We start from the raw sequence: 72,089 nt of genomic DNA, 5'->3' as shown, positions 1-72,089 counted from the left end.
TGAAACTTGATAGGAGTCCCAGGATTCCTGTGGCACGTGGAAAGGGACCCTTGGTCTCCCGCCTCAGCTGGAGAGGCGTCCCAATTGCCCTGCCAAGCCTCGAGGAGAATCCCGAGTTGTCCCTCGCAACTAGGCAGGAGTCCTGACGTCGCTGAAGAAACACGTGGGTGGAAGGGCCATCCCCGTCGTAACTCGAGAATATACCCCAGGTTCCCGCCGCAACTCGAGAAAAACCATGAGACTTCCCCCTCGCCGCGAGATGAGGCCCGATTCCCCTGCACTGCGTGCAGAGCAATTCCGTGTTGCACATCACAAATGAAAGGAGCCTTGATTTCCTTGATGGCACTCCAGAGAAACCCCAAGAACACTGTTTCAAGGTTGAGGGATCCTGAGGTCACTGTAGCAACACGAAAGAGCTCCGTGGACCAAAAATCAACTCGAGATGAGAGGTTAGTCCCTGGCTTCGACTCCAGAGGAATTCCACCTTACCACAAGCACCTCAAGAGGAGGCTTCTCTCAGCTCTATGTATGTGAGAGGGACCCTGAGTTTGCGGCCTCAAGTGGAATGGAGACCGCGATGCCCTGACTCGAAATAAGGCCGGATATCCCTGCAGTGACTTGAATGCAGGCTCGTCTTGCATCTCCCAAGACGAAAGGATGTCTGAATCCCCTGTGGAGACCACAGAGAAAGACCTAGTTCCCCATCTCATCGCGACCGGAGGCCTCACATCCTTTGAAAACTCCAGAGGTACGCGGAGATTAGTGCCTCCAAAGGAGACGATGCCTGACTCCTTGTGAAACTTGATAGGAGTCCCAGGATTCCTGTGGCACGTGGAAAGGGACCCTTGGTCTCTCGCCTCAGCTGGAGAGGGGTCCCAATTGCGCTGCGAAGCGTCGAGGAGAATCCCGAGTAGTCCCTCGCAAGAAGGCAGGAGTCCTGACGTCGCTGAACAAACACGTGTGTGGAAGGTCCATCCCCATCGTAACTCGAGAATATACCCCAGGTTCCCGCCGCAACTCGAGAAAAACCATGAGACTTCCCCCTCGCCACGAGATGAGGCCTGATACCCTGCACTGCGTGCAGAGCAATTCCGTGTTGCACATCACACATGAAAGGAGCCTTGATTTCCTTGATGGCACTCCAGAGAAACCCCAAGAACACTCTTTCAAGGCTAGAGGGATCCTGAGGTCACTGTAGCAACACGAAAGAGCTCCATGGACCAAAAATCAACTCGAGATGAGAGCTTTCCCCTGGCTTCGACTCCAGAGGAATACCACCTTACCACAAGCACCTCAAGAGGAGGCTTCTCTCAGCTCTAGCTATGTGAGAGGGACCCTGAGTTTGCGGCCTCAAGTGGAATTGACACTGCGATGCCCTGACGCGAAATAAGGCCGTATATCCCTGCAGTGACTTGAATGCAGGCTCGTCTTGCATCTCCCAAGATGAAAGGATGTCTGAATCCCCTGTGGAGACCGCAGAGAAAGACCTAGTTCCCCACATCATGGCGACCAGAGGCCTCACATCCTTTGAAAACTCCAGAGGTCCGCGGAGATCAGTGCCTCCAAAGGAGACGATGCCTGACTCCTCGTGAAACATGATAGGAGTCCCCGGATTCCTGTGGCACGTGGAAAGGGACACTTGGTCTCCCGCCTCAGCTGGAGAGGCGTCCCAATTGCCCTGCCAAGCCTCGAGGAGAATCCCGAGTTGTCCCTCGCAACTAGGCAGGAGTCTGACGTCGATGAACAAACACGTGGGTGGAAGGGCCATCCCCGTCGTAACTCGAGAATATACCCCAGGTTACCATCGCAACTCGAGAAAAACCATTAGACTTCTCCCTCGCCGCAAAATGAGGTCCGATACCCTGCACTGCGTGCAGAGCAATTCCGTGTTGCACATCACACATGAAAGGAGCCTTGATTTCCTTGATGGCACTCCAGAGAAACCCCAAGAACACTGTTTCAACGTTCATGGATCCTGAGGTCACTGTAGCAACACGAAAGAGCTCCGTGGACCAAAAATCAACTTGAGATGAGAGGTTAGTCCCTGGCTTCGAATCCAGAGGAATACCACCTTACCACAAGCACCTCAAGAGGAGGCTTCTCTCAGCTCTAGGTATGTGAGAGGGACCCTGAGTATGCGGCCTCAAGTGGAATGGAGACCGCGATGCCCTGACTCGAAATAAGGCCGGATATCCCTTCAGTGACTTGAATGCAGGCTCGTCTTGCATCTCCCAAGACGAATGGATATCTGAATCCTCTGTGGAGACCACAGAGAAAGACCTAGTTCCCCACCTCATGGCGACCGGAGGCCTCACATCCTTTGAAAACTCCAGAGGTACGCGGAGATCAGTGCCTCCAAAGGAGACGATGCCTGACTCCTCGTGAAAATTGATAGGAGTCCCAGGATTCCTGTGGCACGTGGAAAGGGACCCTTGGTCTCCCGCCTCAGCTGGAGAGGCGTCCCAATTGCCCTGCCAAGCCTCGAGGAGATTCCCGAGTTGTCCCTCGCAACTAGGCAGGAGTCCTGACGTCGCTGAACAAACACGTGGGTGGAAGGGCCATCCCCGTCGTAACTCGAGAATATACCCCAGGTTCCCGCCGCAACTCGAGAAAAACCATGAGGCTTCCCCCTCGCCGCGAGATGAGGCCCGATTCCCCTGCACTGCGTGCAGAGCAATTCCGTGTTGCACATCACACATGAAAGGAGCCTTGATTTCCTTGATGGCACTCCAGAGAAACCCCAAGAACACTGTTTCAAGGTTGAGGGATCCTGAGGTCACTGTAGCAACACGAAAGAGCTCCGTGGACCAAAAATCAACTCGAGATGAGAGGTTAGTCCCTGGATTCGACTCCAGAGGAATACCACCTTACCACAAGCACCTCAAGAGGAGGCTTCTCTCAGCTCTATGTATGTGAGAGGGACCCTGAGTTTGCGGCCTCAAGTGGAATCGAGACGGCGATGCCCTGACTCGAAATAAGGCCGGATATCCCTGCAGTGACTTGAATGCAGGCTCGTCTTGCATCTCCCAAGACGAAAGGATGTCTGAATCCCCTGTGGAGACCACAGAGAAAGACCTAGTTCCCCACCTCATCGCGACCGGAGGCCTCACATCCTTTGAAAACACCAGAGGTGCGCGGAGATCAGTGCCTCCAAAGGAGACGATGCCTGACTCCTCGTGAAACTTGATAGGAGTCCCAGGATTCCTGTGGCACGTGGAAAGGGACCCTTGGTCTCCCGCCTCAGCTGGAGAGGCGTCCCAATTGCCCTGCCAAGCCTCGAGGAGAATCCCGAGTTCTCCCTCGCAACTAGGCAGGAGTCCTGACGTCGCTGAAGAAACACGTGTGTGGAAGGGCCATCCCCGTCGTAACTCGAGAATATACCCCAGGTTCCCGCCGCAACTCGAGAAAAACCATGAGACTTCCCCCTCGCCGCGAGATGAGGCCCGATTCCCCTGCACTGCGTGCAGAGCAATTCCGTGTTGCACATCACACATGAAAGGAGCCTTGATTTCCTTGATGGCACTCCAGAGAAACCCCAAGAACACTGTTTCAAGGTTGAGGGATCCTGAGGTCACTGTAGCAACACGAAAGAGCTCCGTGGACCAAAAATCAACTCGAGATGAGAGGTTAGTCCCTGGCTTCGACTCCAGAGGAATACCACCTTACCACAAGCACCTCAAGAGGAGGCTTCTCTCAGCTCTAGGTATGTGAGAGGGACCCTGAGTTTGCGGCCTCAAGTGGAATGGACACCGCGATGCCCTGACGCGAAATAAGGCCGGATATCCCTGCAGTGACTTGAATGCAGGCTTGTCTTGCATCTCCCAAGACGAAAGGATGTCTGAATCCCCTGTGGAGACCACAGAGAACGACCTAGTTCCCCACCTCATCGCGACCGGAGGCCTCACATCCTTTGAAAACTCCAGAGGTACGCGGAGATCAGTGCCTCCAAAGGAGACGATGCCTGACTCCTCGTGAAACTTGATAGGAGTCCCAGGATTCCTGTGGCACGTGGAAAGGGACCCTTGGTCTCCCGCCTCAGCTGGAGAGGCGTCCCAATTGCCCTGCCAAGCCTCGAGGAGATTCCCGAGTTGTCCCTCGCAACTAGGCAGGAGTCGTGACGTCGCTGAACAAACACGTGTGTGGAAGTTCCATCCCCGTCGTAACTCGAGAATATACCCCAGGGTTCCGCCGCAACTCGAGAAAAACCATGAGACTTCCCCCTCGCCGCGAGATGAGTCCCGATTCCCCTGCACTGCGTGCAGAGCAATTCCGTGTTGCACATCACACATGAAAGGAGCCTTGATTTTCTTGATGGCACTCCAGAGAAACCCCAAGAACACTGTTTCAAGGCTAGAGGGACCCTGAGGTCACTGTAGCAACACGAAAGAGCTCCGTGGACCAAAAATCAACTCGAGATGAGAGGTTAGTCCCTGGCTTCGACTCCAGAGGAATACCACCTTACCACAAGCACCTCAAGAGGAGGCTTCTCTCAGCTTTAGGTATGTGAGAGGGACCCTGAGTTTGCGGCCTCAAGTGGAATGGACACCGCGATGCCCTGACTCGAAATAAGGCTGGATATCCCTGCAGTGACTTGAATGCAGGCTCGTCTTGCATCTCCCAAGACGAGAGGATGTCTGAATCCCCTGTGGAGACCACAGAGATAGACCTAGTTCCCCACCTCATCGCGACCGGAGTCCTCACATCCTTTGAAAACTCCAGAGGTACGCGGAGATCAGTGCCTCCAAAGGAGACGATGCCTGACTCCTCGTGAAACTTGATAGGAGTCCCAGGATTCCTGTGGCACGTGGAAAGGGACCCTTGGTCTCCCGCCTCAGCTGGAGAGGCGTCCCAATTGCCCTGCCAAGCCTCGAGGAGAATCCCGAGTTGTCCCTCGCAACTAGGCAGGAGTCCTGACGTCGCTGAAGAAACACGTGGGTGGAAGGGCCATCCCCGTCGTAACTCGAGAATATACCCCAGGTTCCCGCCGCAACTCGAGAAAAACCATGAGACTTCCCCCTCGCCGAGAGATGAGGCCCGATTCCCCTGCACTGCGTGCAGAGCAATTCCGTGTTGCACATCACACATGAAAGGAGCCTTGATTTCCTTGATGGCACTCCAGAGAAACCCCAAGAACACTGTTTCAAGGTTGAGGGATCCTGAGGTCACTGTAGCAACACGAAAGAGCTCCGTGGACCAAAAATCAACTCGAGATGAGAGGTTAGTCCCTGGCTTCGACTCCAGAGGAATACCACCTTACCACAAGCACCTCAAGAGGAGGCTTCTCTCAGCTCTATGTATGTGAGAGGGACCCTGAGTTTGCGGCCTCAAGTGGAATCGAGACGGCGATGCCCTGACTCGAAATAAGGCCGGATATCCCTGCAGTGACTTGAATGCAGGCTCGTCTTGCATCTCCCAAGACGAAAGGATGTCTGAATCCCCTGTGGAGACCACAGAGAAAGACCTAGTTCCCCACCTCATCGCGACCGGAGGCCTCACATCCTTTGAAAACACCAGAGGTACGCGGAGATCAGTGCCTCCAAAGGAGAGGATGCCTGACTCCTCGTGAAAATTGATAGTAGTCCCAGGATTCCTGTGGCACGTGGAAAGGGAACCTTGGTCTCCCGCCTCAGCTGGAGAGGCGTCCCAATTGCCCTGCCAAGCCTCGAGGAGAATCCCGAGTTCTCCCTCGCAACTAGGCAGGAGTCCTGACGTCGCTGAAGAAACACGTGTGTGGAAGGGCCATCCCCGTCGTAACTCGAGAATATACCCCAGGTTCCCGCCGCAACTCGAGAAAAACCATGAGACTTCCCCCTCGCCGAGAGATGAGGCCCGATTCCCCTGCACTGCGTGCAGAGCAATTCCGTGTTGCACATCACACATGAAAGGAGCCTTGATTTCCTTGATGGCACTCCAGAGAAACCCCAAGAACACTGTTTCAAGGTTGAGGGATCCTGAGGTCACTGTAGCAATACGAAAGAGCTCCGTGGACCAAAAATCAACTCGAGATGAGAGGTTAGTCCCTGGCTTCGACTCCAGAGGAATACCACCTTACCACAAGCACCTCAAGAGGAGGCTTCTCTCAGTTCTATGTATGTGAGAGGGACCCTGAGTTTGCGGCCTCAAGTGGAATGGAGACCGCGATGCCCTGACTCGAAATAAGGCCGGATATCCCTGCAGTGACTTGAATGCAGGCTCGTCTTGCATCTCCCAAGACGAAAGGATGTCTGAATCCCCTGTGGAGATCACAGAGAAAGACCTAGTTCCCCATCTCATCGCGACCGGAGGCCTCACATCTTTTGAAAACTCCAGAGGTACGCGGAGATCAGTGCCTCCAAAGGAGACGATGCCTGACTCCTTGTGAAACTTGATAGGAGTCCCAGGATTCCTGTGGCACGTGGAAAGGGACCCTTGGTCTCCCGCCTCAGCTGGAGAGGGGTCCCAATTGCGCTGCGAAGCCTCGAGGAGAATCCCGAGTAGTCCCTCGCAAGAAGGCAGGAGTCCTGACGTCGCTGAACAAACACGTGTGTGGAAGGTCCATCCCCGTCGTAACTCGAGAATATACCCCAGGTTCCCGCCGCAACTTGAGAAAAACCATGAGACTTCCCCCTCGCCGCGAGATGAGGCCTGATACCCTGCACTGAGTGCAGAGCAATTCCGTGTTGCACATCACACATGAACGGAGCCTTGATTTCCTTGATGGCACTCCAGAGAAACCCCAAGAACACTGTTTCAAGGCTAGAGGGATCCTTAGGTCACTGTAGCAACACGAAAGAGCTCCGTGGACCAAAAATCAACTCGAGATGAGAGCTTTCCCCTGGCTTCGACTCCAGAGGAATACCACCTTACCACAAGCACCTCAAGAGGAGGCTTCTCTCAGCTCTAGCTATGTGAGAGGGACCCTGAGTTTGCGGCCTCAAGTGGAATTGACACTGCGATGCCCTGACGCGAAATAAGGCCGTATATCCCTGCAGTGACTTGAATGCAGGCTCGTCTTGCATCTCCCAAGATGAAAGGATGTCTGAATCCCCTGTGGAGACCGCAGAGAAAGACCTAGTTCCCCACATCATGGCGACCAGAGGCCTCACATCCTTTGAAAACTCCAGAGGTCCGCGGAGATCAGTGCCTCCAAAGGAGACGATGCCTGACTCCTCGTGAAACATGATAGGAGTCCCCGGATTCCTGTGGCACGTGGAAAGGGACACTTGGTCTCCCGCCTCAGCTGGAGAGGCGTCCCAATTGCCCTGCCAAGCCTCGAGGAGAATCCCGAGTTGTCCCTCGCAACTAGGCAGGAGTCTGACGTCGATGAACAAACACGTGGGTGGAAGGGCCATCCCCGTCGTAACTCGAGAATATACCCCAGGTTACCATCGCAACTCGAGAAAAACCATTAGACTTCTCCCTCGCCGCAAAATGAGGTCCGATACCCTGCACTGCGTGCAGAGCAATTCCGTGTTGCACATCACACATGAAAGGAGCCTTGATTTCCTTGATGGCACTCCAGAGAAACCCCAAGAACACTGTTTCAACGTTCATGGATCCTGAGGTCACTGTAGCAACACGAAAGAGCTCCGTGGACCAAAAATCAACTTGAGATGAGAGGTTAGTCCCTGGCTTCGAATCCAGAGGAATACCACCTTACCACAAGCACCTCAAGAGGAGGCTTCTCTCAGCTCTAGGTATGTGAGAGGGACCCTGAGTATGCGGCCTCAAGTGGAATGGAGACCGCGATGCCCTGACTCGAAATAAGGCCGGATATCCCTTCAGTGACTTGAATGCAGGCTCGTCTTGCATCTCCCAAGACGAATGGATATCTGAATCCTCTGTGGAGACCACAGAGAAAGACCTAGTTCCCCACCTCATGGCGACCGGAGGCCTCACATCCTTTGAAAACTCCAGAGGTACGCGGAGATCAGTGCCTCCAAAGGAGACGATGCCTGACTCCTCGTGAAAATTGATAGGAGTCCCAGGATTCCTGTGGCACGTGGAAAGGGACCCTTGGTCTCCCGCCTCAGCTGGAGAGGCGTCCCAATTGCCCTGCCAAGCCTCGAGGAGATTCCCGAGTTGTCCCTCGCAACTAGGCAGGAGTCCTGACGTCGCTGAACAAACACGTGGGTGGAAGGGCCATCCCCGTCGTAACTCGAGAATATACCCCAGGTTCCCGCCGCAACTCGAGAAAAACCATGAGACTTCCCCCTCGCCGCGAGATGAGGCCCGATTCCCCTGCACTGCGTGCAGAGCAATTCCGTGTTGCACATCACACATGAAAGGAGCCTTGATTTCCTTGATGGCACTCCAGAGAAACCCCAAGAACACTGTTTCAAGGCTAGAGGGACCCTGAGGTCACTGTAGCAGCACGAAAGAGCTCCGTGGACCAAAAATCAACTCGAGATGAGAGGTTAGTCCCTGGCTTCGACTCCAGAGGAATACCACCTTACCACAAGCACCTCAAGAGGAGGCTTCTCTCAGCTTTAGGTATGTGAGAGGGACCCTGAGTTTGCGGCCTCAAGTGGAATGGAGACCGCGATGCCCTGACTCGAAATAAGGCCGGATATCCCTGCAGTGACTTGAATGCAGGCTCGTCTTGCATCTCCCAAGACGAAAGGATGTCTGAATCCCCTGTGGAGACCACAGAGATAGACCTAGTTCCCCACCTCATCGCGACCGGAGGCCTCACATCCTTTGAAAACTCCAGAGGTACGCGGAGATCAGTGCCTCCAAAGGAGACGATGCCTGACTCCTCGTGAAACTTGATAGGAGTCCCAGGATTCCTGTGGCACGTGGAAAGGGACCCTTGGTCTCCCGCCTCAGGTGGAGAGGCGTCCCAATTGCCCTGCCAAGCCTCGAGGAGAATCCCGAGTTGTCCCTCGCAACTAGGCAGGAGTCCTGACGTGGCTGAACAAACACGTGTGTGGAAGGGCCATCCCCGTCGTAACTCGAGAATAAACCCCAGGTTCCCGCCGCAACTCGAGAAAAACCATGAGACTTCCCCCTCGCCGCGAGATGAGGCCTGATACCCTGCACTGCGTGCAGAGCAATTCCGTGTTGCACATCACACATGAAAGGAGCCTTGATTTCCTTGATGGCACTCCAGAGAAACCCCAAGAACACTGTTTCAAGGCTAGAGGGATCCTGAGGTCACTGTAGCAACACGAAAGAGCTCCGTGGACCAAAAATCAACTCGAGATGAGAGCTTTCCCCTGGCTTCGACTCCAGAGGAATACCACCTTACCACAAGCACCTCAAGAGGAGGCTTCTCTCAGCTCTAGCTATGTGAGAGGGACCCTGAGTTTGCGGCCTCAAGTGGAATTGACACTGCGATGCCCTGACGCGAAATAAGGCCGTATATCCCTGCAGTGACTTGAATGCAGGCTCGTCTTGCATCTCCCAAGATGAAAGGATGTCTGAATCCCCTGTGGAGACCGCAGAGAAAGACCTAGTTCCCCACATCATGGCGACCAGAGGCCTCACATCCTTTGAAAACTCCAGAGGTCCGCGGAGATCAGTGCCTCCAAAGGAGACGATGCCTGACTCCTCGTGAAACATGATAGGAGTCCCCGGATTCCTGTGGCACGTGGAAAGGGACACTTGGCCTCCCGCCTCAGCTGGAGAGGCGTCCCAATTGCCCTGCCAAGCCTCGAGGAGAATCCCGAGTTGTCCCTCGCAACTAGGCAGGAGTCTGACGTCGATGAACAAACACGTGGGTGGAAGGGCCATCCCCGTCGTAACTCGAGAATATACCCCAGGTTACCATCGCAACTCGAGAAAAACCATTAGACTTCTCCCTCGCCGCAAAATGAGGTCCGATACCCTGCGCTGCGTGCAGAGCAATTCCTTGTTGCACATCACACATGAAAGGAGCCTTGATTTCCTTGATGGCACTCCAGAGAAACCCCAAGAACACTGTTTCAACGTTCATGGATCCTGAGGTCACTGTAGCAACACGAAAGAGCTCCGTGGACCAAAAATCAACTTGAGATGAGAGGTTAGTCCCTGGCTTCGAATCCAGAGGAATACCACCTTACCACAAGCACCTCAAGAGGAGGCTTCTCTCAGCTCTAGGTATGTGAGAGGGACCCTGAGTATGCGGCCTCAAGTGGAATGGAGACCGCGATGCCCTGACTCGAAATAAGGCCGGATATCCCTTCAGTGATTGAATGCAGGCTCGTCTTGCATCTCCCAAGACGAATGGATATCTGAATCCTCTGTGGAGACCACAGAGAAAGACCTAGTTCCCCACCTCATGGCGACCGGAGGCCTCACATCCTTTGAAAACTCCAGAGGTACGCGGAGATCAGTGCCTCCAAAGGAGACGATGCCTGACTCCTCGTGAAAATTGATAGGAGTCCCAGGATTCCTGTGGCACGTGGAAAGGGACCCTTGGTCTCCCGCCTCAGCTGGAGAGGCGTCCCAATTGCCCTGCCAAGCCTCGAGGAGATTCCCGAGTTGTCCCTCGCAACTAGGCAGGAGTCCTGACGTCGCTGAACAAACACGTGGGTGGAAGGGCCATCCCCGTCGTAACTCGAGAATATACCCCAAGTTCCCGCCGCAACTAGAGAAAAACCATGAGACTTCCCCCTCGCCGCGAGATGAGGCCTGATACCCTGCACTGCGTGCAGAGCAATTCCGTGTTGCACATCACACATGAAAGGAGCCTTGATTTCCTTGATGGCACTCCAGAGAAACCCCAAGAAAACTGTTTCAAGGCTAGAGGGACCCTGAGGTCACTGTAGCAACACGAAAGAGCTCCGTGGACCAAAAATCAACTCGAGATGAGAGGTTAGTCCCTGGCTTCGACTCCAGAGGAATACCACCTTACCACAAGCACCTCAAGAGGAGGCTTCTCTCAGCTCTATGTATTTGAGAGGGACCCTGAGTTTGCGACCTCAAGTGGAATGGACACCGCGATGCCCTGACCCGAAATCAGGCCGGATATCCCTGCAGTGACTTGAAAGCAGGCTCGTCTTGCATCTCCCAAGACGAAAGGATGTCTGAATTCCCTGTGGAGACCACAGAGAAAGACCTAGTTCCCCACCTCATCGCGACCGGAGGCCTCACATCCTTTGAAAACTCCAGAGGTCCGCGGTGATCAGTGCCTCCAAAGGAGACGATGCCTGACTCCTCGTGAAACTTGATAGGAGTCCCAGGATTCCTGTGGCACGTGGAAAGGGACCCTTGGTCTCCCGCCTCAGGTGGAGAGGCGTCCCAATTGCCCTGCCAAGCGTCGAGGAGAATCCCGAGTTGTCCCTCACAACTAGGCAGGAGTCCGGACATGGCTGAACAAACACGTGGGTGGAAGGGCCATCCCCGTCGTAACTCGAGAATATACTCCAGGTTCCCATCGCAACTCGAGAAAAACCATGAGACTTCCCCCTCGACGCAAAATAAGGCCCGATACCCTGCACTGCGTGCAGAGCAATTCCGTGTTGCACATCACACATGAAAGGAGCCTTGATTTCCTTGATGGCACTCCAGAGAATCCCCAAGAACACTGTTTCAAGGCTAGAGGAATCCTGAGGTCACTGTAGCAACACGAAAGAGCTCCGTGGACCAAAAGTCAACTCGAGATGAGAGGTTAGTCCCTGGCTTCGAATCCAGAGGAATACCACCTTACCACAAGCACCTCAAGAGGAGGCTTCTCTCAGCTCTAGGTATGTGAGAGGGACCCTGATTTTGCGGCCTCAAGTGGAATGGACACTGCGATACCCTGACGCAAAATAAGGCCGGATATCCCTGCAGTGCCTTGAATGCAGGCTCGTCTTGCATCTCCCAAGATGAAAGGATGTCTGAATCCCCTGTGGAGACCGCAGAGAAAGACCTAGTTCCCCACCTCATGGCGACCGGAGGCCTCACATCCTTTGCAAACTCCAGAGGTCCGCGGAGATCAGTGCCTCCAAAGGAGACGATGCCTGACTCCTCGTGAAACTTGATAGGAGTCCCCGGATTCCTGTGGCACGTGGAAAGGGACACTTGGTCTCCCGCCTCAGCTGGAGAGGCGTCCCAACTGCCCTGCCAAGCCTCGAGGAGAATCCCGAGTTGTCCCTTGCAACTAGGCAGGAGTCTGACGTCGCTGAACAAACACGTGGGTGGAAGGGCCATCCCCGTCGTAACTCGAGAATATACCCCAGGTTACCATCGCAATTCGAGAAAAACCATTAGACTTCCCCCTCGCCGCAACATGAGGTCCGATACCCTGCACTGCGTGCAGAGCAATTCCGTGTTGTACATCACACATGAAAGGAGCCTTGATTTCCTTGATGGCACTCCAGAGAAACCTCAAGGACACTGTTTCAAGGTTGAGGGATCCTGAGGTCACTGTAGCAACACGAAAGAGCTCCGTGGACCAAAAATCAACTCGAAATGAGAGGTTAGTCCCTGGCTTCGACTCCAGAGGAATACCACCTTAGCACAAGCACCTCAAGAGGAGGCTTCTCTCAGCTCTAGGTATGTGAGAGGGACCCTGAGTATGCGGCCTCAAGTGGAAATGAGACCGCGATGCCCTGACTCGAAATAAGGCCGGATATCCATGCAGTGACTTGAATGCAGGCTCGTCTTGCATCTCCCAAGACGAAAGGATGTCTGAATCCCCTGTGGAGACCACAGAGAAAGACCTAGTTCCCCACATCATGGCGACCGGAGGCCTCACATCCTTTGAAAATTCCAGAGGTACGCGGAGATAAGTGCCTCCAAAGGAGACGATGCCTGACTCCTCGTGAAACTTGATAGGAGTCCCAGGATTCCTGTGGCACGTGGAAAGGGACACTTGGTCTCCCGCCTCAGTTGGAGAGGCGTCCCAATTGCCCTGCCAAGCCTCGAGGAGATTCCCGAGGTGTCCCTCGCAACTAGGCAGAAGTCCTGACGTCGCTGAACAAACACGTGGGTGGAAGGGCCATCCCCGTCGTAACTCGAGAATATACCCCAGGTTCCCGCCGCAACTCGAGAAAAACCATGAGACTTCCCCCTCGCCGCGAGATGAGGCCAGATTCCCCTGCACTGCGTGCAGAGCAATTCCGTGTTGCACATCACACATGAAAGGAGCCTTGATTTTCTTGATGGCACTTCAGAGAAACCCCAAGAACACTGTTTCAAGGCTAGAGGGACCCTGAGGTCACTGTAGCAACACGAAAGAGCTCCATGGACCAAAAATCAACTCGAGATGAGAGGTTAGTCCCTGGCGTCGACTCCAGAGGAATACCACCTTACCACAAGCACCTCAAGAGGAGGCTTCTCTCAGCTTTAGGTATGTGAGAGGGACCCTGAGTTTGCAGCCTCAAGTGGAATGGACACCGCGATGCCCTGGCTCGAAATAAGGCCGGATATCCCTGCAGTGACTTGAATGCAGGCTCGTCTTGCATCTCCCAAGACGAAAGGATGTCTGAATCCCCTGTGGAGACCACAGAGAAAGACCTAGTTCCCCACCTCATCGCGACCGGAGGCCTCACATCCTTTGAAAACTCCAGAGGTACGCGGAGATCAGTGCCTCCAAAGGAGACGATGCCTGACTCCTCGTGAAACTTGATAGGAGTCCCAGGATTCCTGTGGCACGTGGAAAGGGACCCTTGGTCTCCCGCCTCAGCTGGAGAGGCGTCCCAATTGCCCTGCCAAGCCTCGAGGAGCATCCCGAGTTGTCCCTCGCAACTAGGCAGGAGTCCTGACGTCGCTGAAGAAACACGTGTGTGGAAGGGCCATCCCCGTCGTAACTCGAGAATATACCCCAGGTTCCCGCCGCAACTCGAGAAAAACCATGAGACTTCCCCCTCGCCGCGAGATGAGGCCCGATTCCCCTGCACTGCGTGCAGAGCAATTCCGTGTTGCACATCACACATGAAAGGAGCCTTGATTTCCTTGATGGCACTCCAGAGAAACCCCAAGAACACTGTTTCAAGGTTGAGGGATCCTGAGGTCACTGTAGCAACACGAAAAAGCTCTGTGGACCAAAAATCAACTCGAGATGAGAGGTTAGTCCCTGGCTTCGACTCCAGAGGAATACCACCTTACCACAAGCACCTCAAGAGGAGGCTTCTCTCAGCTCTATGTATGTGAGAGGGACCCTGAGTTTGCGGCCTCAAGTGGAATGGAGACCGCGATGCCCTGACTCGAAATCAGGCCGGATATCCCAGCAGTGACTTGAAAGCAGGCTCGTCTTGCATCTCCCAAGACGAAAGGATGTCTGAATTCCCTGTGGAGACCACAGAGAAAGACCTAGTTCCCCACCTCATCGCGACCGGAGGCCTCACATCCTTTGAAAACTCCAGAGGTCCGCGGAGATCAGTGCCTCCAAAGGAGACGATGCCTGACTCCTCGTGAAACTTGATAGGAGTCCCAGGATTCCTGTGGCACGTGGAAAGGGACCCTTGGTCTCCCGCCTCAGGTGGAGAGGCGTCCCAATTGCCCTGCCAAGCCTCGAGGAGAATCCCGAGTTGTCCCTCACAACTAGGCAGGAGTCCGGACATGGCTGAACAAACACGTGGGTGGAAGGGCCATCCCCGTCGTAACTCGAGAATATACCCCAGGTTCCCATCGCAACTCGAGAAAAACCATGAGACTTCCCCCTCGACGCAAAATAAGGCCCGATACCCTGCACTGCGTGCAGAGCAATTCCGTGTTGCACATCACACATGAAAGGAGCCTTGATTTCCTTGATGGCACTCCAGAGAATCCCCAAGAACACTGTTTCAAGGCTAGAGGAATCCTGAGGTCACTGTAGCAACACGAAAGAGCTCCGTGGACCAAAAGTCAACTCGAGATGAGAGGTTAGTCCCTGGCTTCGAATCCAGAGGAATACTACCTTACCACAAGCACCTCAAGAGGAGGCTTCTCTCAGCTCTAGGTATGTGAGAGGGACCCTGATTTTGCGGCCTCAAGTGGAATGGACACTGCGATACCCTGACGCAAAATAAGGCCGGATATCCCTGCAGTGCCTTGAATGCAGGCTCGTCTTGCATCTCCCAAGATGAAAGGATGTCTGAATCCCCTGTGGAGACCGCAGAGAAAGACCTAGTTCCCCACCTCATGGCGACCGGAGGCCTCACATCCTTTGCAAACTCCAGAGGTCCGCGGAGATCAGTGCCTCCAAAGGAGACGATGCCTGACTCCTCGTGAAACTTGATAGGAGTCCCCGGATTCCTGTGGCACGTGGAAAGGGACACTTGGTCTCCCGCCTCAGCTGGAGAGGCGTCCCAACTGCCCTGCCAAGCCTCGAGGAGAATCCCGAGTTGTCCCTTGCAACTAGGCAGGAGTCTGACGTCGCTGAACAAACACGTGGGTGGAAGGGCCATCCCCGTCGTAACTCGAGAATATACCCCAGGTTACCATCGCAATTCGAGAAAAACCATTAGACTTCCCCCTCGCCGCAACATGAGGTCCGATACCCTGCACTGCGTGCAGAGCAATTCCGTGTTGTACATCACACATGAAAGGAGCCTTGATTTCCTTGATGGCACTCCAGAGAAACCTCAAGGACACTGTTTCAAGGTTGAGGGATCCTGAGGTCACTGTAGCAACACGAAAGAGCTCCGTGGACCAAAAATCAACTCGAAATGAGAGGTTAGTCCCTGGCTTCGACTCCAGAGGAATACCACCTTAGCACAAGCACCTCAAGAGGAGGCTTCTCTCAGCTCTAGGTATGTGAGAGGGACCCTGAGTATGCGGCCTCAAGTGGAAATGAGACCGCGATGCCCTGACTCGAAATAAGGCCGGATATCCATGCAGTGACTTGAATGCAGGCTCGTCTTGCATCTCCCAAGACGAAAGGATGTCTGAATCCCCTGTGGAGACCACAGAGAAAGACCTAGTTCCCCACATCATGGCGACCCGAGGCCTCACATCCTTTGAAAATTCCAGAGGTACGCGGAGATAAGTGCCTCCAAAGGAGACGATGCCTGACTCCTCGTGAAACTTGATAGGAGTCCCAGGATTCCTGTGGCACGTGGAAAGGGACACTTGGTCTCCCGCCTCAGTTGGAGAGGCGTCCCAATTGCCCTGCCAAGCCTCGAGGAGATTCCCGAGGTGTCCCTCGCATCTAGGCAGAAGTCCTGACGTCGCTGAACAAACACGTGGGTGGAAGGGCCATCCCCGTCGTAACTCGAGAATATACCCCAGGTTCCCGCCGCAACTCGAGAAAAACCATGAGACTTCCCCCTCGCCGCGAGATGAGGCCAGATTCCCCTGCACTGCGTGCAGAGCAATTCCGTGTTGCACATCACACATGAAAGGAGCCTTGATTTTCTTGATGGCACTTCAGAGAAACCCCAAGAACACTGTTTCAAGGCTAGAGGGACCCTGAGGTCACTGTAGCAACACGAAAGAGCTCCATGGACCAAAAATCAACTCGAGATGAGAGGTTAGTCCCTGGCGTCGACTCCAGAGGAATACCACCTTACCACAAGCACCTCAAGAGGAGGCTTCTCTCAGCTTTAGGTATGTGAGAGGGACCCTGAGTTTGCAGCCTCAAGTGGAATGGACACCGCGATGCCCTGGCTCGAAATAAGGCCGGATATCCCTGCAGTGACTTGAATGCAGGCTCGTCTTGCATCTCCCAAGACGAAAGGATGTCTGAATCCCCTGTGGAGACCACAGAGAAAGACCTAGTTCCCCACCTCATCGCGACCGGAGGCCTCACATCCTTTGAAAACTCCAGAGGTACGCGGAGATCAGTGCCTCCAAAGGAGACGATGCCTGACTCCTCGTGAAACTTGATAGGAGTCCCAGGATTCCTGTGGCACGTGGAAAGGGACCCTTGGTCTCCCGCCTCAGCTGGAGAGGCGTCCCAATTGCCCTGCCAAGCCTCGAGGAGCATCCCGAGTTGTCCCTCGCAACTAGGCAGGAGTCCTGACGTCGCTGAAGAAACACGTGTGTGGAAGGGCCATCCCCGTCGTAACTCGAGAATATACCCCAGGTTCCCGCCGCAACTCGAGAAAAACCATGAGACTTCCCCCTCGCCGCGAGATGAGGCCCGATTCCCCTGCACTGCGTGCAGAGCAATTCCGTGTTGCACATCACACATGAAAGGAGCCTTGATTTCCTTGATGGCACTCCAGAGAAACCCCAAGAACACTGTTTCAAGGTTGAGGGATCCTGAGGTCACTGTAGCAACACGAAAAAGCTCTGTGGACCAAAAATCAACTCGAGATGAGAGGTTAGTCCCTGGCTTCGACTCCAGAGGAATACCACCTTACCACAAGCACCTCAAGAGGAGGCTTCTCTCAGCTCTATGTATGTGAGAGGGACCCTGAGTTTGCGGCCTCAAGTGGAATGGAGACCGCGATGCCCTGACTCGAAATAAGGCCGGATATCCCTGCAGTGACTTGAATGCAGGCTCGTCTTGCATCTCCCAAGACGAAAGGATGTCTGAATCCCCTGTGGAGACCACAGAGAAAGACCTAGTTCCCCACCTCATCGCGACCGGAGGCCTCACATCCTTTGAAAACTCCAGAGGTACGCGGAGATCAGTGCCTCCAAAGGAGACGATGCCTGACTCCTCGTGAAACTTGATAGGAGTCCCAGGATTCCTGTGGCACGTGGAAAGGGACCCTTGGTCTCCCGCCTCAGCTGGAGACGCGTCCCAATTGCCCTGCCAAGCCTCGAGGAGAATCCCGAGTTGTCCCTCACAACTAGGCAGGAGTCCGGACATGGCTGAACAAACACGTGGGTGGAAGGGCCATCCCCGTCGTAACTCGAGAATATACCCCTGGTTCCCATCGCAACTCGAGAAAAACCATGAGACTTCCCCCTCGACGCAAAATAAGGCCCGATACCCTGCACTGCGTGCAGAGCAATTCCGTGTTGCACATCACACATGAAAGGAGCCTTGATTTCCTTGATGGCACTCCAGAGAAACCCCAAGAACACTGTTTCAAGGCTAGAGGAATCCTGAGGTCACTGTAGCAACACGAAAGAGCTCCGTGGACCAAAAGTCAACTCGAGATGAGAGGTTAGTCCCTGGCTTCGACTCCAGGGGAATACCACCTTACCACAAGCACTTCAAGAGGAGGCTTCTCTCAGCTCTAGGTATGTGAGAGGGACCCTGATTTTGCGACCTAAAGTGGAATGGACACTGCGATGCCCTGACGCAAAATAAGGCTGGATATCCCTGCAGTGCCTTGAATGCAGGCACGTCTTGCATGTCCCAAGATGAAAGGATGTCTGAATCCCCTGTGGAGACCGCAGAGAAAGACCTAGTTCCCCACCTCATGGCGACCGGAGGCCTCACATCCTTTGCAAACTCGAGAGGTCCGCGGAGATCAGTGCCTCCAAAGGAGACGATGCCTGACTCCTCGGGAAACTTGATAGGAGTCCCCGGATTCCTGTGGCACGTGGAAAGGGACACTTGGTCTCCCGCCTTAGCTGGAGAGGTGTCCCAATTGCCCTGCCAAGCCTCGAGGAGAATCCCGAGTTGTCCCTCGCAACTAGGCAGGAGTCTGACGTCGCTGAACAAACACGTGGGTGGAAGGGCCATCCCCGTCGTAACTCGAGAATATACCCCAGGTTACCATCGCAATTCGAGAAAAACCATTAGACTTCCCCCTCGCCGCAAAATGAAGTCCGATACCCTGCACTGCGTGCAGAGCAATTCCGTGTTGTACATCACACATGAAAGGAGCCTTGATTTCCTTGATGGCACTCCAGAGAAACCCCAAGGACACTGTTTCAAGGTTGAGGGATCCTGAGGTCACTGTAGCAACACGAAAGAGCTCCGTGGCCCAAAAATCAACTCGAAATGAGAGGTTAGTCCCTGGCTTCGACTCCAGAGGAATACCACCTTACCACAAGCACCTCAAGAGGAGGCTTCTCTCAGCTCTAGGTATGTGAGAGGGACCCTGAGTATGCGGCCTCAAGTGGAATGGAGACCGCGATGCCCTGACTCGAAATAAGGCCGGATATCCATGCAGTGACTTGAATGCAGGCTCGTCTTGCATCTCCCAAGACGAAAGGATGTCTGAATCCCCTGTGGAGACCACAGAGAAAGACCTAGTTCCCCACATCATGGCGACCGGAGGCCTCACATCCTTTGAAAATTCCAGAAGTACGCGGAGATCAGTGCCTCCAAAGGAGACGATGCCTGACTCCTCGTGAAACTTGATAGGAGTCCCACGATTTCTGTGGCACGTGGAAAGGGACCCATGGTCTCCCGCCTCAGCTGGACAGGCGTCCCAATTGCCCTGCCAAGCCTCGAGGAGATTCCCGAGTTGTCCCTCGCAACTAGGCAGGAGTCCTTACGTCGCTGAACAAACACGTGGGTGGAAGGGCCATCCCCGTCGTAACTCGAGAATATACCCCAGGTTCCCGCCACAACTCGAGAAAAACCATGAGACTTCCCCCTCGCCGCGAGATGAGGCCCGATTCCCCTGCACTGCGTGCAGAGCAATTCCGTGTTGCACATCACACATGAAAGGAGCCTTGATTTCCTTGATGGCACTCCAGAGAAACCCCAAGAACACTGTTTCAAGGCTAGAGGGTCCCTGAGGTCACTGTAGCAACACGAAAGAGCTCCGTGGACCAAAAATCAACTCGAGATGAGAGGTTAGTCCCTGGCTTCGACTCCAGAGGAATACCACCTTGCCACAAGCACCTCAAGAGGAGGCTTCTCTCAGCTTTAGGTATGTGAGAGGGACCCTGAGTTTGCGGCCTCAAGTGGAACGGACACCGCGATGCCCTGGCTCAAAATAAGGCCAGATATCCCTGCAGGGACTTGAATGCAGGCTCGTCTTGCATCTCCCAAGACGAAAGGATGTCTGAATCCCCTGTGGAGACCACAGAGAACGACCTACTTCGCCACCTCATCGCGACTGGAGGCCTCACATCGTTTGAAAACTCCAGAGGTCCGCGGAGATCAGTGCCTCCAAAGGAGACGATGCCTGACTCCTCGTGAAACTTGATAGGAGTCCCAGGATTCCTGTGGCACGTGGAAAGGGACACTTGGTCTCCCGCCTCAGCTGGAGAGGCGTCCCAATTGCCCTGCCAAGCCTCGAGAAGAATCCTGAGTTGTCCCTCGCAACTAGGCAGGAGTCTGACGTCGCTGAACAAACACGTGGGTGGAAGGGCCATCCCAGTCGTAACTCGAGAATATACCCCAGGTTACCATCACAACACGAGAAAAACCATTAGACTTCCCCCTCGCCGCAAAATGAGGTCCGATACCCTGCACTGCGTGCAGAGCAATTCCGTGTTGCACATCACACATGAAAGGAGCCTTGATTTCCTTGATGGCACTCCAGAGAATCCCCAAGAACACTGTTTCAAGGCTAGCGGGATCCTGAGGTCACTGTAGCAACACGAAAGAGCTCCATGGACCAAAAATCAACTCGAGATGAGAGGTTAGTCCCTGGCTTCGACTCCAGAGGAATACCACCTTACCACAAGCACCTCAAGAGGAGGCTTCTCTCAGCTCTAGCTATGTGCTGAGTTTGCGGCCTCAAGTGGTATGGACACCGCGATGCCCTGACTCGAAATAAGGCCGGATATCCCTGCAGTGACTTGAATGCAGGCTCGTCTTGCATCTCCCAAGAAGAAAGGGTGTCCGAATCCCCTGTGGAGACCACAGAAAAAGACCTAGTTTCCCACCTCATGGCGACCGGAGGCCTCACATCCTTTGAAAACTCCAGAGGTACGCGGAGATCAGTGCCTCCAAAGGAGACGATGCCTGACTCCTCGTGAAACTTGATAGGAGTCCCAGGATTCCTGTGTCACGTGGAAAGGGACCCTTGGTCTCCCGCCTCAGCTGGAGAGGCGTCCCAATTGCCCTGCCAAGCCTCGAGGAGAATCCCGAGTTCTCCCTCGCAACTAGGCAGGAGTCCTGACGTCGCTGAACAAACACGTGGGTGGAAGGGCCATCCCCATCTTAACTCGAGAATATACCCCAGGTTCCCGCCGCAACTCGAGAAAAACCATGAGACTTCCCCCTGGCCGCGAGATGAGGCCCGATTCCTCTGCACTGCATGCAGAGCAATTCGGTGTTGAACATTACACATGAAAGGAGCCTTGATTTCCTTGATGGCACTCCAGAGAAACCCCAAGAACACTGTTTCAAGGCTAGAGGGATCCTGAGGTCACTGTAGCAACACGAAAGAGCTCCGTGGACCAAGAATCAACTCGAGATGAGAGGTTAGTCCCTGGATTCAACTCCAGAGGTATACCACCTTACCACAAGCACCTCAAGAGGAGGCTTCTCTCAGCTCTAGGTATGTGAGAGGGACCCTAATTTTGCGGCCTAAAGTGGAATGGACACTGCAATGCCCTGACGCAAAATAAGGCCGGATATCCCTGCAGTGACTTGAATGCAGGCTCATCTTGCATCTCCCAAAATGAACGAATGTCTGAATCCCCTGTGGAGACAACAGAGAAAGACCTAGTTTCCCACCTCACGGCGACCGGAGGCCTCACATCCTTTGAAAACTCCAGAGGTACGCGGAGATCAGTGCCTCCAAAGGAGACGATGCCTGACTCCTCGTGAAACATGATAGGAGTCCCAGGATTCCTGTGGCACGTGGAAAGGGACCCTTGGTCTCCCGCCTGAGCTGGCGAGGCGTCCCAATTGCCCTGCCAAGCCTCGAGGAGAATCCCGAGTTGTCCCTCGCAACTAGGCAGGAGTCCTGACGTCGCTGAACAAACACGTGTGTGGAAGGTCCATCCCCGTCGTAACTCGAGAATATACCCCAGGTTCCCGCCGCAACTCGAGAAAAACCATGAGACTTCCCCCTCGCCGCGAGATGAGGCCTGATTCTCCTGCACTGCGTGAAGAGCAATTCCGTGTTGCACATCACACATGAAAGGAGCCTTGATTTCCTTGATGGCACTCCAGAGAAACCCCAAGAACACTGTTTCAATGCTAGAGGGATCCTGAGATCACTGTAGCAACACGAAAGAGCTCCGTGGACCAAAAATCAACTCGAGATGAGAGGTTAGTCCCTGGCTTCGACTCCAGAGGAAAACCACCTTACCACAAGCAGCTCAAGAGGAGGGTTCTCTCAGCTCTAGGTATGTGAGAGGGACCCTGAGTTTGCGGCCTCAAGTGGAATGGACACCGCGATGCCCTGACTCGAAATAAGGCCGGATATCCCTGCAGTGACTTGAATGCAGGCTCGTCTTGCATCTCCCAAGATGAAAGGATGTCTGAATCCCCTGTGGAGACCACAGAGAAAGACCTAGTTCCCCACCTCATCGCGACCGGAGGCCTCACATCCTTTGAAAATTCCAGAGGTACGCGGAGATCAGTGCCTCCAAAGGAGACGATGCCTGACTCCTCGTGAAACTTGATAGGAGTCCCAGGATTCCTGTGGCACGTGGAAACGGACCCTTGGTCTCCCTCCTCAGCTGGAGAGGCGTCCCAATTGCCCTGCCAAGCCTCGAGGAGAATCGCGAGTTGTCCCACGCAACTAGGCAGGAGTCCTGACGTCGCTGAACAAACACGTGGGTGGAAGGGCCATCCCCGTCGTAACTCGAGAATATACCCCAGGTTCCCGCCGCAACTCGGGAAAAATCATGAGACTTCCCCCTCGCCGCGAAATGAGGCCCGATTCCCCTGCACTGCGTGCAGAGCAATTCCGTGTTGCACATCACACATGAAAGGAGCCTTGATTTCCTTGATGGCACTCCAGAGAAATCCCAAGAACACTGTTTCAAGGTTGAGGGATCCTGAGGTCACTGTAGCAACAGGAAAGAGCTCTGTGGACCAAAAATCAACTCGAGACGAGAGGTTAGTCCCTGGCTTCGACTCCAGAGGAATACCACCTTACCACAAGCACCTCAAGAGGAGGCTTCTCTCAGCTCTATGTATGTGAGAGGGACCCTGAGTTTGCGGCCTCAAGTGGAATGGACACCGCGATGCCCTGACTCGAAATAAGGCCGGATATCCCTGCACTGACTTGAATGCAGGCTCGTCTTGCATCTCCCAAGACGAAAGGATGTCTGAATCCCCTGTGGAGACCACAGAGAAAGACCTAGTTCCCCACCTCTTCGCGACCGGAGGCCTCACATCCTTTGAAAACTCCTGAGGTCCGCGGAGATCAGTGCCTCCAAAGGAGAGGATGCCTGACTCCTCGTGAAATTGATAGGAGTCCCAGGATTCCTGTGGCACGTGGAAAGGGACTCTTGGTCTCACGCCTCAGGTGGTGAGGCGTCCCAATTGCCCTGCCAAGCCTCGAGGAGAATCCCGAGTTGTCCCTCGCAACTAGGCAGGAGTCCGGACATGGCTGAACAAACACGTGGGTGGAAGGGCCATCCCCGTCGTAACTCGAGAATATACCGCAGGTTACCATCGCAACACGAGAAAAACCATTAGACTTCCCCCTCGCCGCAAAATGAGGTCCGATACCCTGCACTGCGTGCAGACCAATTCCGTGTTGCACATCACACATGAAAGGAGCCTTGATTTTCTTGATGGCACTCCAGAGAAACCCCAAGAACACTGTTTCAAGGCTAGAGGGACCCTGAGGTCACTGTAGCAACACGAAAGAGCTCCGTGGACCAAAAATCAACTCGAGATGAGAGGTTAGTCCCTGGCTTCAACTCCAGAGGAATACCAGTTTACCACAAGCACCTCAAGAGAAGGCTTCTCTCAGCTTTAGGTATGTGAGAGGGACCCTGAGTTTGCGGCCTCAAGTGGAATGGAGACCGCGATGCCCTGGCTCGAAAGCAGGCCGGATATCCCTGCAGTGACTTGAATGCAGGCTCGTCTTGCATCTCCCAAGATGAAAGGATGTCTGAATCCCCTGTGGAGACCACAGAGAAAGACCTAGTTCCCCACCTCATCGCGACCGGAGGCCTCACATCCTTTGAAAATTCCAGAGGTACACGGAGATCAGTGCCTCCAAAGGAGACGATGCCTGACTCCTCGTGAAACTTGATAGGAGTCCCAGGATTCCTGTGGCACGTGGAAACGGACCCTTGGTCTCCCTCCTCAGCTGGAGAGGCGTCCCAATTGCCCTGCCAAGCCTCGAGGAGAATCGCGAGTTGTCCCACGCAACTAGGCAGGAGTCCTGACGTCGCTGAACAAACACGTGGGTGGAAGGGCCATCCCCGTCGTAACTCGAGAATATACCCCAGGTTCCCGCCGCAACTCGGGAAAAATCATGAGACTTCCCCCTCGCCGCGAAATGAGGCCCGATTCCCCTGCACTGCGTGCAGAGCAATTCCGTGTTGCACATCACACATGAAAGGAGCCTTGATTTCCTTGATGGCACTCCAGAGAAACCCCAAGAACACTGTTTCAAGGTTGAGGGATCCTGAGGTCACTGTAGCAACAGGAAAGAGCTCTGTGGACCAAAAATCAACTCGAGACGAGAGGTTAGTCCCTGGCTTCGACTCCAGAGGAATACCACCTTACCACAAGCACCTCAAGAGGAGGCTTCTCTCAGCTCTATGTATGTGAGAGGGACCCTGAGTTTGCGGCCTCAAGTGGAATGGACACCGTGATGCCCTGACTCGAAATAAGGCCGGATATCCCTGCAGTGACTTGAATGCAGGCTCGTCTTGCATCTCCCAAGACGAAAGGATGTCTGAATTCCCTGTGGAGACCACAGAGAAAGACCTAGTTCCCCACCTCTTCGCGACCGGAGGCCTCACATCCTTTGAAAACTCCTGAGGTCCGCGGAGATCAGTGCCTCCAAAGGAGACGATGCCTGACTCCTCGTGAAACTTGATAGAAGTCCCAGGATTCCTGTGGCACGTGGAAAGGGACTCTTGGTCTCACGCCTCAGGTGGAGAGGCGTCCCAATTGCCCTGCCAAGCCTCGAGGAGAATCCCGAGTTGTCCCTCGCAACTAGGCAGGAGTCCGGACATGGCTGAACAAACACGTGGGTGGAAGGGCCATCCCCGTCGTAACTCGAGAATATACCGCAGGTTAACATCGCAACACGAGAAAAACCATTAGACTTCCCCCTCGCCGCAAAATGAGGTCCGATACCCTGCACTGCGTGCAGACCAATTCCGTGTTGCACATCACACATGAAAGGAGCCTTGATTTTCTTGATGGCACTCCAGAGAAACCCCAAGAACACTGTTTCAAGGCTAGAGGGACCCTGAGGTCACTGTAGCAATACGAAAGAGCTCCGTGGACCAAAAATCAACTCGAGATGAGAGGTTAGTCCCTGGCTTCAACTCCAGAGGAATACCAGTTTACCACAAGCACCTCAAGAGAAGGCTTCTCTCAGCTTTAGGTATGTGAGAGGGACCCTGAGTTTGCGGCCTCAAGTGGAATGGAGACCGCGATGCCCTGGCTCGAAAGCAGGCCGGATATCCCTGCAGTGACTTGAATGCAGGCTCGTCTTGCATCTCCTAAGACGAAAGGATGTCTGAATCCCCTGTGGAGACCACAGAGAAAGACCTAGTTTCCCAGCTCATGGCGACCGGAGGCCTCACATCCTTTGAAAACTCCAGAGGTACGCGGAGATCAGTGCCTCCAAAGGAGACGATGCCTGACTCCTCGTGAAACTTGATAGGAGTCACGGGATTCCTGTGGCACGTGAAAAGGGACCCTTGGTCTCCCGCCTCAGCTGGAGAGGCGTCCCAATTGCCCTGCCAAGCCTCGAGGTGATTCCCGAGTTGTCCCTCGCAACTAGGCAGGAGTCCTGACATCGCTGAACAAACACGTGGGTGGAAGGGCCATCCCCGTCGTAACTCGAGAATATACCCCAGGTTCCCGCCACAACTCGAGAAAAACCATGAGACTTCGCCCTCACCGCGAGATGAGGCCCGATTCCCCTGCACTGCGTGCAGAGCAATTCCGTGTTGCACATCACACATGAAAGGAGCCTTGATTTCCTTGATGGCACTCCAGAGAATCCCCAAGAACATTGTTTCAAGGTTGAGGGATCCTGAGGTCACTGTAGCAACACGAAAGAGCTCCGTGGACCAAAAATCAACTCGAGATGAGAGGTTAGTCCCTGGCTTCGACTCCAGAGGTATACCACCTTAACACAAGCACCTCAAGAGGAGGCTTCTCTCAGCTCTAGGTATGTGAGAGGGACCCTGAGTTTGCGGCCTCAAGTGGAATGGAGACTGTGATGCCCTGACTCGAAATAAGGCCGGATATCCCTGCAGTGACTTGAATGCAGGCTCGTCTTGCATCACCCAAGACGAAAGGATGTCTGAATCCCCTGTGGAGACCACAGAGAAAGACCTAGTTCCCCACCTCATGGCGACCGGAGGCCTCACATCCTTTGAAAACTCCAGAGGTCCGCGGAGATCAGTGCCTCCAAAGGAGACGATGCCTGACTCCTCGTGAAACTTGATAGGAGTCCCCGGATTCCTGTGGCACGTGGAAAGGGACACTTGGTCTCCCGCCTCAGCTGGAGAGGCGTCCCAATTGCCCTGCCAAGCCTCGAGGAGAATCCCGAGTTGTCCCTCGCAACTAGGCAGGAGTCTGACGTCGCTGAAGAAACACGTGGGTGGAAGGTCCATCCCCGTCGTAACTCGAGAATATACTCCAGGTTCCCGCCGCAACTCGAGAAAAACCATGAGACTTCCCCCTCGCCACGAGATGAGGCCAGATTCCCCTGCACTGCGTGCAGAGCAATTCCGTGTTGCACATCACACATGAAAGGAGCCTTGATTTCCTTGATGGCACTCCAGAGAAACCCCAAGAACACTGTTTCAAGGCTAGAGGGTTCCCGAGGTCACTGTAGCAACACGAAATAGCTCCGTGGACCAAAAATCAACTCGAGATGAGAGTTTAGTCCCTGGCTTCGACTCCAGGGGAATACCACCTTACCACAAGCACCTCAAGAGGAGGCTTCTCTCAGCTCTAGGTATGTGAGAGAGACCCTGAGTTTGCGGCCTCAAGTTGAATGGATACCGCGATGCCCTGACGCGAAATAAGGCCGGATATCCCTGCAGTGACTTGAAGGCAGGCTCGTCTTGCATCTCCCAAGACGAAAGGATGTCTGAATCCCCTGTGGAGACCACAGAGAAAGACCTAGTTCCCCACCTCATGGCGTCCGGAGGCCTCACATCCTTTGAAAACTCCAGAGGTACGCGGAGATCAGTGCCTCCAAAGGAGACGATGCCTGAGTCCTCGTGAAACTTGATAGGAGTCCCAGGATTACTGTGGCACGTGGAAAGGGACACTTGGTCTCCTGCCTCAGCTGGAGAGGTGTCCCAATTGCCCTGCCAAGCCTCGAGGAGAATCCCGAGTTGTCCCTCGCAACTAGGCAGGAGTCCTGACGTCGCTGAACAAACACGTGGGTGGAAGGGCCATCCCCGTCGTAACTCGAGAATATACCCCAGGTTCCCGCCGCAACTCGAGAAAAACCATGAGACTTCCCCCTCGCCGCGAGATGAGGCCCGATTCCCCTGCACTGCGTGCAGAGCAATTCCGTGTTGCACATCACACATGAAAGGAGACTTGATTTCCTTGATGGCACTCAAGAGAAACCCCAAGAACACTGTTTCAAGGCTGGAGGGATCCTGAGGTCCCTGTAGCAGCACGAAAGACCTCCGTGGACCATGAATCAACTCGAGATGAGAGGTTAGTCCCTGGCTTCGACTCTAGAGGAATACCACCTTATCACAAGCACCTCAAGAGGAGGCTTCTCTCAGCTCTAGGTATGTGAGAGGGACCCTGAGTTTGCGGCCTCAAGTGGAATGGAGACCGCGATGCCCTGACGCGAAATAAGGCCGGATATCCCTGCAGTGACTTGAATGCAGGCTCGTCTTGCATCTCCCAAGACGAAAGGATGTCTGAATCCCCTGTGGAGACCACAGAGAAAGACCTAGTTCCCCACCTCATCGCGACCGGAGGCCTCACATTCTTTGAAATCTCCAGAGGTACGCGGAGATCAGTGCCTCCAAAGGAGACGATGCCTGACTCCTCGTGAAACTTGATAGGAGTCCCAGGATTCCTGTGGCACGTGGAAAGGGACCCTTGGTCTCCCCCCCTCAGCTGGAGAGGCATCCCAATTGCCCTGCCAAGCTTTGAGGAGAATCCCGAGTTGTCCCTCGCAACTAGGCAGGAGTCCTGACGTCGCTGAACAAACACGTGGGTGGAAGGGCCATCCCCGTCGTAACTCGAGAATATACCCCAGGTTCCCGCCGCAACTCGAGAAAAACCATGAGACTTCCCCCTCGCCGCGAGATGAGGCCCGATTCCCCTGCACTGCGTGCAGAGCAATTCCGTGTTGCACATCACACATGAAAGGAGCCTTGATTTCCTTGATGGCACTCCAGAGAAACCCCAAGAACACTGTTTCAAGGCTAGCGGGATCCTGAGGTCACTGTAGCCACACGAAGGAGCACCGTGGCCCAAAAATCAACTCGAGATGAGAGGATAGTCCCTGGCTTCGACTCCAGAGGAATACCACCTTACCACAAGCACCTCAAGAGGAGGCTTCTCTCAGCTCTAGGTATGTGAGAGGTACCCTGAGTTTGCGGCCTCAAGTGGAATGGACACTGCGATGCCCTGACTTGAAATAAGGCCGGATATCCCTGCAGTGACTTGAATGCATGCGCTTCTTGCATCTCCCAAGACGAAAGGATGTCTGAATCCCCTGTGGAGACCTCAGAGAAAGACCTAGTTCCCCACCTCATCGCGACCGGAGGCCTCACATCCTTTGAAAACTCCAGAGGTACGCGGAGATCAGTGCCTCCAAAGGAGACGATGCCTGACTCCTCGTGAAACTTGATAGGAGTCCCAGGATTCCTGTGGCACATGGAAAGGGACCCTTGGTCTCCCGCCTCAGTTGGAAAGGCGTCCCAATTGCCCTGCCAAGCCTCGAGGAGAATCCTGAGTTGTCCGTCGCAACTAGGCAGGAGTCCTGCCGTTGCTGAACAAACACGTGGTTGGAAGGGCCATCCCCGTCGTAACTCGAGAATATACCCCAGGTTTCCGCCGCAACTCGAGAAAAACCATGAGACTTCCCCCTCGCCGCGAGATGAGGCCCGATTCCCCTGCACTGCGTGCAGAGCAATTCCGTGTTGCACATCACACATGAAAGGAGCCTTGATTTCCTTGAGGGCACTCCAGAGAAACCCCAAGAACACTGTTTCAAGGCTAGAGGGATCCAGAGGTCATTGTAGCAACACGAAAGAGTTCCGTGGACCAAAAATCAACTCGAGATGAGAGGTTAGTCCCTGGCTTCGACTCCAGAGGAACACCACCTTACCACAAGCACCTCAAGAGGAGGCTTCTCTCATCTCTAGGTATGTGAGAGGGACCCTGAGTTTGCGGCCTCAAGTGGAATGGACACCGCGATGCCCTGACTCGAAATAAGGCCGGATATCCCTGCAGTGACTTGAATGCAGGCTCGTCTTCCATCTCCCAAGATGAAAGGATGTCTGAATCCCCTGTGGAGACCACAGAGAAAGACCTAGTTCCCCACCTCATGGCGACCGGAGGCCTCACATCCTTTGAAAAGTCCAGAGGTACGCGGAGATCAGTGCCTCCAAAGGAGACGATGCCTGACTCCTCGTGAAAATTGATAGGAGTCCCAGGATTCCTGTGGCACGTGAAAAGGGACCCTTGGTCTCCCGCCTCAGCTGGAGAGGCGTCCCAATTGCCCTGCCAAGCCTCGAGGAGAATCCCTAGTTGTCCCTCGCAACAAGGCAGGAGTCCTGACGTCGCTGAACAAACACGTCGGTGGAAGGGCCATCCCCGTCGTAACTCGAGAATATACCCCAGGTTCCCGCTGCAACTCGAGAAAAGCCATGAGACTTCCCCCTCGCCGGGAGATGAGGCCCGATTCCCCTGCACTGCGTGCAGAGCAATTCCGTGTTGCACATCACACATGAAAGGAGCCTTAATTTCCTTGATGGCACTCCAGAGAAACCCCAAGAACACTGTTTCAAGGCTAGAGGGATCCTGAGGTCACTGTAGCAACACGAAAGAGCTCCGTGGACCAAAAATCTACTCGAGATGAGAGGTTAGTCCCTGGCTTCGACTCCAGAGGAATACCACCTTACCACAAGCACCTCAAGAGGAGGCTTCTCTCAGCTCTAGGTATGTGAGAGGGACCCTGAGTTTGCGGCCTCAAGTGGAATGGACACCGCGATGCCCTGACTCAAAATAAGGCCGGAAATCTCTGCAGTGACTTGAATGCAGGCTCGTCTTGCATCTCCCAAGACGAAAGGATGTCTGAATCCCCTGTGGAGACCACAGAGAGAGACCTAGTTCCCCACCTCATCGCGACGGGAGGCCTCACATCCTTTGAAAACTTCAGAGGTACGCGGAGATCAGTGCCTCCAATGGAGACGATGCCTGACTCCTCGTGAAACTTGATAGGAGTCCCAGGATTCCTGTGCCCGTGGAAAGGGACACTTGGTCTCCCGCCTCAGCTGGAGAGGCGTCCCAATTGCCCTGCCAAGCCTCGAGGAGAATCCCGAGTTGACCGTCGCAACTAGGCAGGAGTCTGACGTCGCTGAACAAACACGTGGGTGGAAGGGCCATCCCCGTCGTAACTCGAGAATATACCCCAGCTTCCAATTGCAACTCGAGAAAAACCATTAGACTTCCCCCTCGCCGCGAAATGAGGCCCGATACCCTGAACTGCGTGCAGAGCAATTCCGTGTTGCACATCACACATGAAAGGAGCCTTGATTTCCTTGATGGCACTCCAGAGAAACCCCAAGAACACTGTTTCAAGGCTAGAGGGATCCTGAGGTCACTGTAGCAACACGAAAGAGCTCCGTGGACCAAAAATCAACTCGAGATGAGAGGTTAGTCCCTGGCTTCGACTCCAGAGGAATACCACCTTACCACAAGCACCTCAAGAGGAGGCTTCTCTCAGCTCTAGGTATGTGAGAGGGACCCTGAGTTTGCGGCCTCAAGTGGAATGGACACCACGATGCCCTGACTCGAAATAAGGCCGGATATCCCTGCAGTGACTTGAATGCAGGCTCGTCTTGCATCTCCCAAGATGAAAGGATGTCTGAATCCCCTGTGGAGACCACAGAGAAAGACCTAGTTCCCCACCTCATGGCGACCGGAGGCCTCACATCCTTTGAAAACTCCAGAGGTACGCGGAGATCAGTGCCTCCAAAGGAGACGATGCCTGACTCCTCGTGAAACTTGATAGGAGTCCCAGGATTCCTGTGGCACGTGGAAAGGGACCCTTGGTCTCCCGCCTCAGCTGGAGAGGCGTCCCAATTGCCCTGCCAAGCCTCGAGGAGAATTCCGAGTTGTCCCTCGCAACTAGGCAGGAGTCCTGACGTCGCTGAAGAAAGACGTGTGTGGAAGGGCCATCCCCGTCGTAACACGAGAATATACCCCAGGTTCCCGCCGCAACTCGAGAAAAACCATGAGACTTCCCCCTCGCCACGAGATGAGGCCAGATTCCCCTGCACTGCGTGCAGAGCAATTCCGTGTTGCACATCACACATGAAAGGAGCCTTGATTTCCTTGATGGCACTCCAGAGAAACCCCAAGAACACTGTTTCAAAGCTAGAGGGATCCTGAGGTCACTGTAGCAACACGAAAGAGCTACGTGGACCAAAAATCAACTCGAGATGAGAGGTTAGTCCCTGGCTTCGACTCCAGAGGAATACCACCTTACCACAAGCACTTCAAGATTAGGCTTCTCTCAGCTCTAGGTATGTGAGAGGGACCCTGAGTTTGCGGCCTCAAGTGGAATGGACACCGCGATGCCCTTACTCGAAATAAGGCCGGATATCCCTGCAGTGACTTGAATGCAGGCTCGTCTTGCATCTCCCAAGATGAAAGGATGTCTGAATCCCCTGTGGAGACCACAGAGAAAGACCTAGTTCCCCACCTCATCGCGACCGGAGGCCTCACATCCTTTGAAAACTCCAGAGGTACGCGGAGATCAGTGCCTCCAAAGGAGACGATGCTTGACTCCTCGTGAAACTTGATAGGAGTCCCAGGATTCCTGTGGCACGTGGAAAGGGACCCTTGGTCTCCCGCCTCAGCTGGAGAGGCGTCCCAATTGCCCTGCCAAGCCTCGAGGAGAATTCCGAGTTGTCCCTCGCAACTAGGCAGGAGTCCTGACGTCGCTGAACAAACACGTGGGTGGAAGGGCCATCCCCGTCGTACCTCTAGAATATACCCCAGGTTCCCGCCGCAACTCGAGAAAAACCATGAGACTTCCCCCTCGCCGCGAGATGAGGCCCGATTCCTCTGCACTGCGTGCAGAGCAATTCCGTGTTGCACATCACACATGAAAGGAGCCTTGATTTCCTTGGTGGCACTCCAGAGAAACCCCAATAACACTGCTTTAGGCTAGAGGGATCCTGAGGTCACTGTAGCAACACGAAAGAGCTCCGTGGACCAAAAATCAACTCGAGATGAGAGGTTAGTCCCTGGCTTCCACTCCAGAGGAATACCACCTCACCACAAGCACCTCAAGTGGAGGCTTCTCTCAGCTCTAGGTATGTGAGAGGGACCCTGAGTTTGCGGCCTCAAGTGGAATGGACACTGCGATGCCCTGACTCGAAATAAAGCCGGATATCCCTGCAGTGACTTGAATGCAGGCTCGTCTTGCATCTCCCAAGACGAAAGGATGTCTGAATCCCCTGTGGAGACCACAGAGAAAGACCTAGTTCCCCACCTCATCGCGACCGGAGGCCTCACATCCTTTGAAAACTCCAGAGGTACGCGGAGATCAGTGCCTCCAAAGGAGACGATGCCTGACTCATCGTGAAACTTGATCGGAGTCCCAGGATTTCTGGGGCACGTGGAAAGGGACCCTTGGTCTCCCGCCTCAGCTGGAGAGGCGTCCCAATTGCCCTGCCAAGCCTCGAGGAGAATCCCGAGTTCTCCCTCTCAATTAGGCAGGAGTCCTGACGTCGCTGAACAAACACGTGGGTGGAAGGGCCATCCCCGTCGTAACTCGAGAATATACCCCAGGTTCCCGCCGCAACTCGAGAAAAACCATGAGACTTCCCCCTCGCCGCGAGATGAGGCCCGATTCCTCTGCACTGCGTTCAGAGCAATTCCGTGTTGCACATCACACATGAAAGGAGCCTTGATTTCCTTGATGGCACCCCAGAGAAACGCCACGAACACTGTTTCAAGGTTAGAGGGATCCTGAGGTCAGTGTAGCAACACGAAAGAGCTCCGTGGACCAACAATCAATTCGACATGAGAGGTTAGTCCCTGGCTTCGACTCCAGAGGAATACCACCTTACCACAAGCACCTCAAGAGGAGGCTTCTCTCAGCTCTAGGTATGTGAAAGAGACCCTGAGTTTGCGGCCTCAAGTGGAATGGACACCGCGATGCAATGACTCGAAATAAGGCCGGATATCCCTGCAGTGACTTGAATGCAGGCTCGTCTTGCATCTCCCAAGACGAAAGGATGTCGGAATCCCCTGTGGGGAAAACAGAAAAAGACCTAGTTCCCCACCTCATCACGACCAGAGGCCTCACATCCTTTGAAAACTCCAGAGGTACGCGGAGATCAGTGCCTCCAAAGGAGACGATGCCTGACTCCTCGTGAAACTTGATAGGAGTCCCAGGATTCCTGTGGCACGTGGAAAGGGACCCTTGGTCTCCCGCCTCAGCTGGAGAGGCGTCCCAATTGCCCTGCCAAGCCTCGAGGAGAATCCCGAGTTGTCCCTCGCAACTAGGCAGGAGTCCTGACGTCGCTGAACAAACACGTGGGTGGAAGGGCCATCCCCGTCGTAACTCGAGAATATACCCCAGATTCCCACCGCAACTCGAGAAAAACCATGAGACTTCCCCCTCACCGCGAGATTAGGCCCGATTCCCCTGCACTGCGTGCAGAGCAATTTCGTGTTGCACATCACACATGAAAGGAGCCTTGATTTCCTTGATGGCACTCCAGAGAAACCCCAAGAACACTGTTTCAAGGCTAGAGGGATCCTGAGGTCACTGTAGCAACACGAAAGAACACCGTGGACCAAACATCAACTCGAGATGAGAGGTTAGTCCCTGGCTTCGACTCCAGAGGAATACCACCTTACCACAAGCACCTCAAGAGGAGGCTTCTCTCAGCTCTAGGTATGTGAGAGGGACCCTGAGTTTGCGGCCTCAAGTGGAATGGACACCGCGATGCCCTGACGCGAAATAAGGACGGATATCCCTGCAGTGACTTGAATGCAGGCTCGTCTTGCATCTCCCAAGACGAAAGGATGTCTGAATCCCCTGTGGAGGCCACAGAGTAAGACCTAGTTCCCCACCTCATCACGACCGGAGGCCTCACATTCTCTGAAAACTCCAGAGGTACGCGGAGATCAGTGCCTCCAAAGGAGAGGATGCCTGACTCCTCGTGAAACTTGATAGGAGTCCCAGGATTCCTGTGCACGTGGAAAGGCACTCTTGGTCTCCCGCCTCAGCTGGAGAGGCGTCCCAATTGCCCTGCCAAGCCTCGAGGAGAATCCCGAGTTGTCCGTCGCAACTAGGCAGGAGTCCTGCCGTCGCTGAACAAACACGTGGTTGGAAGGGCCATCCCCGTCGTAACTCGAGAATATACCCCAGGTTCCCGCCGCAACTCGAGAAAAACCATGAGACTTCCCCCTCGCCACGAGATGAGGCCCGATTCCCCTGCACTGCGTGCAGAACAATTCCGTGTTGCACAACACACATGAAAAGAGCCTTGATTACCTTGATGGCACTCCAGAGAAACTCCAAGAACACTGTTTCAAGGTTAGAGGGATCCTGAGGTCACTGTAGCAACACGAAAGAGCTCCGTGGACCAAGAATCAACTCGAGATGAGAGGTTAGTCCCTGGCTTCGATTCCAGAGGAATACCACCTTACCACAAGCACCTCAAGAGGAGGCTTCTCTCAGCTCTAGGTATGTGAGAGGGACCCTGAGTTTGCGGCCTCAAGTGGAATGGACACTGCGATGCCCTGACGCGAAATAAGGCCCCATATCCCGGCAGTGACTTGAATGCAGGCTCGTCTTGCATCTCCCAAGATGAAAGAATGTCTGAATCCCCTGTGGAGACCACAGAGAAAGACCTATTTTCCCACCTCATGGCGACCGGAATCCTCACATCCTTTGAAAACGCCAGAGGTACGCGGAGATCATTGCCTCCAAAGGAGTCGATGCCTGACTCCTCGTGAAACTTGATAGGAGTCCCAGGATTCCTGTGGCACGTGGATAGGGACCCTTGGTCTCCCGCCTCAGCTGGAGAGGCGTCCCAATTGCCCTGCCAAGCCTCGAGGAGAATCCCGAGTTGTCCCTCGCAACTAGGCAGGAGTCCTGACGTCGCTGAACAAACACGTGGGTGGAAGGGCCATCCCCGTCGTAACTCGAGAATATACCCCAGGTTCCCGCCGCAACTCGCGAAAAACCATGAGACTTCCCCCTCGCCGCGAGATGAGGCCTGATTCCCCTGCACTGCGTGCAGAGCAATTCCGTGTTGCACATCACACATGAAAGGAGCCTTGATTTCCTTGATGGCACTCCAGAGAAACCCCAAGAAGACTGTTTCAAGGCTAGAGGGATCCTGAGGTCACTGTCGCAACACGAAAGAGCTCCGTGGACCAAAAATCAACTCGAGATGAGAGGTTAGTCCCTGGCTTCGACTCCAGAGGAATCCCACCTTACCACAAGCACCTCAAGAGGAGGCTTCTCTCAGCTATAGGTTTGTGAGAGGGACCCTGAGTTTGCGGCCTCAAGTGGAATGGACACTGCGATGCCCTTACTCGAAATAAGGCCGGATATCCCTGCAGTGACTTGAATGCAGGCTCGTCTTGCATCTCCCAAGATGAAAGGATGTCTGAATCCCCTGTGGAGACCACAGAGAAAGACCTAGTTCCCCACCTCATGGCGACCGGAGGCCTCACATCCTTTGAAAACTCCAGAGGTACGCGGAGATCAGTGCCTCCAAAGGAGACGATGCCTGACTCTTCGTGAAACTTGATAGGAGTCCCAGGATTCCTGTGGCACGTGGAAAGGGACACTTGCTCTCCCACCTCAGCTGGAGAGGCGTCCCAATTGCCCTGCCAAGCCTCGAGGAGAATCCCGAGTTGTCCCTCGCAACTAGGCAGGAGTCCGGACGTCGCTGAACAAACACTTGTGTGGAAGGGCCATCCCCGTTGTAACTCGAGAATATACCCCAGGTTCCCGCCGCAACTCGAGAAAAACCATGAGACTTCCCCCTCGCCGCGAGATGAGGCCCGATTCCCCTGCACTGCGTGCAGAGCAATTCCGTGTTGCACATCACACATGAAAGAAGCCTTGATTTCCTTGGTGGCACTCCAGAGAAACCCCAATAACACTGCTTTAAGGCTAGAGGGATCCTGAGGTCACTGTAGCAACACGAAAGAGCTCCGTGGACCAAAAATCAACTCGAGATGAGAGGTTAGTCCCTGGCTTCGACTCCAGAGGAATACCACCTTACCACAAGCACCTCAAGAGGAGGCTTCTCTCAGCTCTAGGTATGTGAGAGGGACCCTGAGTTTGCGGCCTCAAGTGGAATGGACACCGTGATGCCCTGACTCGAAATAAGGCCGGATATCCCTGCAGTGACTTGAATGCAGGCTTGTCTTGCATCTCCCAAGACGAAAGAATGTCTGAATCCCCTGTGGAGACCACAGAGAAAGACCTAGTTCCCCACCTCATCGCGACCGGAATCCTCACATCCTCTGAAAACTCCAGAGGTACGCGGAGATAAGTGCCTCCAAAGGAGAGGATGCCTGACTCCTCGTGAAACTTGATAGGAGTCCCAGAATACCTGTGCACGTGGAAAGGGACCCTTGGTCTCCCGCCTCAGCTGGAGAGGCGTCCCAATTGCCCTGCCAAGCCTCGAGGAGAATCCCGAGTTGTCCCTCGCAACTAGGCAGGAGTCCTGACGTCGCTGAAGAAACACGTGGTTGGAAGGGCCATCCCCGTCGTAACTCGAGAATATACCCCAGCTTCCAATCGCAACTCGAGAAAAACCATGAGACTTCCCCCTCGTCGCGAGATGAGGCCAGATTCCCCTGCACTGCGTGCAGAGCAATTCCGTGTTGCACATCACACATGAAAGGAGCCTTGATTTCCTTGGTGGCACTCTAGATAAACCCCAAGAACACTGTTTCAAGGCTAGAGGGATCCTGAGGTCCCTGTAGCAACACGAAAGAGCTCCGTGGACCAAAAATCAACTCGAGATGAGAGGTTATTCCCTGGCTTCCACTCCAGAGGAATACCACCTCACCACAAGCACCTCAAGAGGAGGCTTCTCTCAGCTCTAGGTATGTGAGAGGGACCCTGAGTTTGCGACCTCAAGTGGAATGGACACTGCGATGCCCTGACTCGAAATAAAGCCGGATATCCCTGCAGTGACTTGAATGCAGGCTCGTCTTGCATCTCCCAAGGCGAAAGAATGTCTGAATCCCCTGTGGAGACCTCAGAGAAAGACCTAGTTGCCCACCTCATCGCGATCGGAGGCCTCACATCCTTTGAAAACTCCAGAGGTACGCGGAGATCAGTGCCTCCAAAGGAGACGATGCCTGACTCCTCGTGAAACTTGATAGGAGTCCCAGGATTCCTGTGGCACGTGGAAAGGGACCCTTGGTCTCCCGCCTCAGATGGAGAGGCGTCCCAATTGCCCTGCCAAGCCTCGAGGAGAATCGCGAGTTGTCCCTCGCAACTAGGCAGGAGTCCTGACGTCGCTGAACAAACACGTGGGTGGAAGGGCCATCCCCGTCGTAACTCGAGAATATACCCCAGGTTCCCGCCGCAACTCGAGAAAAATCATGAGACTTCCCCCTCGCCGCGAGATGAGGCCCGATTCCCCTGCACTGCGTGCAGAGCAATTCCGTGTTGCACATCACACATGAAAGGAGCCTTGATTTCCTTGACGGCACTCCAGAGAAACCCCAAGAACACTGTTTCAAGGTTGAGGGATCCTAGGGTCACTGTAGTAACACGAAAGAGCTCTGAGGACCAAAAATCAACTCGAGATGAGAGGTTAGCCACTGGTTTCGACTCCAGAGGAATACCACCTTTCCACAAGCACCTCAAGAGGAGGCTTCCCTCAGCTCTATGTATGTGAGAGGGACCCTGAGTTTGCGGCCTCAAGTGGAATGGACACTGCGATGCCCTGACTCGAAAAAAGGCCGGATATCCCTGCAGTGACTTGAATGCAGGCTCATCTTGCATCTCCCAAGACGAAAGGATGTCTGAATTCCCTGTGGAGACCACAGAGAAAGACCTAGTTCCCCACCTCATCGCGACCGGAGGCCTCACAGCCTTTGAAAACTCCAGAGGTATGCGGAGATCAGTGCCTCCAAAGGAGACGATGCCTGACTCCTCGTGAAACTTGATAGGAGTCCCAGGATTCCTGTGGCACATGGAAAGGGACCCTTGGTCTCCCGCCTCCCGCCTCAGCTGGAGAGGCGTCCCAATTGCCCTGCCAAGCCTCGAGGAGAATCCCGAGTTGTCCCTCGCAACTAGGCAGGAGTCCTGACGTCGCTGAACAAACACGTGGGTGGAAGGGCCATCCCCGTCGTAACTCGAGAATATACCCCAGGTTCCCGCCGCAACTCGAGAAAAACCATTAGACTTCCCCCTCGCCGCAAAATGAGGTCCGATACCCTGCAGTGCGTGCAGAGCAATTCCGTGTTGCACATCACACATGAAAGGAGCCTTGATTTCCTTGATGGCACTCCAGAGAAACCCCAAGAGCACTGTTTCAAGGCTAGAGGGATCCTGAGGTCACTGTAGCAACACGAAAGAGCTCTGAGGACCAAAAATCAACTCGAGATGAGAGGTTAGTCCCTGGCTTCGACTCCAGAGGAATACCACCTTACCACAAGCACCTCAAGAGGAGGCTTCTCTCAGCTCTAGGTATGTGAGAGGGACCCTGAGTTTGCGGCCTCAAGTGGAATGGACACCGCGATGCCCTGACTCGAAATAAGGCCGGATATCCCTGCAGTGACTTGAATGCAGGTTCGTCTTGCATCTCCCAAGACGAAAGGATGTCCGAATCCCCTGTGGAGACCACAGAAAAAGACCTAGTTCCCCACCTCATCGCGACCGGAGGCCTCACATCCTTTGAAAACTCCAGAGGTACGCGGAGATCAGTGCCTCCAAAGGAGACGATGCCTGACTCCTCGTGAAACTTGATAGGAGTCCCAGGATTCCTTTGGCACGTGGAAAGGGACCCTTGGTCTCCCGCCTCAGCTGGAGAGGCGTCCCAATTGCCCTGCCAAGCCTCGAGGAGAATCCCGAGTTGTCCCTCGCAACTAGGCAGGAGTCCTGACGTCGCTGAGCAAACACGTGGATGGAAGGGCCATCCCCGTGGTAACTCGAGAATATACCCCAGGTTCCCGCCGCAACTCGAGAAAAACCATGAGACTTCCCCCTCGCCGCGAGATGAGGCCCGATTCCCCTGCACTGCGTGCAGAGCAATTCCGTGTTGCACATCACACATGAAAGGAGCCTTGATTTCCTTGATGGCACTCCAGAGAATCCCCAAGAACACTGTTTCAAGGCTAGAGGGATATTGAGGTCACTGTAGCAACATGAAAGAGCTCCGTGGACCAAAAATCAACTCGAGATGAGAGGTTAGTCCCTGGCTTCGACTCCAGAGGAATACCACCTTACCACAAGCACCTCAAGAGGAGGCTTCTCTCAGCTCTAGGTATGTGAGAGGGACCCTGAGTTTGCGGACTCAAGTGGAATGGAGACCGCGATGCCCTGACTCGAAATAAGGCCGGATATCCCTGCAGTGACTTGAATGCAGGCTCGTCTTGCATCTCCCAAGACGAAAGGATGTCTGAATCCCCTGTGGAGACCACAGAGAAAGACCTAGTTCACCACCCCATCGCGCCCGGATTCCTCACATCCTCTGAAAACTCCAGAGGTACGCGGAGATCAGTGCCTCCAAAGGAGACGATGCCTGACTCCTCGTGAAACTTGATAGGAGTCCCAGGATTCCTGTGGCACGTGGAAAGGGACCCTTGGTCTCCTGCCTCAGCTGGAGAGGCGTCCCAATTGCCCTGCCAAGCCTCGAGGAGTATCCCGAGTTGTCCCTCGCAACTAGGCAGGAGTCCTGACGTCGCTGAACAAACACGTCGGTGGAAGGGCCATCCCCGTCGTAACTCGAGAATATACCGCAAGTTCCCACCGCAACTCGAGAAAAACCATGAGACTTCCCCCTCGCCGCGAGATGAGGCCCGATTCCCCTGCACTGCGTGCAGAGCAATTCTGTGTTGCACATCACACATGAAAGGAGACTTGATTTCCTTGATGGCATTCCAGAGAAACCCTAAGAACACTGTTTCAAGGTTGAGGGATCCTGAGGTCACTGTAGCAACACGAAAGAGCTCCGTGGACCATGAATCAACTCGAGATGAGAGGTTAGTCCCTGGCTTCAACTCCAGAGGAATACCACCTTACCACAAGCACCTCAAGAGGAGGCTTCTCTCAGCTCTAGGTATGTGAGAGGGACCCTGAGTTTGCGGCCTCAAGTGGAATGGACACCACGATGCCCTGACTCGAAATAAGGCCGGATATCCCTGCAGTGACTTGAATGCAGGCTAGTCTTGCATCTCCCAAGACGAAAGGATGTCTGAATACCCTGTGGAGACCACAGAGAAAGACCTAGTTCCCCACCTCATGGCGACCGGAGGCCTCACATCCTGTGAAAATTCCAGAGGTATGCGGAGATCAGTGCCTCCAAAGGAGACGATGCCTGACTCCTCGTGAAACTTGATAGGAGTCCCAGGATTCCTGTGGCACGTGGAAAGGGACCCTTTGTCTCTCGCCTCAGCTGGAGAGGCGTCCCAATTGCCCTGCCAAGCCTCGAGGAGATTCCCGAGTTGTCACTCGCAACTAGGCAGGAGTCCTGACGTCGCTGAACAAACACGTGGGTGGAAGGGCCATCCCCGTCGTAACTCGAGAATATACCCCAGCTTCCAATCGCAACTCGAGAAAAACCATGAGACTTCCCCCTCGCCGCGAGATGAGGCCCGATTCCCCTGCACTGCGTGCAGAGCAATTCCGTGTTGAACATCACACATGAAAGGAGCCTTGATTTTCTTGATGGCACTCCAGAGAAACCCCAAGAACACTGTTTCAAGGTTGAGGGATCCTGAGGTCACTGTAGCAACACGAAAGAGCTCCGTGGACCAAAAATCAACTCGAGATGAGTGGTTAGTCCCTGGCTTCGACTCCAGAGAAATACCACCTTACCACAAGCACCTCAAGAGGAGGCTTCTCTCAGCTCTATGTATGTGACAGGGACCCTGAGTTTGCCGCCTCAAGTGGAATGGAGACCGCGATGCCCTGACTCGAAATCAGGCCGGATATCCCTGCAGTGACTTGAATGCAGGCTCGTCTTGCATCTCCCAAGACGAAAGGACGTCTGAATCCCCTGTGGAGACCACAGAGAAAGACCTAGTTCCCCACCTCATGGCGACCGGAGGCCTCACATTCTTTGAAAACTCCAGAGGTACGCGGAGATCAGTGCCTCCAAAGGAGACGATGCCTGACTCCTCGTGAAACTTGATAGGAGACCCAGGATTCCTGTGGCACGTGGAAAGGGACCCTTGGTCTCCCGCCTCAGCTGGAGAGGCGCCCCAATTGCCCTGCCAAGCCTCGAGGAGAATCCCGAGTTGTCCCTCGCAACTAGGCAGGAGTCCTGACATCGCTGAACAAACACGTGGGTGGAAGGGCCATCCCCGTCTTAACTCGAGAATATACCCCAGGTTCCCGCCGCAACTCGAGAAAAACCAGGAGACTTCCCCCTCGCCGCGAGATGAGGCACGATTCCCCTGCACTGCGTGCAGAGCAATTCCGTGTTGCACATCACACATGAAAGGATCCTTGATTTCCTTGATCGCACTCCAGAGAATCCCCAAGAACATTGTTTCAAGGTTGAGGGATCCTGAGGTCACTGTAGCAACACGAAAGAGCTCCGTGGACCAAAAATCAACTCGAGATGAGAGGTTAGTCCCTGGCTTCGACTCCAGAGGAATACCACCTTGCCACAAGCACCTCAAGAGGAGGCTTCTCTCAGCTCTAGGTATGTGAGAGGGACCCTGAGTTTGTGGCCTCAAGTGGAATGGAGACCGCGATGCCCTGACTCGAAATAAGGCCGGATATCCCTGCAGTGACTTGAATGCAGGCTCGTCTTGCATCTCCCAAGACGAAAGGATGTCTGAATCCCCTGTGGAGACCACAGAGAAAGACCTAGTTCCACACCTCATCGCGACGGGAGGCCTCACATCCTCTGAAAACTCCAGAGGTACGCGGAGATCAGTCCCTCCAAAGGAGACGATGCCTGACTCCTCGGGAAACTTGATAGGAGTCCCAGGATTCCTGTGGCACGTGGAAAGGGACCCTTGGTCTCCCGGCTCAGCTTGACAGGCGTCCCAATTGCCGTGCCAAGCCTCGAGGAGAATCCCGAGTTGTCCCTCGCAACTAGGCAGGAGTCCTGACATCGCTGAACAAACACGTGGGTGGAAGGGCCATCCCCGTCGTAACTCGAGAATATACCCCAGGTTCCCGCCGCAACTCGAGAAAAACCATGAGACTTCCCCCTCGCCGCGAGATGAGGCCCGATTCCCCTGCACTGCGTGCAGAGCAATTCCGTATTGCACATCACACATGAAAGGAGCCTTGTTTTCCTTGATGGCACTCCAGAGAAACCCCAAGAACACTGTTTCAAGGCGAGAGGGAGCCGGAGGTCACTGTAGCAACACGAAAGAGCTCCGTGGACCAAAAATCAACTCGAGATGAGAGGTTAGTCCGTTTCTTCGACTCCAGAGGAATACCACTTTACCACAAGCACTTCAAGAGGGGGCTTCTCTTAGCTCTAGGTATTTGAGAGGGACCCTGAATTTGGGGCCTCAAGTGGAATGGACACCGCGATGCCATGACTCGAAATCAGGCCGGATATCCCTGCAGTGACTTGAATGCAGGATAGTCTTGCATCTCCCAAGATGAAAGGATGTCTGAATCCCCTGTGGAGACCACAGAGAAAGACCTAGTTCCCCACCTCATCGCGACCGGAGGCCTCACATCTTTTGAAAATTCCAGAGGTACGCGGAGATCAGTGCCTCCAAAGGAGACGATGCCTGACTCCTCGTGAAACTTGATAGGAGTCCCAGGATTCCTGTGACACGTGGAAAGGGACCCTTGGTCTCCTGCCTCAGCTGGAGAGGCGTCCCAATTGCCCTGCCAAGCCTCGAGGAGAATCCCGAGTTGTCCCTCGCAACTAGGCAGGAGTCCTGACGTCGCTGAAGAAACACGTGTGTGGAAGGGCCATCCTCGTCGTAAGTCGCGAATATACCCCAGGTTCCCGCCGCAACTCGAGAAAAACCATGAGACTTCCCCCTCGCCGCGAGATGAGGCTCGATTCCCCTGCAATGTGTGCAGAGCAATTCCGTGTTGCACATCACACATGAAAGGAGCCTTGATTTCCTTGATGGCACTCCAGAGAAACCCCAAGAACACTGTTTCAAGGCTAGAGGGATCCTGAGGTCACTGTAGCAACAGGAAAGAGCTCCGTGGACCAAAAATCAACTCGAGATGAGAGGTTAGTCCCTGGCTTCGACTCCAGAGGAATACCACCTTACCATAAGCACCTCAAGAGGAGGCTTCTCTCAGCTCTAGGTATGTGAGAGGGACCCTGAGTTTGTGGCCTCAAGTGGAATGGTCACCGCGATGCCCTGACTCGAAATAAGGCCGGATATCCCTGTAGTGACTTGAATGCAGGCTCGTCTTGCATCTCCCAAGATGAAAGGATGTCTGAATCACCTGTGTAGACCACAGAGAAAGACCTAGTTCCCCACCTCATCGCGAAGGGAGGCCTCATATACTTTGACAACTCCAGAGGTACGCGGAGATCAGTGCCTCCAAAGGAGACGATGCCTGACTCCTTGTGAAACTTGATAGGAGTCCCAGGATTCCTGTGGCACGTGGAAAGGGACACTTGGTCTCCCGCCTCAGCTGGAGAGGCATCCCAATGGCCCTGCCATGCCTCGAGGAGAATCCCGAGTTGTCCCTCGCAACTAGGCAGGAGTCCTGACGTCGCTGAACAAACACTTGGGTGGAAGGGCCATCCCCATCATAACTCGAGAATATACCCCAGGTTCCCGCCGCAACTCGAGAAAAACCATGAGACTTCCTCCTCGCCGCGAGATGAGGCCCGATTCCCCTGCACTGCGTGCAGAGCAATTCCGTGTTGCACATCACACATGAAAGGAGCCTTAATTTCCTTGATGGCACTCCAGAGAAACCCCAAGAACACTGTTTCAAGGCTAGAGGGATCCTTAGGTCACTGTAGCAACACGAAAGAGATCCGTGGACCAAAAATCAACTCGAGATGAGAGGTTAGTCCCTGGATTCGACTGCAGAGGAATACCACCTTACCACAAGCACCTCAAGAGGAGGCTTCTCTCAGCTCTAGGTATGTGAGAGGGACCCTGAGTTTGCGGCCTCAAGTGGAATGGACACCGCGATGCCCTGACTCGAAATAAGGCTGGATATCCCTGCAGTGACTTGAATGCAGGTTCGTCTTGCATCTCCCAAGACGAAAGGATGTCCGAATCCCCTGTGGAGACCACAGAGAAAGACCTAGTTCCCCACCTCATCGCGATCGGAGGCCTCACATCCTTTGAAAACTCCAGAGGTACGCGGAGATCAGTGCCTCCAAAGGAGACGATGCCTGACTCCTCGTGAAACTTGATAGGAGTCCCAGGATTCCTGTGGCACGTGGAAAGGGACCGTTGGTCTCCCGCCTCAGCTGGAGAGGCGTCCCAATTGCCCTGCCAAGCCTCGAGGAGAATCCCGAGTTGTCCCTCGCAACTAGGCAGGAGTCCTGACGTCGCTGAGCAAACACGTGGGTGGAAGGGCCATCCCCGTCGTAACTCGAGAATATACCCCAGGTTCCCGCCGCAACTCGAGAAAAACCATGAGACTTCCCCCTCGCCGCGAGATGAGGCCCGATTCCCCTGCACTGCGTGCAGAGCAATTCCGTGTTGCACATCACACATGAAAGGAGCCTTGATTTCCTTGATGGCACTCCAGAGAAACCCCAAGAACACTGTTTCAAGGCTAGAGGGATATTGAGGTCACTGTAGCAACATGAAAGAGCTCCGTGGACCAAAAATCAACTCGAGATGAGAGGTTAGTCCCTGGCTTCGACTCCAGAGGAATACCACCTTACCACAAGCACCTCAAGAGGAGGCTTCTCTCAGCTTGAGGTATGTGAGAGGGACCCTGAGTTTGCGGCCTCAAGTGGAATGGACACCGCGATGCCCTGGCTCGAAATAAGGCCGGATATCCCTGCAGTGACTTGAATGCAGGCTCGTCTTGCATCTCCCAAGACGAAAGGATGTCTGAATCCCCTGTGGAGACCACAGAGAAAGACCTAGTTCCCCACCTCATCGCGACCTGAGGCCTCACATCCTTTGAAAACTCCAGAGGTACGCGGAGATCAGTGCCTCCAAAGGAGACGATGCCTGACTCCTCGTGAAACTTGATAGGAGTCCCAGGATTCCTGTGGCACGTGGAAAGGGAACCTTGGTCTCCCGCCTCAGATGGAGAGGCGTCCCAATTGCCCTGCCAAGCCTCGAGGAGAATCCCGAGTTGTCCCTCGCAACTAGGCAGGAGTCCTGACGTGGCTGAACAAACACGTGGGTGGAAGGGCCATTCCCTTCGTAACTCGAGAATATACCCCAGGTTCCCGCCGCAACTCGAGAAAAACCATGAGACTTCCCCCTCGCCGCGAGATGAGGCCCGATTCCCCTGCACTGCGTGCAGAGCAATTCCGTGTTGCACATCACACATGAAAGGATCCTTGATTTCCTTGATGGCACTCCAGAGAAACCCCAAGAACACTGTTTCAAGGTTGAGGGATCCTGAGGTCACTGTAGCAACACGAAAGAGCTCCGTGGACCAAAAATCAACTCGAGATGAGAGGTTAGTCCCTGGCTTCGACTCCAGAGGAATACCACCTTACCACAAGCACCTCAAGAGGAGGCTTCTCTCAGCTCTAGGTATGTGAGAGGGACCCTGATTTTGCGGCCTCAAGTGGAATGGACACCGCGATGCCCTGACTCGAAATCAGGCCGGATATCCCTGCAGTGACTTGAATGCAGGATCGTATTGCATCTCCCAAGACGAAAGGATGTCTGAATCCCCTGTGGAGACACAGAGAAAGACCTAGTTCACCACCTCATCGCGACCGGAGGCCTCACATCCTCTGAAAACTCCAGAGGTACGCGGAGATCAGTGCCTCCAAAGGAGACGATGCCTGACTCCTCGTGAAACTTGATAGGAGTCCCAGGATTCCTGTGGCACGTGGAAAGAGACCCTTGGTCTCCCGCCTCAGCTGGAGGGGCGTCCCAATTGCCCTGCCAAGCCTCGAGGAGAATCCCGAGTTGGCCCTCGCAACTAAGCAGAAGTCCTGACATCGCTGAACAAACACGTGGGTGGAAGGGCCATCCCGTCGTAACTCGAGAATATACCCCAGGTTCCCGCCGCAACTCGAGAAAAACCATGAGACTTCCCCCTCGCCGCGAGATGAGGCCAGATTCCCCTGCAGTGCGTGCAGAGCAATTCCGTGCTGCGCATCACACATGAAAGGAGCCTTGATTTCCTTGATGGCACTCCAAAGAAACCCCAAGAACACTGTTTCAAGGCTAGAGGGATCCTGAGGTCACTGTAGCCACACGAAAGAGCTCCATGGACCAAAAATCAACTCGAGATGAGAGGTTAGTCCCTGGCTTCGACTCCAGAGGTATACCACCTTACCACAAGCACCTCAAGAGGAGGCTTCTCTCAGCTCTAGGTATGTGAGAGGGAGCCTGAGTTTGTGGCCTCAAGTTGAATGGACACCGCGATGCCCTGACTCGAAATAAGGCCGGTTATCCCTGCAGTGACTTGAATGCAGGCTCGTCTTGCATCTCCCAACACGAAAGGATGTCTGAATCCCCTGTGGAGACCACAGAGAAAGACCTAGTTCCCCACCTCATCGCGACCGGAGGCCTCACATCCTTTGAAAACTCCAGGGGTACGCGCAGATCAGTGCCTCCAAAGGAGACGATGCCTGACTCCTCGTGAAACTTGATAGGAGTTCCAGGATTCCTGTGGCACGTGGAAAGGGACCCTTGGTCTCCCGCCTCAGCTGGAGAGGCGTCCCACTTGCCCTGCCAACCCTCGAGGAGAATACCGAGTTGTCCCTCACAACTAGGCAGCAGTCCTGACATCGCTGAACAAACACGTGGGTGGAAGGGCCATCCCCGTCGTAACTCGAGAATATACCCCAGGTTCCCGCCGCAACTCGAGAAAAACCATGAGACTTCCCCCTCGCCGCGAGATGAGGCCCGATTCCCCTGCACTGCATGCAGAGCAATTCCGTGTTGCACATCAAACATGAAAGGAGCCTTGATTTCCTTGACGGCACTCCAGAGAAACCCCAAGAACACTGTTTCAAGGCTAGAGGGATCCTGAGGTCACTGTAGCAACACAAAAGAGCTCCGTGGACCAAAAATCAACTCGAGATTAGAGGTTAGTCCCTGGCTTCGACTCCAGAGGAATACCACCTTACCACAAGCACCTCAAGAGGAGGCTTCTCTCAGCTCTAGCTATGTGCTGAGTTTGCGGCCTCAAGTGGAATGGACACCGTGATGCCCTGACGCAAAATAAGGCCGGATATCCCTGCAGTGACTTGAATGCAGGCTCGTCTTTCATCTCCCAAGACGAAAGGATGTCTGAATCCCCTGTGAAGACAACAGAGAAAGACCTAGTTCCCCACCTCATCGCGACCGGAGGCCTCACATCCTTTGAAAATTCCAGAGGTACGCGGAGATCAGTGCCTCCAAAGGAGACGATGCCTGACTCCTCGTGAAACTTGATAGGAGTCCCAGGATTCCTGTGGCACGTGGAAAGGGACCCTTGGTCTCCCGCCTCAGCTGGAGAGGCGTCCCAATTGCCCTGCCAAGCCTCGAGGAGAATCCCGAGTTGTCCCTCGCAACTAGGCAGGAGTCCTGCCGTCGCTGAACAAACACGTGTGTGGAAGGGCCATCCCCGTCGTAACTCGAGAATATAGCACAAGTTCCCGCCGCAACTCGAGAAAAACCATGAGACTTCCCCATCGCCACGAGATGAGGCCCGACTCCCCTGCACTGCGTGCGGAGCAATTCCGTATTGCACATCACACATGAAAGGAGCCTTGATTTCCTTGATGGCACTCCAGAGAAACCCCAAGAACACTGTTTCAAGGCTAGAGGGATCCTGAGGTCACTGTAGCAACACGAAAGAGCTCCGTGGACCAAAAATCAACTCGAGATGAGAGGTTAGTCCCTGGCATCGACTCCAGGGGAATACCACCTTACCACAAGCACTTCAAGATGAGGCTTCTCTCAGCTCTAGGTATGTGAGAGGGACCCTGAGTTTGCGGCCTCAAGTGGAATGGACACTGCGATGCCCTGACGCAAAATAAGGCCGGATATCCCTGCAGTGACTTAAATGCAGGCTCGTCTTGCATCTCCCAAGATGTAAGGATATCTGAATCCCCTGTGGAGACCGCAGAGAAAGACCTAGTTCCCCACCTCATGGCAACCGGAGGCCTCACATCCTTTGAAAATTCCAGAGGTACGCGGAGATCAGTGCCTCCAAAGGAGACGATGCCTGACTCCTCGTGAAACTTGATAGGAGTCCCAGGATTCCTGTGGCACGTGGAAAGGGACCCTTGGTCTCCCGCCTCAGCTGGAGAGGCGTCCCAATTGCCCTGCCAAGCCTCGAGGAGAATCCCGAGTTGTCCCTCGCAACTAGGCAGGAGTCCTGCCGTCGCTGAACAAACACGTGGGTGAAAGGGCCATCCCCGTCGTAACTTGAGAATATACCCCAGGTTCCCGCCGCAACTCGAGAAAAACCATGAGACTTCCCCCTCGCCGCGAGATGAGGCCCGATTCCCCTGCACTGCGTGCAGAGCAATTCCGTGTTGCACATCACACATGAAAGGAGCCTTGATTTCCTTGATGGCACTCCAGAGAAACCCCAAGAACACTGTTTCAAGGTTGAGGGATCGTGAGGTCACTGTAGCAACACGAAAGAGCTCCGTGGACCAAAAATCAACTCGAGATGAGAGGTTAGTCCCTGGCTTCGACTCCAGAGGAATACCACCTTACCACAAGCACCTCAAGAGGAGGCTTCTCTCAGCTCTAGGTATGTGAGAGGGATCCTGACTTTGCGGCCTCAAGTGGAATGGACACCGCGATGCCATGCCTCGAAATAAGGCCGGATATCCCTGCAGTGACTTGAATGCAGGATCGTATTGCATCTCCCAAGACGAAAGGATGTCTGAATCCCCTGTGGAGACACAGAGAAAGACCTAGTTCACCACCTCATCGCGACCGGAGGCCTCACATCCTCTGAAAACTCCAGAGGTACGCGGAGATCAGTGCCTCCAAAGGAGACGATGCCTGACTCCTCGTGAAACTTGATAGGAGTCCCAGGATTCCTGTGGCACGTGGAAAGAGACCCTTGGTCTCCCGCCTCAGCTGGAGGGGCGTCCCAATTGCCCTGCCAAGCCTCGAGGAGAATCCCAAGTTGGCCCTCGCAACTAAGCAGAAGTCCTGACATCGCTGAACAAACACGTGGGTGGAAGGGCCATCCCGTCGTAACTCGAGAATATACCCCAGGTTCCCGCCGCAACTCGAGAAAAACCATGAGACTTCCCCCTCGCCGCGAGATGAGGCCAGATTCCCCTGCAGTGCGTGCAGAGCAATTCCGTGCTGCGCATCACACATGAAAGGAGCCTTGATTTCCTTGATGGCACTCCAAAGAAACCCCAAGAACACTGTTTCAAGGCTAGAGGGATCCTGAGGTCACTGTAGCCACACGAAAGAGCTCCATGGACCAAAAATCAACTCGAGATGAGAGGTTAGTCCCTGGCTTCGACTCCAGAGGAATACCACCTTACCACAAGCACCTCAAGAGGAGGCTTCTCTCAGCTCTAGGTATGTGAGAGGGAGCCTGAGTTTGTGGCCTCAAGGTGAATGGACACCGCGATGCCCTGACTCGAAATAAGGCCGGATATCCCTGCAGTGACTTGAATGCAGGCTCGTCTTGCATCTCCCAACACGAAAGGATGTCTGAATCCCCTGTGGAGACCACAGAGAAAGACCTAGTTCCCCACCTCATCGCGACCGGAGGCCTCACATCCTTTGAAAACTCCAGAGGTACGCGCAGATCAGTGCCTCCAAAGGAGACGATGCCTGACTCCTCGTGAAACTTGATAGGAGTTCCAGGATTCCTGTGGCACGTGGAAAGGGACCCTTGGTCTCCCGCCTCAGCTGGAGAGGCATCCCACTTGCCCTGCCAACCCTCGAGGAGAATACCGAGTTGTCCCTCACAACTAGGCAGCAGTCCTGACATCGCTGAACAAACACGTGGGTGGAAGGGCCATCCCCGTCGTAACTCGAGAATATACCCCAGGTTCCCGCCGCAACTGGAGAAAAACCATGAGACTTCCCACTCACCGCGAGATGAGGCCCGATTCCCCTGCACTGCATGCAGAGCAATTCCGTGTTGCACATCAAACATGAAAGGAGCCTTGATTTCCTTGACGGCACTCCAGAGAAACCCCAAGAACACTGTTTCAAGGGTAGAGGGATCCTGAGGTCACTGTAGCAACACAAAAGAGCTCCGTGGACCAAAAATCAACTCGAGATTAGAGGTTAGTCCCTGGCTTCGACTCCAGAGGAATACCACCTTTCCAAAAGCACCTCAAGAGGAGGCTTCTCTCAGCTCTAGGTATGTGAGACTGACTCTGAGTTTGCGGCCTTAAGTGGAATGGACACCGCGATGCCCTGACTCGAAATAAGGCCGGATATCCCTGCAGTGACTTGAATGCAGGCTCGTCTTGCATCTCCCAAGACGAAAGGATGTCTGAATCCCCTGTGGAGACCACAGAGAAAGACCTAGTTCCCCACCTCATCGCGACCGGAGGCCTCACATCCGTTGAAAACTCCAGAGGTACGCGGAGATCAGTGCCTCCAAAGGAGACGATGCCTGACTCCTCGTGAAACTTGATAGGAGTTCCAGGATTCCTGTGGCACGTGGAAAGGGACCCTTGGTCTCCCGCCTCAGCTGGACAGGCGTCCCACTTGCCCTGCCAACCCTCGAGTAGAATACCGAGTTGTCCCTCACAACTCGGCAGCAGTCCTGACATCGCTGAACAAACACGTGGGTGGAAGGGCCATCCCCGTCGTAACTCGAGAATATACCCCAGGTTCCCGCCGCAACTCGAGAAAAACCATGAGACTTCCCCCTCACCGCGAGATGAGGCCCGATTCCCCTGCACTGCATGCAGAGCAATTCCGTGTTGCACATCAAACATGAAAGGAGCCTTGATTTCCTTGACGGCACTCCAGAGAAACCCCAAGAACACTGTTTCAAGGCTAGAGGGATCCTGAGGTCACTGTAGCAACACAAAAGAGCTCCGTGGACCAAAAATCAACTCGAGATTAGAGGTTAGTCCCTGGCTTCGACTCCAGAGGAATACCACCTTTCCACAAGCACCTCAAGAGGAGGCTTCTCTCAGCTCTAGGTATGTGAGACTGACCCTGAGTTTGCGGCCTTAAGTGGAATGGACACCGCGATGCCCTGACTCGAAATAAGGCCGGATATCCCTGCAGTGACTTGAAGGCAGGCTCGTCTTGCATCTCCCAAGACGAAAGGATGTCTGAATCCCCTGTGGAGACCACAGAGAAAGACCTAGTTCCCCACCTCATCGCGACCGGAGGCCTCACATCCTTTGAAAACTCCAGAGGTACGCGGAGATCAGTGCCTCCAAAGGAGACGATGCCTGACTCATCGTGAAACTTGATAGGAGTCCCAGGATTCCTGTGGCACGTGGAAAGGGACCCTTGGTCTCCCGCCTCAGCTGGAGAGGCGTCCCACTTGCCCTGCCAACCCTCGAGGAGAATCCCGAGTTGTCCCTCACAACTAGGCAGGAGTCCTGACGTCGCTGAACAAACACGTGTGTGGAAGATCCATCCCCGTCGTAACTCGAGAATATACCCCAGGTTCCCGCCGCAACTCGAGGAAAACCATGAGACTTCCCCCTCGCCGCGAGATGAGGCCCGATTCCCCTGCACTGCGTGCAGAGCAATTCCGTGTTGCACATCAAACATGAAAGGAGCCTTGATTTCCTTGATGGCACTCTAGAGAAACCCCAAGAACACTGTTTCAAGGCTAGAGGGATCCTGAGGTCACTGTAGCAACACGAAAGAGCTCCGTGGACCAAAAATCAACTCGAGATGAGAGGTTAGTCCCTGGCTTCGACTCCAGAGGAATACCACCTTACCACAAGCACCTCAAGAGGAGGCTTCTCTCAGCTCTAGGTATGTGAGAGGGACCCTGGGTTTGCGGCCTCAAATGGAATGGATACGGCGATATCCTGAGGCGAAATAAGGCCGGATATCCCTGCAGTGACTTGAATGCAGGCTCCTCTTGCATCTCCCAAGACGAAAGGATGTCTGAATCCCCTCTGGAGACCACAGAGAAAGACCTAGTTCCCCACCTCATCACGACCGGAGGCCTCACATCCTTTGAAAACTCCAGAGGATTGCGGAGATCAGTGCCTCCAAAGGAGACGATGTCTGACTCCTCGTGAAACTTGATAGGAGTCCCAGGATTCCTGTGCACGTGGAAAGGGACACTTGGTCTCCCGCCTCAGGTGGAGGGGCGTCCCAATTGCCCTGCCAAGCCTCGAGGAGAATCCCGAGTTGGCACTCGCAACTAGGCAGGAGTCCTGACATCGCTGAACAAACACGTGGGTGGAAGGGCCATCCCCGTCGTAACTCGGGAATATACGCCAGGTTCCCGCCGCAACTCGAGAAAAACCATGAGACTTCCCCCTCGCCGCGAGATGAGGCCAGATTGCCCTGCAGTGCGTGCAGAGCAATAACGTGCTGTGCATAACACATGAAAGGAGCCTTGATTTCCTTGATGGCACTCCAGAGAAACCCCAAGAACACTGTTTCAAGGCTAGAGGGATCCTGAGGTCACTGTAGCAACACGAAAGAGCTCCGTGGACCAAAAATCAACTCGAGATGAGAGGTTAGTCCCTGGCTTCGACTCCAGAGGAATACCACCTTACCACAAGCACCTCAAGAGGAGGATTCTCTCAGCTCTAGGTAGGTGAGAGGGAGCCTGAGTTTGTGGCCTCAAGTTGAATGGACACCGCGATGCCCTGACTCGAAATAAGGCTGGTTATCCCTGCAGTGACTTGAATGCAGGCTCGTCTTGCATCTCCCAAGACGAAAGGATGTCTGAATCCCCTGTGGAGACCACAGAGAAAGACCAAGTTCCCCACCTCATCGCGACCGGAGGCCTCACATCCTTTGAAAACTCCAGAGGTACGCGTAGATCAGTGCCTCCAAAGGAGACGATGCCTGACTCCTCGTGAAACTTGATAGGAGTTCCAGGATTCCTGTGGCACGTGGAAAGGGACCCTTGGTCTCCCGCCTCAGCTGGACAGGCGTCCCACTTGCCCTGGCAACCCTCGAGGAGAATCCCGAGTTGTCCCTCGCAACTAGGCAGGAGTCCTGACATCGCTGAACAAACACGTGGGTGGAAGGGCCATCCCCGTCGTAACTCGAGAATATACCCCAGGTTCCCGCCGCAACTCGAGAAAACCATGAGACTTCCCCCTCACCGCGAGATGAGGCCCGATTCCCCTGCACTGCATGCAGAGCAATTCCGTGTTGCACATCAAACATGAAAGGAGCCTTGATTTCCTTGACGGCACTCCAGAGAAACCCCAAGAACACTGTTTCAAGGCTAGAGGGATCCTGAGGTCACTGTAGCAACACAAAAGAGCTCCGTGGACCAAAAATCAACTCGAGATTAGAGGTTAGTCCCTGGCTTCGACTCCAGAGGAATACCACCTTACCACAAGCACCTCAAGAGGAGGCTTCTTTCAGCTCTAGGTATGTGAGAGGGACCCTGATTTTGCGGCCTCAAATGGAATGGATACGACGATGCCCTGAGGCGAAATAAGCCCGGATATCCCTGCATTGACTTGAATGCAGGCTCGTCTTGCATCTCCCAAGACGAAAGGATGTCTGAATCCCCTGTGGAGACCACAGAGAAAGACCTAGTTCCCCACCTCATCGCGACCGGAGGCCTCACATCCTTTGAAAACTCCAGAGCTATGCGGAGATCAGTGCCTCCAAAGGAGACGATGCCTGACTCCTCGTGAAACTTGATAGGAGTCCCAGGATTCCTGTGGCACGTGGAAAGGGACCCTTGGTCTCCCGCCTCAGCTGGAGGGGCGTCCCAATTGCCCTGCCAAGCCTCGAGGAGAATCCCGAGTTGGCCCTCGCAACTAGGCAGGAGTCCTGACATCGCTGAACAAACACGTGGGTGGAAGGGCCATCCCCGTCGTAACTCGAGAATATACCCCAGGTTCCCGCCGCAACTCGAGAAAAACCATGAGACTTCCCCCTCCCTGCGAGATGAGGCCCGATTCCCCTGCAGTGCGTGCAGAGCAATTCCGTGCTGCGCATCACATATGAAAGGAGCCTTGATTTCCTTGATGGCACTCCAGAGAAACCCCAAGAACACTGTTTCAAGGCTAGAGGGATCCTGAGGTCACTGTAGCCACACGAAAGAGCTCTGTGGACCAAAAATCAACTCGAGATGAGAGGTTAGTCCCTGGCTTCGACTCCAGAGGAATACCACCTTACCACAAGCACCTGAAGAGGAGGCTTCTCTCAGCTCTAGGTATGTGAGAGGGAGCCTGAGTTTGTGGCCTCAAGTTGAATGGACACCGCGATGCCCTGACTCGAAATAAGGCCGGTTATCCCTGCAGTGACTTGAATGCAGGCTCGTCTTGCATCTCCCAAGACGAAAGGATGTCTGAATCCCCTGTGGAGACCACAGAGAAAGACCTAGTTCCCCACCTCATCGCGACCGGAGGCCTCACATCCTTTGAAAACTCCAGAGGTACGCGGAGATCAGTGCCTCCAAAGGAGACGATGCCTGACTCCTCGTGAAACTTGATAGGAGTTCCAGGATTCCTGTGGCACGTGGAAAGGGACCCTTGGTCTCCCGCCTCAGCTGGAGAGGCGTCCCACTTGCCCTGCCAACCCTCGAGGAGAATCCCGAGTTGTCCCTCGCAACTAGGCAGGAGTCCTGACGTCGCTGAACAAACACGTGTGTGGAAGGTCCATCCCCGTCGTAACTCGCGAATATACCCCAGGTTCCCGCCGCAACTCGAGGAAAACCATGAGACTTCCCCCTCGCCGCGAGATGAGGCCCGATTCCCCTCCACTGTGTGCAGAGCAATTCCGTGTTGCACATCAAACATGAAAGGAGCCTTGATTTCCTTGATGGCATTCCAGAGAAACCCCAAGAACACTTTTGCAAGGCTAGAGGGATCCTGAGGTCACTGTAGCAACACGAAAGAGCTCCGTGGACCAAAAATCAACTCGAGATGAGAGGTTAGTCCCTGGCTTCGAATCCAGAGGAATACCACCTTACCACAAGCACCTCTAGAGGAGGCTTCTCTCAGCTCTAGGTATGTGAGAGGGACCCTGATTTTGCGGTCTCAAATGGAATGGATACGGCGATGCCCTGAGGCGAAATAAGGCCGGATATCCCTGCGTTGACTTGAATGCAGGCTCGTCTTGCATCTCCCAAGACGAAAGGATGTCTGAATCCCCTGTGGAGACCACAGAGAAAGAACAAGTTCCCCACCTCATCGCGACCGGAGGCCTCACATGCTTTGAAAACACCAGATGAACCCGGAGATCAGTGCCTCCAAAGGAGACGATGCCTGACTCCTCGTGAAACTTGATAGGAGTCCCAGGATTCTTGTGGCACGTGGAAAAGGACCCTTGGTCTCCCGCCTCAGCTGGAGAGGCGTCCCACTTGCCCTGCCAAACCTCGAGGAGAATCCCGAGTTGTCCCTCGCAACTACGCAGGAGTCCTGACGTCGCTGAACAAACACGTGGGTGGAAGGGCCATCCTCATCGTAACTCGAGAATATACCCAAGGTTCATGACGCAACTCGAGAAAACCATGAGACTTCCCCCTCGCCGCGAGATGAGGCCCGATTTCCCTGCACTGCGTGCAGAGCAATTCCTTGTTGCACATCACACAAGACAGGAGCCTTGATTTCCTTGATGGCACTCCAGAGAATACCCAAGATAACTGTTTCAAGGCTAGAGGGATCCTGAGGTCACTGTAGCAACACGAAAGTGCTCCGTGGACCAAAAATCAACTCGAGATGAGAGGTTAGTCCCTGGCTTCGACTCCAGAGGAATACCACCTTACCACAAGCACCTCAAGTGGAGGCTTCTTTCAGCTCTAGCTATGTGAGAGGGACCCTAAATTTGCGGCCTCAAGTGGAATGGACACCGCGATGCCCTGACTCGAAATAAGGCCGGATATCCCTGCAGTGACTTGAATGCAGGCTCGTCTTGCATCTCCCAAGACGAAAGGATGTCTGAATCCCCTGTGGAGACCACAGAAAAAGACCTAGCTCCCCACCTCATCGCGACCGGAGGCCTCACATCCTTTGAAAACTCCAGAGGTTTGCGGAGATCAGTGCCTCCAAAGGAGACGATGTCTGACTCCTCGTGAAACTTGATAGGAGTCCCAGGATTCCTGTGGCACGTGGAAAGGGACCCTTGGTCTCCCGCCTCAGGTGGAGAGGCGTCCCACTTGCCCTGCCAACCCTCGAGGAGAATCCCGAGTTGTCCCTCGCAACTAGGCAGGAGTCCTGACATCGCTGAACAAACACCTGTGTGGAAGGGCCATCCCCGTCGTAAGTCGAGAATATACCCCAGGTTCCCGCCGCACCTCGAGGAAAACCGTGAGACTTCCCCCTCGCCGCGAGATGAGGCCCGATTCCCCTGCACTGCGTGAAGAGCAATTCCGTGTTGCACATCACACATGAAAGGAGCCTTGATTTCCTTGACGGCACTCCAGAGAAACCCCAAGAACAATGTTTCAAGGCTAGAGGGATCCTGAGGTCACTGTAGCAACACGAAAGAGCTCCGTGGACCACAAATCAACTCGAGATGAGAGGTTAGTCCCTGGCTTCGACTAAAGAGGAATACCACCTTACCACAAGCACCTCAAGAGGAGGCTTCTCTCAGCTCTAGCTATGTGAGAGGGACCCTGAGTTTGCGGCCTCAAGTGGAATGGACACCGCGATGCCCTGACTCGAAATAAGGCCGGATATCCCTGCAGTGACTTGAATGCAGGCCCGTCTTGCCTCTCCCAAGACGAAAGGATGTCTGAATCCCCTGTGGAGACCACAGAGAAAGACCTAGTTCCCCACCTCATCGCGACCGGAGGCCTCACATCCTTTGAAAACTCCAGAGGTACGCAGAGATCAGTGCCTCCAAAGGAGACGATGTCTGACTCCTCGTGAAACTTCTTAGGAGTCCCAGGATTCCTGTTGCACGTGGAAAGGACACTTGGTCTCCCGCCTCAGCTGGAGAGGCGTCCCAATTGCCCTGCCAAGCCTGGAGGAGAATCCCGAATTGTCCCTCGCAACTAAGCAGGAGTCCTGCCGTCGCTGAACAAACACGTGTGTGGAAGGGCCATCCCCGTCGTAACTCGAGAATATACCCCAGGTTCCCGCCGCAACTCGAGAAAAACCATGAGACTTCCCCCTCGCCGCGAGATGAGGCCCGATTCCCCTGCACTGCGTGCAGAGCAATTCCGTGTTGCACATCACTCATGAAAGGAGCCTTGATTTCCTTGATGGCACTCCAGAGAAACCCCAAGAACACTGTTTCAAGGCTAGAGGGATCCTGAGGTCACTGTAGCATCACGAAAGAGCTCCGTGGCCCAAAAATCAACTCGAGATGAGAGGTTAGTCCCTGGCTTCGACTCCAGAGGAATACCACCTTACCACAAGCACCTCAAGAGGAGGCTTCTCTCAGCTCTAGGTATGTGAGAGGGACCCTGAGTTTGCGGCCTCAAGTGGAATGGACACCGCGATGCTCTGACTCGAAATAAGGCCGGATATCCCTGCAGTGACTTGAATGCAGGCTCGTCTTGCATCTCCCAAGATGAAAGGATGACTTAATCCCCTGTGGAGACCAAAGAGAAAGACCTAGTTCCCCATCTCATCGCGACCGGAGGCCTCACATCCTTTGAAAACTCCAGAGGTTCGCGGAGATCAGTGCCTCCAAAGGAGACGATGCCTGACTCCTCGTGAAACTTGATAGGAGTCCCAGAATTCCTGTGGCATGTGGAAAGGGACCCTTGGTCTCCCGCCTCAGCTGGAGAAGCGTCCCAATTGCCCTGACAAGCCTCGAGGAGAATCACGAGTTGTCCCTCACAACTAGGCAGGAGTCCTGACGTCGCTGAAGAAACACGTGTGTGGAAGGTCCATCCCCGTCGTAACTCGAGAATATACCCCAGGTTCCCGCCGCAACTCGAGAAAAACCATGAGACTTCCCCCTCGCCGCGAGATGAGGCCCGATTCCCCTGCACTGCGTGCAGAGCAATTCCGTGTTGCACATCACTCATGAAAGGAGCCTTGATTTCCTTGATGGCACTCCAGAGAAACCCCAAGAACACTGTTTCAAGGCTAGAGGGATCCTGAGGTCACTGTAGCAACAGGAAAGAGCTCCGTGGACCAAAAATCAACTCGAGATAAGAGGTTAGTCCCTGGCTTCGACTGCAGAGGAATACCACCTTAACACAAGCACCTCAAGAGGAGGCTTCTCTCAGCTCTAGGTATGTGAGAGGGACCCTGAGTTTGCGGCCTCAAGTGGAATGCACACTGCGATACCCTGACTCGAAATAAGGCCGGATATCCCTGCAGTGACTTGAATGCAGGCTCGTCTTGCATCTCCCAAGATGAAAGGATGTCTGAATCCCCTGTGGAGACCACAGAGAAAGACCTAGTTCCCCACCTCATCGCGACCGGAGGCCTCACATCTTTGAAAACTCCAGAGGTACGTGCAGATCAGTGCCTCCAAAGGAGACGATGCCTGACTCCTCGTGAAACTTGATAGGAGTCCCAGGATTCATGTGGCACGTGGAAAGGGACACTTGGTCTCCCGCCTCAGCTGGAGAGGCGTCCCAATTGCCCTGCCAAGCCTCGAGGAGAATCCCGAGTTGTCCCGCGCAACTAGGCAGGAGTCCTGACGTCGCTGAACAAACACGTGTGTGGAAGGGCCATTCCCATCGTAACTCGAGAATATACCCCAGGTTCCCGCCGCAACTCGAGAAAAACCATGAGACTTCCCCCTCGCCGCGAGACGAGGCCTGATTCCCCTGCACTGCGTGCAGAGCAATTCCGTGTTGCACATCACACATGAAAGGAGCCTTGATTTCCTTGACCGCACTCCAGAGAAACCCCAAGAACACTGTTTCAAGGCGAGAGGGATCCTGAGGTCACTGTAGCAACACAAAAGAGCTCCGTGGACCAAAAATCAACTCGAGATTAGAGGTTAGTCCCTGGCTTCGACTCCAGAGGAATACCACCTTACCACAAGCACCTCAAGAGGAGGCTTCTCTCAGCTCTAGGTATGTGAGAGGAACCCTGAGTTTGCGGCCTCAAGTGGAATGGACACCACGATGCCCTGACTCGAAATCAGGCCGGATAACCCTGCAGTGACTTGAATGCAGGCTCGTCTTGCATCTCCCAAGACGAAAGTATCACTGAATCCCCTGTGGAGACCACAGAGAAAGACCTAGTTCCCCACCTCATCGCGACCGGAGGCCTCACATCCTTTGAAAACTCCAGAGGTACGCGGAGATCAGTGCCTCCAAAGGAGACGATGCCTGACTCCTCGTGAAACTTGATAGGAGTCCCAGGATTCCTGTGGCACGTGGAAAGGGACTCTTGGTCTCCCGCCTCAGCTGGAGAGGCGTCCCACTTGCCCTGCCAAGCCTCGAGGAGAATCCCGAGTTGTCCCTCGCAACTAGGCAGGAGTCCTGACGTCGCTGAACAAACACCTGTGTGGAAGGGCCATCCCCGTCGTAAGTCGAGAATATACCCCAGGTTCCCGCCGCACCTCGAGGAAAACCATGAAACTTCCCCCTCGCCGCGAGATGAGGCCCGATTCCCCTGCACTGCGTGAAGAGCAATTCCGTGTTGCACATCAAACATGAAAGGAGCCTTGATTTCCTTGATGGCACTCCAGAGAAACCCCAAGAACACTGTTTCAAGGCTAGAGGGATCCTGAGGTCACTGTAGCAGCACGAAAGAGCTCCGTGGACCAAGAATCAACCGGAGATGAGAGGTTAGTCCCTGGCTTCGACTCCAGAGGAATACCACCTTACCACAAGCACCTCAAGAGGAGGCTTCTCTCAGCTCTAGCTATGTGAGAGGGACCCTGAGTTTGTGGCCTCAAGTGGAATGGACACCGCGATGCCCTGACTCGAAATAAGGCCGGATATCCCTGCAGTGACTTGAATGCAGGCTCATCTTGCATCTCCCAAGACGAAAGGATGTCTGAATCCCCTGTGGTGACCACAGAGAAAGACCTATTTCCCCACCTCATCGCGATCGGAGGCCTCACATGCTTTGAAAACACCAGAGGTACCCGGAGATCAGTGCCTCCAAAGGAGACGATGCCTGACTCCTCGTGAAACTTGATAGGAGTCCCAGGATTCTTGTGGCACGTGGAAAAGGACCCTTGGTCTCCCGCCTCAGCTGGAGAGGCGTCCCAATTGCCCTGCCAAGCCTCGAGGAGAATCCCGAATTGTCCCTCGCAACTAGGCAGGAGTCCTGCCGTCGCTGAACAAACACGTGTGTTTAAGGGCCATCCCCGTCGTAACTCGAGAATATACACCAGGTTCCCGCCGCAACTCGAGAAAAACCATGAGACTTCCCCCTCGCCGCGAGATGAGGCCTGATTTCCCTGCACTGCGTGCAGAGCAATTCCGTGTTGCACATCACTTATGAAAGGAGCCTTGATTTCCTTGATGGCACTCCAGAGAAACCCCAAGAACACTGTTTCAAGGCTAGAGGGATCCTGAGGTCACTGTAGCCACACGAAAGAGCTCCGTGGACCAAAAATCAACTCGAGATGAGAGGTTAGTCCCTGGCTTCGACTCCAGAGGGATACCACCTTACCACAAGCACCTCAAGAGGAGGCTTCTCTAAGCTCTAGGTATGTGAGAGGGACCCTGAGTTTGCGGCCTCAAGTGGAATGGACACCGCGATGCCCTGACTCGAAATCAGGCCGGATAACCCTGCAGTGACTTGAATGCAGGCTCGTCTTGCATCTCCCAAGACGAAAGGATGTCTGAATCCCCTGTGGAGACCACAGAGAAAGACCTAGTTCCCCACCTCATCGCGACCAGAGGCCTCACATCTTTGAAAACTCCAGAGGTACGTGCAGATCAGTGCCTCCAAAGGAGACGATGCCTGACTCCTCGAGAACCTTGATAGGAGTCCCAGGATTCCTGTGGCACGTGGAAAGGGACCCTTGGTCTCGCGCCTCAGCTGGAGAGGCGTCCCAATTGCCCTGCCAAGCCTCGAGGAGAATCCCGAGTTGTCCCGCGCAACTAGGCAGGAGTCCTGACGTCGCTGAACAAACACGTGTGTGGAAGGGCCATTCCCGTCGTAACTCGAGAATATACCCCAGGTTCCCGCCGCAACTCGAGAAAAACCATGAGACTTCCCCCTCGCCGCGAGACGAGGCCTGATTCCCCTGCACTGCGTGCAGAGCAATTCCGTGTTGCACATCACACATGAAAGGAGCCTTGATTTCCTTGACGGCACTCCAGAGAAACCCCAAGAACACTGTTTCAAGGCTAGAGGGATCCTGAGGTCACTGTAGCAACACAAAAGAGCTCCGTGGACCAAAAATCAACTCGAGATTAGAGGTTAGTCCCTGGCTTCGACTCCAGAGGAATACCACCTTACCACAAGCACCTCAAGAGGAGGCTTCTCTCAGCTCTAGGTATGTGAGAGGAACCCTGAGTTTGCGGCCTCAAGTGGAATGGACACCACGATGCCCTGACTCGAAATCAGGCCGGATAACCCTGCAGTGACTTGAATGCAGGCTCGTCTTGCATCTCCCAAGACGAAAGTATGACTGAATCCCCTGTGGAGACCACAGAAAAAGACCTAGTTCCCCACCTCATCGCGACCGGAGGCCTCACATCCTTTGAAAACTCCAGAGGTACGCGGAGATCAGTGCCTCCAAAGGAGACGATGCCTGACTCCTCGTGAAACTTGATAGGAGTCCCAGGATTCCTGTGGCACGTGGAAAGGGACCCTTGGTCTCCCGCCTCAGCTGGAGAGGCGTCCCACTTGCCCTGCCAACCCTCGAGGAGAATCCCGAGTTGTCCCTCGCAACTAGGCAGGAGTCCTGACGTCGCTGAACAAACACCTGTGTGGAAGGGCCATCCCCGTCGTAAGTCGAGAATATACCCCAGGTTCCCGCCGCACCTCGAGGAAAACCATGAAACTTCCCCCTCGCCGCGAGATGAGGCCCGATTCCCCTGCACTGCGTGAAGAGCAATTCCGTGTTGCACATCAAACATGAAAGGAGCCTTGATTTCCTTGATGGCACTCCAGAGAAACCCCAAGAACACTGTTTCAAGGCTAGAGGGATCCTGAGGTCACTGTAGCAGCACGAAAGAGCTCCGTGGACCAAGAATCAACCTGAGATGAGAGGTTAGTCCCTGGCTTCGACTCCAGAGGAATACCACCTTACCACAAGCACCTCAAGAGGAGGCTTCTCTCAGCTCTAGCTATGTGAGAGGGACCCTGAGTTTGCGGCCTCAAGTGGAATGGACACCGCGATGCCCTGACTCGAAATAAGGCCGGATATCCCTGCAGTGACTTGAATGCAGGCTCGTCTTGCATCTCCCAAGACGAAAGGATGTCTGAATCCCCTGTGGTGACCACAGAGAAAGACCAATTTCCCCACCTCATCGCGATCGGATGCCTCACATCTTTTGAAAACACCAGAGGTACGCGGAGATCAGTGCCTCCAAAGGAGACGATGCCTGACTCCTCGTGAAACTTGATAGGAGTACCAGGATTCTTGTGGCACGTGGAAAAGGACCCTTGGTCTCCCTCCTCAGATGGAGAGGCGTCCCAATTGCCCTGCCAAGCCTCGAGGAGAATCCCGAATTGTCCCTCGCAACTAGGCAGGAGTCCTGCCGTCGCTGAACAAACACGTGTGTGGAAAGGCCATCCCCGTCGTAACTCGAGAATATACCCCAGGTTCCCGCCGCAACTCGAGAAAAACCATGAGACTTCCCCCTCGCCGCGAGACGAGGCCTGATTCCCCTGCACTGCGTGCAGAGCAATTCCGTGTTGCACATCACACATGAAAGGAGCCTTGATTTCCTTGACGGCACTCCAGAGAAACCCCAAGAACACTGTTTCAAGGCTAGAGGGATCCTGAGGTCACTGTAGCAACACAAAAGAGCTCCGTGGACCAAAAATCAACTCGAGATTAGAGGTTAGTCCCTGGCTTCGACTCCAGAGGAATACCACCTTACCACAAGCACCTCAAGAGGAGGCTTCTCTCAGCTCTAGGTATGTGAGAGGAACCCTGAGTTTGCGGCCTCAAGTGGAATGGACACCACGATGCCCTGACTCGAAATCAGGCCGGATAACCCTGCAGTGACTTGAATGCAGGCTCGTCTTGCATCTCCCAAGACGAAAGTATGACTGAATCCCCTGTGGAGACCACAGAGAAAGACCTAGTTCCCCACCTCATCGCGACCGGAGGCCTCACATCCTTTGAAAACTCCAGAGGTACGCGGAGATCAGTGCCTCCAAAGGAGACGATGCCTGACTCCTCGTGAAACTTGATAGGAGTCCCAGGATTCCTGTGGCACGTGGAAAGGGACCCTTGGTCTCCCGCCTCAGCTGGAGAGGCGTCCCACTTGCCCTGCCAACCCTCGAGGAGAATCCCGAGTTGTCCCTCGCAACTAGGCAGGAGTCCTGACGTCGCTGAACAAACACCTGTGTGGAAGGGCCATCCCCGTCGTAAGTCGAGAATATACCCCAGGTTCCCGCCGCACCTCGAGGAAAACCATGAAACTTCCCCCTCGCCGCGAGATGAGGCCCGATTCCCCTGCACTGCGTGAAGAGCAATTCCGTGTTGCACATCAAACATGAAAGGAGCCTTGATTTCCTTGATGGCACTCCAGAGAAACCCCAAGAACACTGTTTCAAGGCTAGAGGGATCCTGAGGTCACTGTAGCAGCACGAAAGAGCTCCGTGGACCAAGAATCAACCTGAGATGAGAGGTTAGTCCCTGGCTTCGACTCCAGAGGAATACCACCTTACCACAAGCACCTCAAGAGGAGGCTTCTCTCAGCTCTAGCTATGTGAGAGGGACCCTGAGTTTGCGGCCTCAAGTGGAATGGACACCGCGATGCCCTGACTCGAAATAAGGCCGGATATCCCTGCAGTGACTTGAATGCAGGCTCATCTTGCATCTCCCAAGACGAAAGGATGTCTGAATCCCCTGTGGTGACCACAGAGAAAGACCTATTTCCCCACCTCATCGCGATCGGATGCCTCACATCTTTTGAAAACACCAGAGGTACGCGGAGATTAGTGCCTCCAAAGGAGACGATGCCTGACTCCTCGTGAAACTTGATAGGAGTACCAGGATTCTTGTGGCACGTGGAAAAGGACCCTTGGTCTCCCGCCTCAGCTGGAGAGGCGTCCCAATTGCCCTGCCAAGCCTCGAGGAGAATCCCGAATTGGCCCTCGCAACTAGGCAGGAGTCCTGCCGTCGCTGAACAAACACCTGTGTGGAAGGGCCATCCCCGTCGTAACTCGAGAATATACCCCAGGTTCCCGCCGCAACTCGAGAAAAACCATGAGACTTCCCCCTCGCCGCGAGATGAGGCCTGATTTCCCTGCACTGCGTGCAGAGCAATTCCGTGTTGCACATCACTCATGAAAGGAGCCTTGATTTCCTTGATGGCACTCCAGAGAAACCCCAAGAACACTGTTTCAAGGCTAGAGGGATCCTGAGGTCACTGTAGCCACACGAAAGAGCTCCGTGGACCAAAAATCAACTCGAGATGAGAGGTTAGTCCCTGGCTTCGACTCCAGAGGAATACCACCTTACCACAAGCACCTCAAGAGGAGGCTTCTCTCAGCTCTAGGTATGTGAGAGGGACCCTGAGTTTGCGGCCTCCAGTTGAATGGAGACCGCGATGCTCTGACTCGAAATAAGGCCGGATATCCCTGCAGTGACTTGAATGCAGGCTCGTCTTGCATCTCCCAAGATGAAAGGATGTCTGAATCCCCTGTGGAGACCACAGAGAAAGTCCTAGTTCCCCACCTCATCGCGACCGAAGGTCTCACATCTTTGAAAACTCCAGAGGTACGTGGAGATCAGTGCCTCCAAAGGAGACGATGCCTGACTCCTCGTGAAACTTGATAGGAGTCCCAGGATTCCTGTGGCACGTGGAAAGGGACCCTTGGTCTCGCGCCTCAGCTGGAGAGGCGTCCCAATTGCCCTGCCAAGCCTTGAGGAGAATCCCGAGTTGTCCCTCGCAACTAGGCAGGAGTCCTGACGTCGCTGAACAAACACGTGTGTGGAAGGGCCATTCCCATCGTAACTCGAGAATACACCCCAGGTTCCCGCCGCAACTCGAGAAAAACCATGAGACTTCCCCCTCGCCGCGAGATGAGGCCCGATTCCCCTGCACTGTGTGCAGAGCAATTCCGTGTTGCACATCACACAAGACAGGAGCCTTGATTTCCTTCATGACATCCAGAGAATACCCAAGAACACTGTTTCAAGGCTAGAGGGATCCTGAGGTCACTGTAGCAACAGGAAAGAGCTCCGTGGACCAAAAATCAACTCGAGATGAGAGGTTAGTCCCTGGCTTCGACTCCAGAGGAATACCACCTTACCACAAGCACCTCAAGAGGAGGCTTCTCTCAGCTCTAGGTATGTGAGAGGGACCCTGAGTTTGCGGCCTCAAGTGGAATGGACACCGCGATGCCCTGACTCGAAATAAGGCCGGATATCCCTGCAGTGACTTGAATGCATGCTCGTCTTCCATCTCCCAAGACGAAAGGATGTCTGAATCCCCTGTGGAGACCACAGAAAAAGACCTAGCTCCCCACCTCATCGCGACCGGAGGCCTCACATCCTTTGAAAATTCCAGAGGTACGCGGAGATCAGTGCCTCCAAAGGAGACGATGCCTGACTCCTCGTGAAACTTGATAGGAGTCCCAGAATTCCTGTGGCACGTGGAAAGGGACACTTGGTCTCCCGCCTCAGCTGAAGAGGCGTCCCAATTGCCCTGCCAAGCCTCGAGGAGAATCCCGAGTTGTCCCTCGCAACTAGGCAGGAGTCCTGACGTCGCTGACAAACACGTGTGTGAAAGGGCCATCCCCGTCGTAACTCGAGAATAAACCCCAGGTTCCCGCCGCAACTCGAGAAAAACCATGAGACTTCCCCCTCGCCGCAAGATGAGGCCCGATTCCCCTGCACTGCGTGCAGAGCAATTCCGTGTTGCACATCACACATGAAAGGAGCCTTGATTTCCTTGATGGCACTCCTGAGAAACCCCAAGAACACTGTTTCAAGTCTAAAGGGATCCTGAGGTCATTGTAGCAACACGAAAGAGCTCCGTGGACCACAAATCAACTCGAGATGAGAGGTTAGTCCCTGGCTTCGACTCCAGAGGAATACCACCTTACCACAAGCACCATAAGAGGAGGCTTCTCTCAGCTCTAGCTATGTGAGAGGGACCCTGAGTTTGCGGCCTCAAGTGGAATGGACACCGCGATGCCCTGACTCGAAATAAGGCCGGATATCCCTGCAGTGACTTGAATGCAGGCTCGTCTTGCCTCTCCCAAGACGAAAGGATATCTGAATCCCCTGTGGAGACCGCAGAGAAAGACCTAGTTCCCAACCTCATCGCGACCGGAGGCCTCACATCCTTTGAAAACTCCAGAGGTACGCAGAGATCAGTGCCTCCAAAGGAGACGATGTCTGACTTCTCGTGAAACTTCTTAGGAGTCCCAGGATTCCTGTGGCACGTGGAAAGGACCCTTGGTCTCCCGCCTCAGCTGGAGAGGCGTCCCAATTGCCCTGCCAAGCCTCGAGGAGAATCCCGAATTGTCCCTCGCAACTAGGCAGGAGTCCTGCCGTCGCTGAACAAACACAGGTGTGGAAGGGCCATCCCCGTCGTAACTCGAGAATATACCCCAGGTTCCCGCCGCAACTCGAGAAAAACCATGAGACTTCCCCCTCGCCGCGAGATGAGGCCTGATTTCCCTGCACTGCGTGCAGAGCAATTCCGTGTTGCACATCACTCATGAAAGGAGCCTTGATTTCCTTGATGGCACTCCAGAGAAACCCCAAGAACACTGTTTCAAGGCTAGAGGGATCCTGAGGTCACTGTAGCCACACGAAAGAGCTCCGTGGACCAAAAATCAACTCGAGATGAGAGGTTAGTCCCTGGCTTCGACTCCAGAGGAATACCACCTTACCACAAGCACCTCAAGAGGAGGCTTCTCTCAGCTCTAGGTATGTGAGAGGGACCCTGAGTTTGCGGCCTCAAATGGAATGGACACTGCGATGCCCTGACTCGAAATAAGGCCGGATATCCCTGAAGTGACTTGAATGCAGGCTCATCTTGCATCTCCAAAGACGAAAGGATGTCTGAATCCCCTCGGGAGACCACAGAGAAAGACCTAGTTCCCCACCTCATCGCGACCGGAGGTCTCACATCTTTGAAAACTCCAGAGGTACGTGGAGAACAGTGCCTCCAAAGGAGACGATGCCTGACTCCTCGTGAATCTTGATAGGAGTCCCAGGATTCCTGTGGCACGTGGAAAGGGACCCTTAGTCTCCCGCCTCAGCTGGAGAAGCGTCCCAATTGCCCTGCCAAGCCTCGAGGAGAATCCCGAGTTGTCCCTCACAACTAGGCAGGAGTCCTGACGTCGCTGAAGAAACAAGTGGGTGGAAGGTCCATCCCTGTCGTAACTCGAGAATATACCCCAGGTTCCCGCCGCAACTCGAGAAAAACCATGAGACTTCCCCCTCGCCGCGAGATGAGGCACGATTCCCCTGCACTGCGTGCAGAGCAATTCCGTGTTGCACATCACACATGAAAGGAGCCTTGATTTCCTTGATGGCACTCCAGAGAAACCCCAAGAACACTGTTTCAAGGCTAGAGGGATCCTGAGGTCACTGTAGCAACAGGAAAGAGCTCCGTGGACCAAAAATCAACTCGAGATGAGAGGTTAGTCCCTGGCTTCGACTCCAGAGGAATACCACCTTACCACAAGCACCTCAAGAGGAGGCTTCTCTCAGCTCTAGGTATGTGAGAGGGACCCTGAGTTTGCGGCCTCAAGTGGAATGGACACCGCGATGCCCTGACTCGAAATAAGGCTGGATATCCCTGCAGTGACTTGAATGCAGGCTCGTCTTGCATCTCCCAAGATGAAAGGATGTCTGAATCCCCTGTGGAGACCACAGAGAAACACCTAGTTCCCCACCTCATCGCGACCGGAGGTCTCACATCTTTGAAAACTCCAGAGGTACGTGGAGATCAGTGCCTCCAAAGGAGACGATGCCTGACTCCTCGTGAAACTTGATAGGAGTCCCAGGATTCCTGTGGCACGTGGAAAGGGACCCTTGGTCTCGCGCCTCAGCTGGAGAGGCGTCCCAATTGCCCTGCCAAGCCTCGAGGAGAATCCCGAGTTGTCCCTCGCAACTAGGCAGGAGTCCTGCCGTCGCTGAACAAACACGTGTGTTTAAGGGCCATCCCCGTCGTAACTCGAGAATATACCCCAGGTTCCCGCCGCAACTCGAGAAAAACCATGAGACTTCCCCCTCGCCGCGAGATGAGGCCTGATTTCCCTGCACTGCGTGCAGAGCAATTCCGTGTTGCACATCACTCATGAAAGGAGCCTTGATTTCCTTGATGGCACTCCAGAGAAACCCCAAGAACACTGTTGCAAGGCTAGAGGGATCCTGAGGTCACTGTAGCATCACGAAAGAGCTCCGTGGCCCAAAAATCAACTCGAGATGAGAGGTTAGTCCCTGGCTTCGACTCCAGAGGAATACCACCTTACCACAAGCACCTCAAGAGGAGGCTTCTCTCAGCTCTAGGTATGTGAGAGGGACCCTGAGTTTGCGGCCTCAAGTGGAATGGACACCGAGATGCCCTGACTCGATATAAGGCTGGATATCCCTGCAGTGATTTGAATGCAGGCTCGTCTTGCATCTCCCAAGACGAAAGGATGTCTGAATCCCCTGTGGAGACCACAGAGAAAGACCTAGTTCCCCACCTCATCGCGACCGGAGGCCTCACATCCTTTGAAAACTCCAGAGGTACGCGGAGAATAGTGCCTCCAAAGGAGACGATGCCTGACTCCTCGTGAAACTTGATAGGAGTCCCAGGATTCCTGTGGCACGTGGAAAGGGACCCTTGGTCTCCCGCCTCAGCTGGAGAGGCATCCCACTTGCCCTGCCAACCCTCGAGGAGAATCCCGAGTTGTCCCTCGCAACTAGGCAGGAGTCCTGACGTCGCTGAACAAACACCTGTGTGGAAGGGCCATCCCCGTCGTAAGTCGAGAATATACCCCAGGTTCCCGCCGCACCTCGAGGAAAACCATGAGACTTCCCACTCGCCTCGAGATGAGGCCCGATTACCCTGCACTGCGTGAAGAGCAATTCCGTGTTGCACATCACACATGAAAGGAGCCTTGATTTCCTTGATGGCACTCCAGAGAAACCCCAAGAACACTGTTTCAAGGCTAGACGGATCCTGAGGTCACTGTAGCAACACGAAAGAGCTTGGTGGACCAAGAATCAACCTGAGATGAGAGGTCAGTTCCTGGCTTCGACTCCAGAGGAATACCACCTTACCACAAGCACCTCAAGAGGAGGCTTCTCTCAGCTCTAGGTATGTGAGAGGGACCCTGAGTTTGCGGCCTCAAGTTGAATAGACACCGCGATGCTCTGACTCGAAATAAGGCCGGATATCCCTGCAGTGACTTGAATGCAGGCTCATCTTGCATCTCCCAATACGAAAGGATGTCTGAATCCCCTGTGGAGACCACAGAGAAAGACCTATTTCCCCACCTCATCGCGATCGAAGGCCTCACATCCTTTGAAAACACCAGAGGTACCCGGAGATCAGTGCCTACAAAGGAGACGATGCCTGACTCCTCGTGAAACTTGATAGGAGTCCCAGGATTCCTGTGGCACGTGGAAAGGGACACTAGGTTTCCCGCCTCAGCTGTAGAGGCGTCCCAATTGCCCTGCCAAGCCTCGAGGAAAATCCCGAGTTGTCCCTCGCAACTAGGCAGGAGTCCTGCCATCGCTGAACAAACACGTGTGTGGAAGGGCCATCCCCGTCGTAACTCGAGAATATACCCCAGGTTCCCGCCGCAACTCTAGAAAAACCATGAGATTTCCCCTCGCCGCAAGATGAGGCCAGATTCCCCTGCACTGCGTGCAGAGCAATTCCGTGTTGCACATCACACATGAAAGGAGCCTTGATTTCCTTGATGGCACTCCTGAGAAACCCCAAGAACACTGTTTCAAGGCTAGAGGGATCCTTAGGTCACTGTAGCAACACGAAAGAGCTCCGTGGACCACAAATCAACTCGAGATGAGAGGTTAGTCCCTGGCTTCGACTCCAGAGGAATACCACCTTACCACAAGCACCACAAGAGGAGGCTTCTCTCAGCTCTAGGTATGTGAGAGGGACCCTGAGTTTGCGGCCTCAAGTGGAATGGACACCGCGATGCCCTGACTAGAAATAAGGCCGGATATCCCTGCAGTGACTTGAATGCAGGCTCGTCTTGCCTCTCCCAAGTCGAAAGGATGTCTGAATCCCCTGTGGAGACCACAGAGAAAGACCTAGTTCCCCACCTCATCGCGACCGGAGGCATCACATCCTTTAAAAACTCCAGAGGTACGCAGAGATCAGTGCCTCCAAAGGAGACGATGCCTGACTCCTCGTGAAACTTCTTAGGAGTCCCAGGATTCCTGTGGCACGTGGAAAGGACCCTTGGTCTCCCGCCTCAGCTGGAGAGGCGTCCCAATTGCCCTGCCAAGCCTCGAGGAGAATCCCGAATTGTCCCTCGCAACTAGGCAGGAGTCCTGACGTCGCTGAACAAACACGTGTGTGGAAGGGCCGTCCCCGTCGTAACTCGAGAATATACCCCAGGTTCCCGCCGCAACTCGAGAAAAACCATGAGACTTCCCCCTCGCCGCGAGATGAGGCCCGATTTCCCTGCACTGCGTGCAGAGCAATTCCGTGTTGCACATCACTCATGAAAGGAGCCTTGATTTCCTTGATGGCACTACAGAGAAACCCCAAGAACACTGTTTCAAGGCTAGAGGGATACTGAGGTCACTGTAGCATCACGAAAGAGCTCCGTGGCCCAAAAATCAACTCGAGATGAGAGGTTAGTCCCTGGCTTCAAATCCAGAGGAATACAACCTTACCACAAGCACCTCAAGAGGAGGCTTCTCTCAGCTCTAGGTATGTGAGAGGGACCCTGAGTTTGCGGCCTCAAGTGGAATGGACACCGCGATGCCCTGACTCGAAATAAGGCGGGATATCCCTGCAGTGACTTGAAGGCAGGCTCGTCTTGCATCTCCCAAGACGAAAGGATGTCTGAATCCCCTGTGAAGACCACAGAGAAAGACCTAGTTCCCCACCTCATCGCGACCGGAAGCCTCACATCTTTTGAAAACTCCAGAGGTACGCGGAGATCAGTGCCTCCAAAGGAGACGATGCGTGACTCCTCGTGAAAATTGATAGGAGTCCCAGGATTCCTGTGGCACGTGGAAAGGGACCCTTGGTCTCCCGCCTCAGCTGGACCGGCGTCCCACTTGCCCTGCCAACCCTCGAGGAGAATCCCGAGTTGTCCCTCGCAACTAGGCAGGAGTCCTGACGTCGCTGAACAAACACGTGTGTGGAAGGGCCATCCCCGTCGTAACTCGAGAATATACCCCAGGTTTCCGCCGCAACTCGAGGAAAACCATGAGACTTCCCCCTCGCCGCGAGATGAGGCCCGATTCCCCTGCACTGCGTGCAGAGCAATTCCGTGTTGCACATCAAACATGAAAGGAGCCTTGATTTCCTTGAGGGCATTCCAGAGAAACCCCAAGAACACTGTTGCAAGGCTAGAGGGATCCTGAGGTCACTGTAGCAACACAAAAGAGCTCCGAGGCCCAAAAATCAACTCGAGATGAGAGGTTAGTCCCTGGCTTCGACTCCAGAGGAATACCACCTTACCACAAGCACCTCAAGAGGAGGCTTCTCTCAGCTCTAGCTATGTGA

This window comes from Cervus elaphus, chromosome 20 (assembly GCF_910594005.1).
Source record: "Cervus elaphus chromosome 20, mCerEla1.1, whole genome shotgun sequence".
In the NCBI taxonomy this organism is placed as follows: Eukaryota; Metazoa; Chordata; class Mammalia; order Artiodactyla; family Cervidae; genus Cervus; species Cervus elaphus.
The sequence above is the reverse complement of the archived record's forward strand: the minus strand, read 5'-3'. Positions refer to the sequence as shown.